This window comes from Hyla sarda, chromosome 6 (assembly GCF_029499605.1).
Source record: "Hyla sarda isolate aHylSar1 chromosome 6, aHylSar1.hap1, whole genome shotgun sequence".
Classification (NCBI taxonomy): domain Eukaryota; kingdom Metazoa; phylum Chordata; class Amphibia; order Anura; family Hylidae; genus Hyla; species Hyla sarda.
Window position 1 is genome coordinate 294,712,566 of NC_079194.1, and position 72,089 is coordinate 294,784,654.

The following is a 72,089-nucleotide window of genomic DNA, read 5'->3' on the forward strand; positions in this document are numbered from 1 at the left end:
GCAAAACGACAACTCCCAGCATGCCCGGACAGCCAACGGCTGTCTGGGCATGCTGGGAGTTGTCATTTTGCAACAGCTGGAGGTACACTGGTTGGGAAACACTGCTCTAGGACATGTCAAAAGTTTTTGGTTTTTAAAGGGACAGGTACACTTTAGAGGAGTAACTTCGTTACTGCCGATCTCTGTCTGTACCAAAACCACCTACCGCCATATCTGTGCCGTGCTTACGCTGCTCAATTCAATGAAACGGTTGTAGTCAGCTAGTGACTCCGATCAGGTCATTTTCCAACCATGTCCCCATTCTGGCCAGACTAAAAACTGAGGTCAGCTGCATTTTTTTTTTAGTCCGAGGCCAAAAGCTGGATACGGTCGGAAAATGACCTGACCGGGGGGGGTCACTTTCCGACTCCCTCTGGCCCGTTGAATTAAACGGGGTACGGCAAAGGGTCTGGCAGAGATACAGCAGCAGCCGGTCCGGAAATTCTCCCTGCTCCCAGAAGCCATAAGTCTTGTGAACTGGAAGGAATAGGATTGCAGGATCTGACTACAAAAGGGTTTGTTTGTAGTCTGTTACCATGGAGACACATAGATCAGCATAGAAGCTGTAAACAAGAATACTGGAAATATATATATATATATATATATATATATATATATATATATATTTTTTTATTTTTTTTTTTTAATCAAGATTACGAGTAAAATTGCATCATTTTCCACAGATCTAGTTTCGCAGTTAGATCGGTAATCTTTACGTTACAATTCGCGGATTCGGCCGGGCGCGCAGCCGCGCAAACCCACGCCATACAACCCTTCTGACGATCACGCAGAGACGGACAGGAGTCACACTGACAGAGTGGACCATAAATGACTAAAGGGCATCGTCACATAAGGGGTTTAGTACCCGGTACAGGCTGGGCCAGACTTACAGAGTTTGATAGGTGCGGGAGCGCACTCGGTGAACCGCCATTACATTGTGGGGGGGAATCCCCCAGCGATCAGTAGGATATTTTTAATTTTTATTTTTTTTTGTGGCCCAATAAATGTTTTGCTTCCAAAGGAAACAAGGTCTCAAATTTACCGGAATTTATTTTAATTTATTTTAAATTTTTGGGTGAATTTATTTTTATTTTTTTATATTCCTGATATTCCAGCCCAAAAAATAAAATTTGAAATCAAACCGGCTTTCCCCATCTTCTGAAGTTTCTGTAACTTTATGCGTTAAAAAAAAAAAAAATTGTCTGAATTGTGTCTGAAGATGATTTGTCCTGATTTTATTTTTACGAATATTTTTTTGTCATTTTCTGTTGTCTATTTGTCTATTAATGTTGCAGGATTGCTTCGGGCAGTATTATAGTTGTATTCTGTAATGTGTGGCTAATTTTGATAAAGTTTTTTTTTTTTTGACTAAAACAATTCCTTGCGTCTGATTGGTCCTTTGTCCGAGCGGCTCCTTGTCGCAAATAAATGTAATTTTTTTCTAAGGCTGGTGACAACATAGATGTTACAATCTGATTGGTGTCTGATCATGGGGGTCTCGCCGATGGAGATCTCCGGGCCGGCAGCGACACCATCCGGAACAGGGAAGCTTGGAGCTTCCATGTACGTGATGTCCCGCCATGCCCCCTTTTCATTCATGTCTATGGGAGAGGGCGTGGCAGCTACTACATAGCCGTCACACCCTCTCCCATAGACATGAATGGAGGGGGCGTGGCAGCTGTAGTCGCCAGTCATCTGACAGGGAGTGGAATTCGCTCCGTGCACCAGATGACTGGGGTGCCGCAGCGGAGATCGTGGGGGTTCCAGTGTTGAGATTATAAATCTTCTCTCCTATCCTTTGGATAGGGGATAAGATTTTTTTTTTCTGGCGGGGTACCCCTTTAATGTACTATTAAAGGGGCATTCCAGGAAAAAACTTTCTTTTTATATCAACTGGCTCCAGAAAGTTAAACAGATTTGTAAATTACTTCTATTAAAAAAATCTTAATCCTTTCAATAATTATCAGCTGCTGAAGTTGAGTTGTTCTTTTCTGTCTGGCAAACAGTGCTCTCTGCTGACATCTCTGCTTGTCTCAGGAACTGCACAGAGTAGGAGAGGTTTTCTATGGGGATTTGCTTTTACTCTGGACAGTTCCCGAGACACGTGTCATCAGAGAGCACTTAGACGGAAAAGAACAACTCAACTTCAGCAGCTCATAAGTACTGAAAGGATTAAGATTTTTTTAAATAGGATTAATTTACAAATCTGTAAATTCGGGTAGAAAAACAGACATGGTCGCACATCTACAATCTTGTATAATGATCTGATTGCTTCTCAGCATAATATCAAAAACTATCAGGTTGTTAGTATACATTTTTGATCAAAAAGTACAAGCCCACTCGCCACGTCAAGGCCACCTATTCAGAGTGGGTCCATAACGTCCCTAGCATAAAATGGCGCAGCACTGGGCGGCGACCACCACCGCCGCGACACCAATGCCCACGGGGGGGGGGGGGGGGGGGGGAACGACCCACTGGCAGAGCGGCCCCAATGCCACTCAAACCAGTCTATGGGCCGCACCCGCCCGCAGACACAGCGCCACGGCAGCAACGGACGCTGCCCAGCTACTACTACAAAGGACATTCTTTTCTTTTTGGAACACAGTGCTCTCTGCTGACATGTCTGTCCATTTTAGGAACTGTCCAGAGCAGCACATGTTTTCTATGGCGATTTTCTCCTACTCTGGACAGTTCTTAAAATGGACAGAGATTTCAGCAGAGAGCACTGTGCTCGTGATGTCAGCAGAGAGCTCTGTGTTCCAAAAAGAAAATAATTTCCTCTGTAGTATTCAGCAGCTAATAAGTATTGGAAGGATTAAGATTTTTTTTATAGAAGTAATTTACAAATCTGTTTAACTTTCTGGAGCCAGTTGATATATATATACACACATATATATATATATATATATATATATATATATATATATATATATATATATATAAATAAATAAATAAATAAAACAAAAAGTTTTCCCTAGATAACCCCTTTAAAAAAAAATAAAAAATCAAACAAAAAAACTAAACAAAGCAAACTGTTTTAGACAAAAGCTGTCTGTTTTTTTTCCATACCAACCAATCACAGCTCAGCTTTCATTTATTTTTTATTTTTTGTCCAAACTGCTTAGGTAAAAAGAAAGCTGAGCTGTGATTGGTTGCTATGGAAAAAAAATTGATAAATTTGCTGCTAAAGGTTAGGGGTCACATGTAGCGCATCCGCTGGATATTTCACTGATAACCGCCCCAAGAGTGAGCTCCCTGCTGCGCCCGTGTGTCCTGCGTGTCTGCCCGTAGCAACAATCCGCCGCTACGACCGGCCACACAGGGACCCGTGAGACTGTAGTAAACTATGTGCGCATGCGCAGTTTACGGTACTCTCAGACATCACTGCCACTCTCTGCCTAGCTCAGGGAGCGACTGCGATGTCTGAGAGTAAACTGCGCAATGGCGCGCAGTTCACTACAGCCTCGCAGATCCCCGTGTATTTATCTGCTCGTAGCGGCGGATTGCTGGACACACACAGGCACAGCGGGGAGCTGACTCTTGGAACGGTCATTGGCGCGGCCGCAGCGCGAAATACGATGCGGATGCGCTACGCGTGACCCTACCCAAAGTGTCAGCATTGCCGATACCACCTGTACGGATCAAAGCCGTTCTGGTAAAATAAAAGTTGAAATCTCTGGACAACACCGACTATAAAAAAGGTTCAGGGGTCCGTATGGGGGTCCTAAAGAAGGCACCATGGGGAGAGATTTATCAAAACCTGTGCAGAGGAAAAGATGGCCAGTTGCCCATAGCAACCAATCAGATTGCTACTTTCATTTTTCACAGGCCTTTTCAAAAGTGAAAGTAGCAATCTGATTGGTTGCTATGGGCAACTGGCCATCTTTTCCTCTGCACAGGTCTTGATAAATCTCCTCCCCTATATATAAATATACGCCAGACCGGTCTGTCCGACACAAAAACGGGAGCGATTTACCCATAGAAACCAATCACAGCACATGAAAGTCGAGCCGCCATTGGTTGCTATGGGGAAAATCAGACAGTTTTTTTTTTTGTCTCGGACAGATGGATAAATCAGGGGCCATTGTTGTCTTATTATGGGATATGTTCACACGTAGGATATATGCTGCGGTTTTTCATTAATGTTAAAATATGCAAATATATATTATATATATATATATATACACACACACACACACACACACATACATACATACACACATTGGGGGAGATTTATCAAAACCTGTGCAGAGGAAGAGTGGTGCAGTTGCCCATAGCAACCAATCAGATTGCATCTTTCATTTTCCACAGGCCTCTTTAGAGGCCTGTGGAAAATGAAAGAAGCAATCTGATTGGTTGCTATGGGCAACTGCACCACTCTTCCTCTGCACAGGTTTTGATAAATCTCCCCCATTATATATATATATATATATATATATATATATATTTACACACACACACACACACACAGACTATAAAAAGGTACAGGGGTCAGTATGGGGGTCCTAAAGAGGGCACTATGGGGGAGATTTATCAAAACCTTTCCAGAGAAAAAGTTGCTGAGTTGCCCATAGCAACCAATCAGATCGCTGCTTTCATTTTGCAGAGGCCTTGTTAAAAAAGAAAGAAGAGATCTGATTGGTTGCTATGGGCAACTGGGCAACTTTTCCTCTGCACAGGTTTTGATAAATCTCCCCCTACTACAGAATACGTGTGAACATACCCATAGAACAGTGTTTTCCAAACAGGGTGTCTCCAGCTGTTGCAAAGCTAGTATTGCCAGGATGTCTGGACAGCCAGAGCCTTCGTACAGGAGCCACATAGCTTCACCCCAGGACCTTATTGGGCTTAAGGCCAGGTCTAGGACTAAGTCATACTGTAGAATCTAAACCAGTGTGCCTCCAGCTGTTGCAAAACTACAACTCCCAGCATGCCCAGACAGCTAAAGGTTTTGTACAGGAGCCCCATAGCTTCACCCTAGGACTTTATTGGGCTTCCTAGGACTAAGTCAAACTTCAGATCCTAAAGAAGTGTGCCTCCAGCTGTTGAAAAACTACAACTCCCCGCATGCCTGGACAGCCGTTGGCTGTCCAGGCATGCTGGAAGTTGTAGTTTTGCAACAGCTGGAGTCCCCCTGGTCGGGAAAACACGGGAAACAGATTCAGGTAGCAGCATCCGTTTTTAGCATCCTTTGACATGTAAGTTTCCTTTTTTAAGGGTACGTTCAGATGAGCGGATCCACAGCATATTTTACGCTGCAGATCCGCCGCTAAAGGACCCCTACACGGTGTCTTTAGATGTGCCTGCTCGGAGCGGCAATACGCCGCTTCGAGCAGACACCCTGCTGCGATGTGCGAGTTGCCACGCATGCGCGGTGTACTCGCACACATCGCTGCCGCTCCCTGAACTATACTGTGCGTGCGCACGGCGACCCAGTGTGCCTGCTTGTAGGGGGCGGATCGCCGTTCCGGGCAGGCACCTGTAGAGGCACCATACAGCGGAACTTCAGCGGCGGATCCGCACCGTAATACGCGCTGGGGATCCGCTTGTGTGAACGTACCCCGAGTGTACAAAAACCACAGCGTGAACCCAGCCTTAAAAAGTTCAGAAAGTCCCATCTGCCCCAAAATTTGTGCCAAAAACTATAAATTGCTATGTGAAAAAAAACAAAATAAAAACGAGCCCTCACATGGTTCTATAGATAAAAAATAAAAATTAAGTTTTATGGGTCGGAATAAGGTGTTGCAAAGCTATTTTTGTTTTACATTTCACTAGACAAAAAAAATGTTTAATTTAGATTTCCCCCCCCCCCCCAAAAAAAATGGTAAAATATAAAGTGCTGGTGATTGTAAATGCCTGCTCTGAAGCAAGCTGCTGGTGAGCACATGCCTCTGTTCTGCTGCTCACTCATTCTAACATCCACTGCTCAGGAAGGGGCATGTCAGAGGCAAGCACTGAGCCCGCCCTCACTCACCGTGCATTCACTTCCTCCCCGAGTCTGCTGTGCTGTGTTTCTTCATCCAATCACTGCAGGCTGCTCTGTAACCCCCTCATCTCTGTTTTCATGCTGCAGTCTAATAGGACAGGAGCACAGAGGAGTTGCTAGTCCCGCCCTCACTTCCTGGACTTTGCTCTTGCCTATGTTTCAGCTGGGACAAAGGGGATGCTGCAGCCAGACGGTATTATTATCTGGATTGTATGGGGACCCCTAGTGGTCATTTTTATAAGTTGTCATTTCTATAAAAAGGAGGTAATTTTTTTTTTATGAAAGTATATTAGAAAGGTTACCGTATTCTTCGTCCTATAGGACGCACCGGCGTATAAGACGCACCCAATTTTTAGGGGCAAAATCTAAAAAAATTAAGATTTTAAACCCGTTGGCTGTCCGGGTATGCTGGGAGTTGTAGTTTTGCAACATCTGGAGGTCCGCAGATTGAAGACCACTGCATAGGAGGTAATACTCGCGTGCCCCTGCCGCTCCGGACCCGTCACCGCTGCCCTGGATGTCGCTCCATCGCTGTCGCCGAGTCCCCGTCGCTCTGGAACGTCTCTGCTACCGGCCGGGTATCCTCGCTCTCCGTCGCCGCCATCACATCGTTACACACGCCGACGCACGTACGCGACGACGTGATGACGTGGAAGGAGAGCGCCGGCCATACTGGGGATCCCTGAACGGAGAAGACACCGAGGAGGTAGGTAAGGTCCCTCCCGGTGTCCTGTAAGCACTAACCCGGCTATTCAGTCGGGCTGTTCGGGACCGCCGCGATGAGATCGCGGCGGTCCCGAACAGCCCGACTGAACAGCCAGGTTAGTGTCACTTTCCCTTCAGACGCGGCGGTCAGCTTTGATCGCCGCGTCTGAAGGGTTAATACAGGGCATCACCGCGATCGGTGATGTCCTGTATTAGCCGCGGGTCCCGGCCGTTGATGGCCGCAGGGACCGCTGCGATAGGGGGTGTATTCGCCGTATAAGACGCACCGACTTTTCCCCCCCAGTTTTGGGGAAGAAAAAGTGCGTCTTATACGGCGAAAAATACGGTAATTAATATACAACATAAAAAATGATACAAATACAAATCCTTTGATTCAAATATTTTAATAGAATTACTTTGAATTAAATAAAATTATTAACATATAATTATATAAATACCAAAGTCTCCCCCATGTACCAATAACACTGAACAATGTAAAAATTTAGCTTCCCGGCACAGCCACAATGAGAGGGAACGCCTTAAAAATTGCAGCCAATCCCCCATCATGCTTTGGGAGCAGCCTTGTTTAGGAATCATTGCTCCGACCATGAATTTCATACAAGCTCGTGACGCCGCCATGCCTCATGCCTCAGCGCTGCCACCAGCTGGTGAGTTGACTGACTACATGCCGGCCAATAATTCTGCTTTCAATGTGTTTTTGGGGAAGGGGGGAGGGGACACGGCACGAACTGTTTAATCAACTTTTCAGCAAATATTAAGAACAGCACTGCAAGTCACTATATATTAAATAACAGATCCTTCTGGGGGGTTAAGTGATTTATGTTAGAAAACGGGAAAAATCCTTGAACCAAATCTCAACCGGCTTTAAAAGAGCCGAACGTGGGAAAAACTCGACACTGCGCCAACTTCTTCTGGATCCACAAATGCAAATAGCAAAAGCCAGACAACAGTAGGTTTCCACATATGGTATCTGCGGCTGTCGCCTTCTGCAGCCTTCACGATTCTTAGCCGACTTGCCACTGGAAGAGAAGAAAAACACAAAAATATAAGAAAAGTCATAAAAATATTTTTTCTGGAAATTACTGCCGAAGAGGAGATTTCTGGTCTAGACCTATGAAAATCATCCGATTTTTTTTTGTTTGTTTGAGAAACAGCGCCCACTCTAGGATGTGTCAGATATTGCAACTCAGAATAATGATTAAAGGGTATTCTCTGGCCATATAGAGATAGCAGCAGCAGTATAAAGATAAGACTGGAGGAGAGGTGTGTAGCTATAATATATCCTGATCCCATAGAGATAACAGTAGCAGTATACAGATAGAGCTGGAGAGAAGGTGTATAATTACTATATATCCTGATCCCATAGAGATAGCAGCAGTATACAGATAGAGCTGCAGGGGAGGTGTATAACTACTATAAATATCCTGATCCTACAGAGATAGCAGCAGTATACAGATAGAGCTAGAAGGGAGGTGTATAATACTTATATAATGATCCCATAGAGATAGCAGCAGTATACAGATAGAGCTGGAGAGAAGGTGTATAATTACTATATATCCTGATCCCATAGAGATAGCAGCAGCAGTATACAGATAGAGCTGGAGGGGAGGTGTATAACTACTATAAATATCCTGATCCTATAGAGATAGCAGCAGTATACAGATAGAGCTAGAAGGGAGGTGTATAATACTATATATACTGATCCCAAACAGATAGCAGCAATATACAGATAGAGCTGTAAGGGAGGGGTTTAACTAATATATATCCTGATCCCATAGAAATGGCAGCAGTATACATATAGAGCTGGAGGGGAGGTGTATAACTACTAATATTGATTCTGATCCTATAGAGATAGCAGCAGCAGTATACAGATAGAGCTGGAGGGGAGGTGTATAACCACTATATATCCTGATCCAAAAGACATAGCAGCAGTATACAGATAGAGCTGTAGGGGAGATGTATAACTACTATATATCCTGATCTCATAGAGATAGCAGCAGTATACAGATAGAGCTGGATGGAGGAGTCCTGGAGCTAGCAGGAGGGATCTGATTAGTGATGGATGTCATCCTGTAGTTCACAGAAAGTCAGCTGACCCAGGACTGACCACTTTCACTGGTTCAGACTGGTGATCACATGACCCAGCTATCACCTATCAATATCTGCATCTAGTATACATGTGCACATTGATCCATTTGGTAATCTAGATCCACATAAGGCCTAGGTGTCCAACCTGCGGCCCTCCAGCTGTTGCAAAACTACAACTCCCAGCATGCCCGGACAGCCAACGGCTGTCCGGGCATGCTGGGAGTTGTAGTTTTGCAACAGCTGGAGGGACTATGTTTGGAGACCACTTTTCTATATCACATCACTGTGCAGAACACTACATCTCCCATGATGCAGTAAAGCAGCACTCTTTCTACCAGCAGGAGGCAGTAGTGAGATCCTCTTCAACTCGATAAATTGCGCAAATGTCTGAAATCCACCTTTAAATGCCCTTGCCGGATCCGTTCTCGTGTCTGATTGTATAATACTCCATGATGTAACGCTGTCTGTTATGTAACCACATGAGGACAGGACGGCATCAAGCCAATCAGAACTCTATGTATCTATTAAATAGCGCGGTATCGACTGCGTGGGCGACCGCTGCCGCATCCAGACAACCGCTACGCCCCAACCGTAAAATACATCTGCGGCAGATAGACGGCGCACAAAAGGTCATTCATCTCACCCAACGTGTCACAAGTTATGTCCTCGTGACTATCGGGATTTTTATTTATTCACGGCCACCGGTATACGCAGGTAAATCTCTGGCGCCATCTTGTGTCAGCTGCAAGACATGACGGTCAATGGAGAAAATAATATGGAATGAAAAAAAATCCACGGGCTGTAAATTGTTCTGTATTCACATCCTGAGGAAGATCAAAGGGGCAAACCTCTCTATAGGATCAGGATATATAGTAGTTATACATCTCCTCTCCATCTCTATCTGTATACTGCTGCTATCGCTATGGGATCAGGATATATAGTAGTTATACATCTCCTCTCCAGCTCTATCTGTATACTGCTGCTATCGCTATGGGATCAGGATATATAGTAGTTATACATCTCCTCTCCAGCTCTATCTGTATACTGCTGCTATCGCTATGGGATCAGGATATATAGTAGTTATACATCTCCTCTCCAGCTATATCTGTATACTGCTGCTATCTCTATGGGATCAGGATATATAGTAGTTATACATATCCCCTCCAGCTCTATCTGTATACTGCTGCTATCTCTAGGGGGATCAGGATTTATAGTAGTTATACACCTCCCCTCCAGCTCTATCTGTATACTGCCGCTATCGCTATCAGGATATATAGTAGTTATACACCTCCCCTCCAGCTCTATCTCTATGGGATCAGGATATTTATTAGTTATACATATCCTCTCCAGCTCTATCTGTATACTGCTGCTATCTCTATGGGATCAGGATATATAGTAGTTATACACCTCCCCTCCAGCTCTATCTGTATACTGCTGCTATCTCTATGGGATCAGGATATATAGTAGTTATACACCTCCCCTCCAGCTCTATCTGTATACTGCTGCTATCTCTATGGGATCAGGATATATTGTAGTTATACACCTCCCCTCCAGCTCTATCTGTATACTGCTGCTATCTCTATGGGATCAGGATTTATAGTAGTTATACACCTCCCTTCCAGATCTATCTGTATACTGCTGCTGCTGCTGCTATCTCTATGGGATCAGGATATATAGTAGTTATACACCTCTCCTCCAGCTCTATCTCTATGGGATCAGGATTTATAGTAGTTATACATATCCTCTCCAGCTCTATCTGTATACTGCTGCTATCTCTATGGGATCAGGATATATAACAGTTATACACCTCTCCTCCAGCTCTATCTGTATACTGCCGCTATCGCTATGGGATCAGGATATATAGTAGTTCTACACCTCTCCTCCAGCTCTATCTGTATACTGCTGCTATCTCTATGGGATCAGGATAAATAGTAGTTATACACCTCTCCTCCAGCTCTCTCTCTATGGGATCAGGATATATAGTAGTTATACACCTCCAGCTCTATCTGTATATTGCTGCTATCTCTATGGGATCAGGATTTATAGAAGTTATACACCTCCCCCCCAGCTCTATCTGTATACTGCTGCTATCTCTAGGGGATCAGGATATATAGTAGTTATACATATCCCCTCCAGCTCTATCTGTATACTGCTGCTATCTCTATGGGATCAGTATACATAGTAGTTATACACCTTCCCTCCAGCTCTATCTGTATACTGCTGCTATCTCTATGGGATCAGGATATATAGTAATTATACACCTCCCCCCCCAGCTCTATCTGTATACTGCTGCTGTTATCTCTATGGGATCAGGATATATAGTAGTTATACATCTCACCTCTAGCTCTATCTGTATAGGATCAGGATGTATAGTAGTTATACACCTCCCCTCCAGCTCTATCTGTATACTGCTGCTATCTCTATGAGATCAGGATATATAGCAGTTATACACCTCCCCTCCAGCACTGTCTGTATACTGCTGCTATCTCTATGAGATCAGGATATATAGTAGTTATACACCTCCCCTCCAGCTCTGTCTGTATACTGCTGCTGCTATCTCTATGAGATCAGGATATATAGTAGTTATACACCACCCCTCCAGCTCTGTCTGTATACTGCTGCTGCTATCTCTATGGGATATTTTTTTATTATTCTTTATTTATTCCACAGACACTGTTTTTTCCCTCTATAAATCCTAGAAAGTTTCAGAAACCATTTTTTTTTTTTACATGTAATTGTTGCCTGTAGTCACTAGGATGACACTAGAGAAGCTGAAGGAGCCAAGTGCTGCCTTTACTGCAGTGTTTCGCAACCAGGGTGCCTCCAGCTGTTGCAAAACTAAAACTCCCAGCATGCCTGGACAGCCGAAGGGAGTTGTAGTTTTGCAACAGCTGGAGGCTCCCTGGTTGGGAAATCCTTACCTGTGTGTACAATGGCCTCTCAACTCTCTGTTGATTCTGGATGTCAGAGGAGAGAAGGGTCGGGCAAGTGTCCTCCTGCAGAATACATGGTTGGGAAACACTGCTCTACAGACTCCTACGTGTCACTGATGTGGTCCGTGATTGGCTGCTGCAGTCACATGTGACTCACTTATGCACCGCAGCTGAGGCTCCTGTACAGTGATGTCAGTGGTGCAGATCACTTGTAGGGAGATGTACAGGAATCTGCTGCCACCTGCTGTATAACCTGGTACTACGCTCTCGGATTTATATACCCCCCTTCCATTCGGTAACGCTCAGCCTGTGACCTTCCATGACTACAAAAATACATAGGTCATTGTATTCCACCATTGCAGAACATTCCTTTCCTGAAATACTCTGTGCTGCTGGGGGCTCGGCTTCTACTGACCCTCAGCCTGTGACCCCCCACTTGTCTCCATTCCCTTTATATATCCTAACACTACACCTGTCACATGCCGCACTGTTTACTGCCTCTCACAAGATCGGCGCAGGCTTTTACCGAAATACTCTGTGCTGCTGTGTGGGTTCTGAATACTTAAAGGGGTTATCCAGGAAAAAACTTTTTTTTTTTTTTTATATATATCAACTGGCTCCAGAAAGTTAAACAGATTTGTAAATAACTTCTATAAAAAAAAATCTTAATCCTTTCAGTACTTATGAGCTGCTGAAGTTGAGTTGTTCTTTTCTGTCTAAGTCCTCTCTGATGACACGCGTCTCGGGAACCGCCCAGTTTAGAAGCAAATCCCCATAGCAAACCTCTTCTACTCTGTGCAGTTCCCGAGACAAGCAGAGATGTCAGCAGAGAGCACTGTTTGTAGACAGAAAAGAACAACTCAACTCCAGCAGCTGATAATTATTGAAAGGATTAAGATTTTTTAATCAAAGTAATTTACAAATCTGTTTAACTTTCTGGAGCCAGTTGATATATATAAAAAAAAATTAATTATTTTTTTTTTAAATAAAGTTTTTTCCTGGAATACCCCTTTAACCATGTGACCCCTATTTGTCTCTTTTCTCTTCCTACCATCTTGACAAAACCCCGTCCTCGCGAACATCAACTGGTGCCAGAACAATAAACAAGATTTGTAAATTACTTCTATTTAAAAATCTTAATCCTTACAGTACTTATCAGCTGCTGTATTCTCCACAGGAGTTCTTTTCAGTCTGAACACAGTGCTCTCTGCTGACACCTCTGTCCATGTCAGGAACTGTCCAGAGCAGGAGCAAATCCCCATAGCAAACCTATCCTGATACGGACAGAGGTGTCAGCAGAGAGCACTGTGGTCAGACTAGAAAGAAAGAAATTTAAAAAATAGAAGTTAAACAGATTTGTAAATTACTTCTATTAAAAAAATCTTAATCCTTCCAGTACTTATTAGCTGCTGAATACTACAGAGGAAATTATTTTCTTTTTGGAACACAGAGATCTCTGCTGACATCACGAGCACAGTGCTCTCTGCTATTTTAGGAACTGTCCAGAGCAGCATATGTTTTCTATGGCGATTTTCTCCAACTCTGGACACAGTTCTTAAAATGGACAGAGATGTCAGCAGAGAGCACTGTGCTCGTGATGTCAGCAGAGAGCTCTGTGTTCCAAAAAGAAAAGAATTTCCTCTGTAGTATTCAGCAGCTAATAAGTATTGGAAGAATTAAGATTTTTTAATAGAAGTAATTTACAAATCTGTTTAACTTTCTGATACCAGTTGATTTAAAAAAAAAAAAAAGTTTTAAGATCAGGATACTTTAGAGCAGTGTTTCTCCACCAGCGTGCCTCCAGCTGTTGCAAAACTACAACTTCCAGCATGCTGGGAGTTGTCGTTTTGCAACAGCGCGAGGCACCCTGGTGGAGAAAAATTGGTCTATGACCTTCCGTCATGACAATGCGCAGCCCTGTCCTCAACAACATTAACACATGAGGGAATATAGAAGAAAAAACAAGCGTCCTGCACTCACCGCATAAATTCTGGTCCAGAGGCGACTGTCGGTCGTTTCACGCATAGGTATACGCTTCTACCTATGCGTGAAACCGCCGGCAGTCGCCTCTGAGCGCCCCACGCTACCTTGTGAACCGTTTCGGAGGAGCAGCCTGAGATGGGAGCTGAATAACCAGAATTTATGCGGTGAGTGCCGGACGCTTGTTTTTTTCTTCTATATTCAAACTATTGACTGCTACATAGGTTGTGCTAGCACCGCCGCACCGGGACGAATCTGGTTACTTGCCGTGTAGTACACTATCCACCTCGAGGAGCTGCCTTTACAAGGTATCGATGCCTCTTTTTCTTAAAGGGGTACTCCACTGCCCCAGCGTCCGGAACGTTTAGTTCAGAATGCTAGGTGTGGGGGTCGTGACATCACGGCAACGCCCCTCGTGACGTCACACCCCCCTCAATGCAAGTCTATGGGAGGGGGCGTGACGTCCGTCACGCCCCCTCCCATAGACTTGCATTGAGGGGGCGTGGTGTGACCTCACGACCCCCGCAGCCCGTACCCAGCATTCGGAACTAAATGTTTCAGACTCCGTGTCAGTGGAGTACCCCTTTAACACATGAGTACCTAGATCCCATTTCTTATCAGCACACTCCTTTCCTGAAACACTCTGTGCTGCTGTGACCATTATATCAGGCGCCCCCCCCCCCCCCCCCCTCATGTTTATAAACCAGTAGGTAGAATTGTTCTAAAAACCTGTTCTACCTGCAAATGTCGCCTGTACATTATTTACACAGCAAACAGCGCAGGCGGAACAGGATAGAAATATTCAGGGCTGAAGTCATTGTGACCTCGGAGGACAGCGGAGCCACATATACTGTAAGACGCCGTTTCCCAACCAGTGTGCCTCCAGCTGTTGCTAACCTACAACTCCCAGCATGCCCGGACAGCCGAAGGCTTTGTATAGGAGCCCCATAGCTTCACTTTCGGACCTTATTGGGCTTCCGGCCAGGCCTAGGACAAAGTCAAATTGCAGAATCTAAAGCAGTGTTACCCAATCAGTGTGCCTCCAGCTGTTGCAAAACTACAACTCCCAGCATGCCTGGACAGCTAAAGGCTTAGTACAAGAGCCCCATAGCTTCACTTTCGGACCTTATTGGGCTTTCAGCCAGGCCTAGGACAAAGTCAAACTGCAGAATCTAAAGCAGTGTTTCCCAACCACGGTATCTCCAGCTGCTGCAAAACTACAACTCCCAGTATGCTATGAGCGACGAGAAAGGCTGATAAGAAACCTGTAAGAGTATTGCTTGTCTGATGGACTTCAGTGATACCAGGACACTCTTGAGCTGTAAACTACAACTCCCAGCATGCCCGGAAAGCCGTTGACCATCAGGGCATGCTGGGAGTTGTAGTTCTGCAACAGCTGGAGGCGCACTGGTTGGGAAATCCTTACCTGTGTGTACAATAGCCTCTCGACTCTCTGTTGACTCTGGATGTCAGAGGAGAGAATGGTCGGGCAAGTGTCCTCCTGCAGATCCCTATACAGTGACCCCCCGACATACGATCATTTCAACATACGATGGCCTCTCAGAGGCCATCGCATGTTGAAGGTAGCATCAGTATACGATGCTTTTGTATGTCGGGGTCATCGCATAAACGGCTATCCGGCAGCACAGACTGCTTCAGCCGCCACCGGATAGCCGTTTAAGGTGCCCAGTGTGGTCTGGTGAGGGTCACTCACCTGTCCCCCGGCATGCCGAACCATCCACTTCGGGATCCCCTGCATCGCCATCATTCTCCTTCGTCGTCATCAAGTCGTCGCGCATGCCGCCCCGTCATCCAAAAGGAGCGGCGTGCGTAGCGACGTGATGACGGCGATGAAAAGCGACGATTCCACGCAGCAGAGACGGTCCGGAGCGGCAGGGACAGGCGAGTATAACTTCCTATACTTTTCATTGCACGGATCCCTCAACATACGATGGTTTCAACTAACGATGATTCATTTGGAACGATTTACCATCGTATGTTGAGGGACCGATGTATATATAATTTTTCGTTACATATATACGTGTGTGTGTGTGTGTAAAGATGAGCAGTACCTCTGGCGCCACCTATCCTCATGAACAAGAAAAAAAATCCAACCTGACTTTCTTCCCCCAACCCTCCGCCATACCTGCGTACAGGACTGTTCTACCTACCCGCAGCCCTCCACCGCCTCCACCTCCAGAATGGCCCGCCATATTGTCGACTTCTTGACTCTTCTTCTTCTTTTGTTCCACAGACATCGGGTTCTTGATTCCTCGAGACGCGGCCTTCAAAGAAGACAAAAGGGTTAAACTTCTAAGCAAATGTGAAAAACCTTTGTAATGTGATGAATGACACGAGGGGATGGTCTGTTGGGGTCTCCCCCCCCCCCACCACCACCACCACAATAACGATACAGATTGATGAGAAAAAATGTTGACACGACTCTGCAGCGCCCCCTATGACTGCCTGAAGACAAATGTTGGCCCTGGGTCAATGCTACGTCTACAAGATCCTCACTGACTGCAATATAATATATGACAGCAGGGGGCGTGATACCCCTCAGAGCTGCCCCATAATTACATAGGAGGGGAAGATCAGCAACGACTGCAGGGGAAGACACATCTATACATCCCAACTCTTGTTGAGTGTTCAAATTTTATGTTAAGCCACACCCATAACCACACCCAAGTACTGCCCCTAACCACGCCCAATCCTAACCAATTATACCGGATCCCCGCTAGGAACCACGTCCAATCACACCCGGCCTCCTTCTTCAAAACGGTAAAAATAATAATAATTTGAAGACTGTATCTGGGGTCCACCAACGGGGGCAGCTATCTATGGTGGCACACCTACAGGGGGCAGCTATCTAGGGGTGGGTCTACCTGCATGGGGCAACTATCTAGGGGGATCTATCTAGCGGGCGCAACTATCTCTAATGGGGGACCTACCAACTCAGGACTTGTCTACCTACTAGAGCGACCTACCTACCCAATGGGGGGAACCAACCTAATCTTTTCCAACTTACTTATCTACCCTATGTACTGTGGGGGACACCAAGGGGGGGATTATAACAGTTTGGAGCCCTAGGTCCTGGAAAACAGCGTAACCTAAAATGTTTGTCCGGCAGGTTTTGCAGAGACGAGTCGTGGCTGGAAGAAATCGTCATGACGGTCTGGGCTGGATGGAGAAGAAAAAGGAAAGTGAACGACTCCAATTACAGAAGACGTCACGAGCGAGTCACTGGATGTAACTGCACTGTAATCACTTATATGGTCTGTGGTGGTAATGATAGTGGTTATGATGCTGTGGTATTATTTAGGCATTATGTAAAGACACCACTGGATAGAAATGCACTGTAATCACATATGCTCTGTCGTGGTAATGATAGCGCTTATGATGTGGTATTATTTATGCATTATAAAGGCCTCACTTAATTTAACTGCACTGTAATCACTTACATGGTCTGTAGTGGTAATCATAGCAGTCTAGGTGTGGCGGTATTACTTAGGGAATATGTAGGGGCCTCACTGAATATAATTGCACTATAATCCCTTAAATGGTCTGTAGTGGTAATCATAGCAGTCATGATGTGGTAGTATTATTGAGGCATGATGCAGAGGCATCACTGAATATAACTGCACTGTAATCCCTTACATGGTCTGCACTGGTAATTATAGCTTTCATAATGTGGTGGTATTATTTAGGCATTATGCAGGGGCATCACTGAATATAACTGCACTGTAATCCCTTACATGGTCTGCACTGGTAATTACAGCTTTCATAATGTGGTGGTATTATTTAGGCATTATGCAGGGGCATCACTGAATATAACTGCACTGTAATCACTTACATGGTCTGCAGTTGTAATCATAGCTTAGTGTGGTGTGTTATGTACAGCAGTGGAAGAATATTGGAGAAGGAAGCTGGGTGTGCTGGGCTGTAGCTGGGGGGGTGGTTAGGAGCGTGGTTGGGGGCCGTGGCACCCCCTAAAGCGTGTACACATGGACAAAATCTGTGCAGATATCTGCATCAAAAACCTCTTCAATGGGAGACAGAGAACCACGCGACTGACGCTCCACCTGAAGTCAATGAGAGCTTAAAGGGGTACTCCGCCCAGAGACATCTTATTGTCAGACATCTTATTTAGTATGCCGGGTTTCTGCGGCCGGAGACGTTACGTCACAACACACCCCCTCCATTCATGTCTATGGGAGGGGGGTGTGACGGACATCACGCCCCCTCCCAAACACATGAATGGAGGGGGCGTGGTGTGACATCACGAGGGGGCGTGGTGTAATGTCTCCGGCTGCGGAAACCCAGCTTTTAAACCAACTGTTTAGAATGCTGGGTACGGCACGAGATTGCGGGGGGTCCCTATCATTTGGATAGGGAATAAGATGTCTTTGGGTAGAGTAGCCCTTTAAGGGCCAGTACACACTGTCTGCAGAGAGTTGCGGTGTAAATGCACACCTATACATACAAAAAGACCCCTATCAGACAGCAAGTGTGCTCCCCCTTCCCAGAGGCGTAACTAGAGTCCTGTGGGCCCCCAGGGCCCTCCTATGACAGCACTAATGGGGTATATAACGTTAACACACACAGGACAATCTTCTACGCATGATCGTACTATATAACTAAATATAATAGTGCTACAGTTACCAAATACCAACAGTATACAAGGAGCAAATGTCACCATACATATTAACGCTATACTGTAACTGACTAAATCCTGTATACTGAGACTATAAATAACCCTATACAAGGGACACATAATACTGCAACATCATGACCACTACCATTATATAGTGACATAGTGATTGGATAATACCGCTACACTGTTACTGAATAAAGTCCACTATGTACAGACCAATATTCCCCCATACACTGACCATATAGAGGTACGCAGGCTCTGCAGACCATATAGGTGATTACAGATACATGTAGTAACTCACAGGTGCCGTCTTCTCTGATCGCATTCGTTCACTTTTCCGTGTCTTCTCCACCAGGCCCAAGGCATCATTGAGACTTTTCCCGGCTACGTCTCGTCTCCGCAGTTTCTGCCAGACAAACATTTTAGGCTCCTTGCTCCAGCACCCGCTCACCTCTATACAAACTTTCCATGTGTATTACACTTTCCCTATATAGTAGTTAGAGCCCTAAAACTGCCCTCATATAGTAAGGCCCCCTCTGTGTCCCCATATGGTAGTTAGAGCTCTAAAACTTCCCCATATAGTAGTTAGTCTCCCTATGTGCCCCCACATTTTAGTTAGGGCCCTCACACTGGCCCATATAGTAAGGCCCCCTCTGTGTCCCTATATAGTAGTTAGGCCCCTCACACTGTCCCATATATGGCAATACTCACCTGTCACACCACTCCTCCGCAGCTACTCTGTGCCCTCCTACAGTCTGGTCCCCTTCTCTGACTTTCTGGTGCAAGCAGTATGGGATAATGGCGCTGCCTGCACCAGAAGATGCACACAGTTAAAAGTTTGCTTATTTGAGGATTAGGGATCTGTGTTTCAGTCCCCCGTGCAGCCCGACTTTCCTTACGGACTCGGTATGGTTACGTCATTTTTCCTTCCACAGCGCAGCCCTTGGACCAAAGAAACGTGTCCAAGGACCCCATTACATACACCCCAATATGGACCTTCCCCCCCGCCCCCAATGCAGACTCCTCACGATCCACCTCACAACAGGCCCCCACCACAATTCAGGCCCCCCATCAATACAGACTCCCCACCACCAACCCACGCCCAATACAGACGACCCTCTCACCACTACCTCAAAGATCAACCCAATGCCTGAATAGAGACCCCCCCCCCCCCCCCAAAATAAAGAACTCCTTAACCACCCTTACTACAGACCTCTACCTCAAAACAGTCCCCCACCACAATTCAGGTCCCCCACCACCACCCTACGCCGAATACAGACGACCCTCTCACCACTACCTCAAAGATCAACTCACCATCTGAATAGACATCACTCTCCCTAAGAACCCCCTAACCACCATTACTACAAATATCTTATCTACCTCAAAACAGTCCCCCACCAAAATGCAAACCCGTAATCAATGCAGACTCCCCACCAACCTCCCTACAACAGACCCCTACCTCAAAGATGAACCCACCACCTAAATACAGACCTCATCACCAATACAGAAGCCCCTAACCACCCTTACCAATGACACCCCCCTCTACCCTCTACACAATCCCCCACCACAATGCAAACCCCATCAATAAAGACTCATCACCCTCCCTACAATGCAGACCACCCCCTTACACACCACCTCAATAAAGACCTCACCTTCAATAAAGGACAACTATACCACTCTTATTATAGACACCCCCTCCACCTCAATATGGTCCCTTACCACAATGCAGACCCCTCATCAATACAGACATTCCCCCTCACCCCAAAAGACCCCAGACCTACTTCCTAGTTGGTACAGGCAGCAGTCACTGTAGCCAGATTGGAAGAGGCGTCACCATAAAGATCACATGACCGTCCGCTTCTTCAGGTTGACACAGCGACCACTCATTATCTGAAGAGGGTCATGTGACTGCAGCAGCGCTGTTTGGGTGTCGCCTGCGAGTCCCATATGAGCAATAAATATCCGGGAACAGCCCTGAGGAAAACTACACAGAACCAAGATGGGATGTTTCACCAACCAGCGGGATATATGGGAATGGTCCAGGGACAGAACCAAAAAATTGGGATCGTCCCACCAGATATGGGACAGTTGAGCTATAAGCTCATCTACAAGAGTGACCCCCAAAAACTGAGCTTGAGGGGTGGTCACTGATATTGTTAAAGGAGGGAAGTGAAGTGACCACTGTTATGGAGGTACTACGGTGATCCCTGTTATGGAGGTCCTATGGTGATCCCTGTTATGGAGGTCCTATGGTGATCCCTGTTATGGAGGTACTATGGTGATCCCTGTTATGGAGGTCCTATGGTGATCCCTGTTATGGAGGTCCTATGGTGATCCCTGTTATGGAGGTACTATGGTGATCCCTGTTATGGAGGTCCTATGGTGATCCCTGTTATGGAGGTACTATGGTGATCCCTGTTATGGAGGTCCTATGGTGATCCCTGTTATGGAGGTCCTATGGTGATCCCTGTTATGGAGGTCCTATGGTGATCCCTGTTATGGAGGTCCTATGGTGATCCCTGTTATGGAGGTCCTATGGTGATCCCAGTTATGGAGGTACTATGGTGATCCCAGTTATGGAGGTACTATGGTGATCCCAGTTATGGAGGTACTATGGTGATCCCAGTTATGGAGGTACTATGGTGATCCCAGTTATGGAGGTACTATGGTGATCCCAGTTATGGAGGTACTATGGTGATCCCTGTTATAGAGGTCCTATGGTGATCCCTGTTATGGAGGTCCTATGGTGATCCCTGTTATGGAGGTCCTATGGTGATCCCTGTTATGGAGGTCCTATGGTGATCCCTGTTATGGAGGTCCTATGGTGATCCCTGTTATGGAGGTCCTATGGTGATCCCTGTTATGGAGGTCCTATGGTGATCCCTGTTATGGAGGTCCTATGGTGATCCCAGTTATGGAGGTCCTATGGTGATCCCAGTTATGGAGGTACTATGGTGATCCCAGTTATGGAGGTACTATGGTGATCCCAGTTATGGAGGTACTATGGTGATCCCAGTTATGGAGGTACTATGGTGATCCCAGTTATGGAGGTACTATGGTGATCCCTGTTATGGAGGTACTATGGTGATCCCTGTTATAGAGGTCCTATGGTGATCCCTGTTATGGAGGTCCTATGGTGATCCCTGTTATGGAGGTACTATGGTGATCCCTGTTATGGAGGTACTATGGTGATCCCTGTTATGGAGGTCCTATGGTGATCCCTGTTATGGAGGTCCTATGGTGATCCCTGTTATGGAGGTACTATGGTGATCCCTGTTATGAAGGTCCTATGGTGATCCCTGTTATGGAGGTACTATGGTGATCCCTGTTATGGAGGTCCTATGGTGATCCCTGTTATGGAGGTCCTATGGTGATCCCTGTTATGGAGGTACTACTGTGATCCCTGTTATGGAGGTACTACGGTGATCCCTGTTATGGAGGTCCTACGGTGATCCCTGTTATGGAGGTCCTACGGTGATCCCTGTTATGGAGGTCCTACGGTGATCCCTGTTATGGAGGTCCTACGGTGATCCCTGTTATGGAGGTCCTACGGTGATCCCTGTTATGGAGGTCCTACGGTGATCCCTGTTATGGAGGTCCTATGGTGATCCCTGTTATGGAGGTCCTATGGTGATCCCTGTTATGGAGGTCCTATGGTGATCCCTGTTATGGAGGTCCTATGGTGATCCCTGTTATGGAGGTCCTATGGTGATCCCTGTTATGGAGGTCCTATGGTGATCCCTGTTATGGAGGTCCTATGGTGATCCCTGTTATGGAGGTCCTATGGTGATCCCTGTTATGGAGGTCCTATGGTGATCCCTGTTATGGAGGTCCTATGGTGATCCCTGTTATGGAGGTCCTATGGTGATCCCTGTTATGGAGGTCCTATGGTGATCCCTGTTATGGAGGTCCTATGGTGATCCCTGTTATGGAGGCCCTATGGTGATCCCTGTTATGGAGGCCCTATGGTGATCCCTGTTATGGAGGTCCTATGGTGATCCCTGTTATGGAGGTCCTATGGTGATCCCTGTTATGGAGGCACTATGGTGATCCCTGTTATGGAGGCACTATGGTGATCCCTGTTATGGAGGCACTATGGTGATCACTGTTATGGAGGCACTATGGTGATCACTGTTATGGAGGTCCTATGGTGATCCCTGTTATGGAGGTACTATGGTGATCCCTGTTATGGAGGCACTATGGTGATCCCTGTTATGGAGGCACTATGGTGATCCCTGTTATGGAGGCACTATGGTGATCCCTGTTATGGAGGCACTATGGTGATCCCTGTTATGGAGGCACTATGGTGATCCCTGTTATGGAGGCACTATGGTGATCCCTGTTATGGAGGCACTATGGTGATCCCTGTTATGGAGGCACTATGGTGATCACTGTTATGGAGGCACTATGGTGATCACTGTTATGGAGGCACTATGGTGATCACTGTTATGGAGGTCCTATGGTGATCCCTGTTATGGAGGCACTATGGTGATCCCTGTTATGGAGGCACTATGGTGATCCCTGTTATGGAGGTCCTATGGTGATCCCTGTTATAGAGGTCCTATGGTGATCCCCGTTATGGAGGTCCTATGGTGATCCCCGTTATGGAGGTCCTATGGTGATCCCCGTTATGGAGGTCCTATGGTGATCCCTGTTATGGAGGCACTATGGTGATCCCTGTTATGGAGGCACTATGGTGATCCCTGTTATGGAGGCACTATGGTGATCCCTGTGATGGAGGTACTATGGTGATCCCTGTTATGGAGGCACTATGGTGATCCCTGTTATGGAGGCACTATGGTGATCCCTGTTATGGAGGTCCTATGGTGATCACTGTTATGGAGGCACTATGGTGATCACTGTTATGGAGGCCCTATGGTGATCCCTGTTATGGAGGCACTATGGTGATCCCTGTTATGGAGGCCCTATGGTGATCCCTGTTATGGAGGTCCTATGGTGATCCCTGTTATGGAGGTCCTATGGTGATCCCTGTTATGGAGGTCCTATGGTGATCCCTGTTATGGAGGTCCTATGGTGATCCCCGTTATGGAGGTCCTATGGTGATCCCTGTTATGGAGGTCCTATGGTGATCCCTGTTATGGAGGTCCTATGGTGATCCCTGTTATGGAGGTCCTATGGTGATCCCCGTTATGGAGGTCCTATGGTGATCCCTGTTATGGAGGTCCTATGGTGATCCCTGTTATGGAGGCACTATGGTGATCCCTGTTATGGATGCACTATGGTGATCCCTGTTATGGAGGCCCTATGGTGATCCCTGTTATGGAGGCACTATGGTGATCCCTGTTATGGAGGCACTATGGTGATCCCCGTTATGGAGGTCCTATGGTGATCCCTGTTATGGAGGTCCTATGGTGATCCCTGTTATGGAGGCACTATGGTGATCCCTGTTATGGAGGCACTATGGTGATCCCTGTTATGGAGGCACTATGGTGATCCCTGTTATGGAGGCACTATGGTGATCCCTGTTATGGAGGCACTATGGTGATCCCTGTTATGGAGGCACTATGGTGATCCCTGTTATGGAGGCACTATGGTGATCCCTGTTATGGAGGCACTATGGTGATCCCTGTTATGGAGGCACTATGGTGATCACTGTTATGGAGGCACTATGGTGATCACTGTTATGGAGGCACTATGGTGATCACTGTTATGGAGGTCCTATGGTGATCCCTGTTATGGAGGCACTATGGTGATCCCTGTTATGGAGGCACTATGGTGATCCCTGTTATGGAGGTCCTATGGTGATCCCTGTTATAGAGGTCCTATGGTGATCCCCGTTATGGAGGTCCTATGGTGATCCCCGTTATGGAGGTCCTATGGTGATCCCCGTTATGGAGGTCCTATGGTGATCCCTGTTATGGAGGCACTATGGTGATCCCTGTTATGGAGGCACTATGGTGATCCCTGTTATGGAGGCACTATGGTGATCCCTGTGATGGAGGTACTATGGTGATCCCTGTTATGGAGGCACTATGGTGATCCCTGTTATGGAGGCACTATGGTGATCCCTGTTATGGAGGTCCTATGGTGATCACTGTTATGGAGGCACTATGGTGATCACTGTTATGGAGGCCCTATGGTGATCCCTGTTATGGAGGCACTATGGTGATCCCTGTTATGGAGGCCCTATGGTGATCCCTGTTATGGAGGTCCTATGGTGATCCCTGTTATGGAGGTCCTATGGTGATCCCTGTTATGGAGGTCCTATGGTGATCCCTGTTATGGAGGTCCTATGGTGATCCCTGTTATGGAGGTCCTATGGTGATCCCTGTTATGGAGGTCCTATGGTGATCCCTGTTATGGAGGTCCTATGGTGATCCCTGTTATGGAGGTCCTATGGTGATCCCCGTTATGGAGGTCCTATGGTGATCCCTGTTATGGAGGTCCTATGGTGATCCCTGTTATGGAGGCACTATGGTGATCCCTGTTATGGATGCACTATGGTGATCCCTGTTATGGAGGTCCTATGGTGATCCCTGTTATGGAGGCACTATGGTGATCCCTGTTATGGAGGCACTATGGTGATCCCCGTTATGGAGGTCCTATGGTGATCCCTGTTATGGAGGTCCTATGGTGATCCCTGTTATGGAGGCACTATGGTGATCCCTGTTATGGATGCACTATGGTGATCCCTGTTATGGAGGTCCTATGGTGATAGACAAAATCCACGGCACACAAAGACAAAATCCCCAAGAGAAATCCGCAGGTAACAAATCTTTCTTCAAATGTCTGCACAGCCTAAGGGCTCATTCACACTACGGAAAATCAAGGCGGAATCCGCAACTTAAGTCTGCCTGAAATACTGATTCCGAAATTCTGCCGTGTGAATAGACCATAAGGGTCCGTTCCCACGGGTGGGATTACCTGCGGAATTTCCGCTGAAAATCTGCGGCGATTTTGCTACCGTTGACTTCAATAGGCCTGAAGGAAAATCTGCAAATCTGCCTCTATTCTGGATTTTCGGCCGACCCATTAAAGTCAATGGTAGCAAAATCCACTGCGCCGCAGGTAATCCCCCCGTGTGAACGTACCTTAAAGGGGTATTCCTAGCAAAAACATTTTTTTATATATATCAACTGGCTCTGGAAAGTTAAACAGATTTGTAAATTACTTCTATTAAAAAATCTTAATCCTTCCAATAGTTATTAGCTTCTGAAGTTGAGTTGCTGTTTTCTGTCTAACTGTTCTCTGATGACTCACGTCCCGGGAGCTGTGCAGTTCCTATGGGGATAATCTCCCATCATGCACAGCTCCCGGGACGTGACATCATCAATGAGCAGTTAGACAGAAAACTTCAGAAGCTAATAACTATTGGAAGGATTAAGATTTTTTAATAGAAGTATTTTACAAATCTGTTTAACTTTCCGGAGCCAGTTGATATATATAAAAAAACGTTTTCGCCATAAAATCCCATAAATCAATGGGACTCTCAATTAAAAGAATTATTCCCAAAACAATTTGGTGATTCAGCATAATTTCTTCTCCAATTACCAAATTTTCTTGCTTAATTCCATAGTCTGAACAAACCCTTACAGCCGGGTCATCTGAATTCTGGAAATTCTGCGCAGATTCTGTTTGCAGCAGACTCCCCTTGATCTCAATGGGACTCTGCTGCTCAGTTCACACTATAGAAGTTCTGTAGCGGAAATATAATCCTTGTGAGATTTCCTATTGAAATCAATGGCGCTCGGATTCCAGGCACGGAAATCTGTGTGGAATTTGGCCCCAAATTACAAATTGTGAACATTTCGGTGACTCCATGTGGGAGGAAATGGCAGAAGTTTTTCGGATCCGTTTCTCTCTAATACTTTTTGGCACCTTGTGATCTTTCCTTCCTATAGGTCAGACCGGCCCAACTTGTCAGTAGGTGGGGGGGGGGGGGGGGTCAAAATTAAAATAAGCTGCACTTCACAGGGCACTTACCGACCGCACTGCTATATGGCTGCACTCACTGACCGCACTGCTGTATGGCCGCACTCACTGACCGCACTGCTGTATGGCTGCACTCACTGACCGCACTGCTGTATGGAGACACTCACTGACCGCACTGCTGTATGGAGACACTCACTGACCGCACTGCTGTATGGCTGCACTCACTGACCGCACTGCTATATGGCTGCACTCACTGACCGCACTGCTGTATGGCTGCACTCACCGACCGCACTGCTGTATGGAGACACTCACTGACCGCACTGCTGTATGGAGACACTCACTGACCGCACTGCTGTATGGAGACACTCACTGACCGCACTGCTCTATGGAGACACTCACTGACCGCACTGCTGTATGGAGACACTCACTGACCGCACTGCTCTATGGAGACACTCACTGACCGCACTGCTGTATGGAGACACTCACTGACCGCACTGCTGTATGGCCGCACTCACTGACCGCACTACTGTATGGCCGCACTCACTGACCGCACTGCTGTATGGCTGCACTTACCGACCGCACTGCTGTATGGCGGCACTCACTGATCGCACTGCTGTATGGAGACACTCACTGACCGCACTGCTGTATGGAGACACTCACTGACCGCACTGCTGTATGGCCGCACTCACTGACCGCACTACTGTATGGCCGCACTCACTGACCGCACTGCTGTATGGCTGCACTTACCGACCGCACTGCTGTATGGCGGCACTCACTGATCGCACTGCTGTATGGAGACACTCACTGACCGCACTGCTGTATGGAGACACTCACTGACCGCACTGCTGTATGGCCGCACTCACTGACCGCACTGCTGTATGGAGACACTCACTGACCACACTGCTGTATGGAGACACTCACTGACCACACTGCTGTATGGCCGCACTCACTGACCGCACTGCTGTATGGCCGCACTCACTGACCGCACTGCTGTATGGAGACACTCACTGACCGCACTGCTGCATGGCTACACTCACTGACCGCACTGCTGTATGGAGACACTCACTGACCGCACTGCTGTATGGAGACACTCACTGACCGCACTGCTGTATGGCTGCACTCACTGACCGCACTGCTGTATGGAGACACTCACTGACCGCACTGCTGTATGGAGACACTCACTGACCGCACTGCTGTATGGAGACACTCACTGACCGCACTGCTGTATGGAGACACTCACTGACCGCACTGCTGTATGGCTGCACTCACTGACCGCACTGCTGTATGGCTGCACTCACTGACCGCACTGCTGTATGGAGACACTCACTGACCGCACTGCTGTATGGAGACACTCACTGACCGCACTGCTGTATGGCCGCACTCACTGACCGCACTGCTGTATGGCTGCACTCACTGACCGCACTGCTATATGGAGACACTCACTGACCGCACTGCTGTATGGAGACACTCACTGACCGCACTGCTGTATGGAGACACTCACTGACCGCACTGCTGTATGGCTGCACTCACTGACCGCACTGCTGTATGGCTGCACTCACTGACCGCACTGCTGTATGGCGACACTCACTGATCGCACTGCTGTATGGCGACACTCACTGACCGCACTGCTGTATGGCGACACTCACTGACCGCACTGCTGTATGGCGACACTCACTGACCGCACTGCTGTATGGCGACACTCACTGACCGCACTGCTGTATGGCCGCACTCACTGACCGCACTGCTGTATGGAGACACTCACTGACCGCACTGCTGTATGGAGACACTCACTGACCGCACTGCTGTATGGCCGCACTCACTGACCGCACTGCTGTATGGAGACACTCACTGACCGCACTGCTGTATGGCCGCACTCACTGACCGCACTGCTGTATGGCCGCACTCACTGACCGTTTTTCGACAGAGTACCCCTTCTAAAAATTCTAGAATTCCTCTTCTCACAAATCCAACCTTGAAAGAAGAATTGTATTCCCCTGATGATATAGCCAATGGCATTAAAACATTTTACTCACAGCTATATAAAAAAATACACTATCCATACAACCCTCGAACCATCCAATCTCCAACCAATCTCCAACCAATCTCATCTAGACAATTTACGATTACCCAAATTGACTGATTCACAATTAACAGACCTTAAAAGAGGTACTCTGCCCCTAAACATCTAATCCCCTATCCAAAGCATAGTGGATAAGATGTCTGATCGCTGGGGTCCCGCCGCTGTCCCTGCTGCACACGGTGTTAGTCTAGAGCAGTGGTCTCCAACCTGCGGACCTCCAGATGTTGCAAAACTACCACTCCCAGCATGCCCGGACAGCCAACGGCTGGAGGTCTGCAGGTTGGAGACCACTGGTCTAGAGTGTCGAGTGCGGCGTTGGAGGCTCGTGACATCACGGCCACGCCCCCTTAATGCAAGTCTATGGGAGGGGGCATGGCGGCCGTCACGCCCCCTCCCATAAACTTGCATTGAAGGGGCGTGGCTGTGACGTCATGAGCCTCTGCCCAGCATCGCCAGTAATCAGGCACGGAGCAAAGGATAACTAGGTTGCTGCAGCCTATCGGCGGGACCCCCGCAATCAGATATCTAATCCCATATCCTTTGGGGCGGAGTACCCTTTTAATTGAGAAATTCAAAAAGTGATACGTTCCCTCCCGTCCCAGTAAAGCCCCCGGACCCAATGGCTTTGCATGTCTATACTATAAAACGTATCCGGACCACCAAACACCCCTTGTCCGTAATTTGTCAGACAGCCATGAACTCAGGCTCCCTCCCTAAAGAAAACTTACAGGCCTCAATCCCCTCCACCCCCAAACCTGGTAAATCAACAGATATTCTGGAAAATGATAGAACAATATTCCTCCTAAATCAGGATATTAAAATTTATGACAAACTATTATCCTCCAGACTCGCTGTTATACTTCCGGGTTTGATCAATCAGGTTTCGGATCGGATGACGTCGGACAACACTACAGGAATACTTAAAGGGGTATTCCAGGGGGGAAAAAAAATTCTTATATCAACTGGCTCCAGAAAGTTAAACAGATTTGTAAATTACTTCTATTAAAAAATCTTAATCCTTCCAATAATTATCAGCTGCTGAAGTTGAGTTGTTGTTTTCTGTCTGGAAACAGTGCTCTCTGCTGACATCTCTGCTTGTCTCGGGAACTGCACAGAGTAGAAGAGGTTTGCTATGGGGATTTGCTTCTAAACTGGGCGGTTCCCGAGACACGTGTCAGCAGAGAGCACTTAGATGGAAAAGAACAGCTCAACTTCAGCAGCTCATAAGTACTGAAAGGATTAAGATTTTTTTAATAGAAGTAATTTACATATCTGTTTAACTTTCTGGAGCCAGTTGATATATAAAAAAAAGTTTTTTCCTGGATAACCCCTTTAAAGGGGTACTCCGGTGAAAACCTTTTTTCTTTTAAATCAACTGGCTCCGGAAAGTTAAACAGATTTTTACATTACTTCTATTAAAAAATCTTAATCCTTCCTGTAATTATTAGCTGCTGAATACTACAGAGGAAATTATTTTCTTTTTGGAATGCTCTCTGATGACATCACGAGCACAGTGCTCTCTGCTGACGTTATTATAATAACAATAATAAGTCTTTATTTTATTTATTGTTGTCCTTAGTGGGATTTGAACCCAAGGCCCCAGCACTGCAAGGCAGCAGTGCTAACCACTAAGCCAAAGTGCTGCCCTTAGCATACATCTGCTATGCACGGTTGCTAAAATGGACAGAGATGTCAGCAGAGAGCACTGTGCTCGTGATGTCATCAGTGTTCCAAAAAGAAAGGAATTTCCACTGTAGCATTCAGCAGCTAATAAGTACTGGAAGGATTAAGATTTTTTTTAATAGAAGTAATTTACAAATATGTTTAACTTTCTGCCACCAGTTGATTTAAAAGAAAAAAGGTTTTCACCGGAGTACCCCTTTAACATTTTCCATCATATAGGACACACATCTATCCATCCTCCATCCTGGCTTTAGATGCTGAGAAGGTCTTTGATCGGCTTAGCTGGGATTAAGCCTTTTCTACATTAAGTACTATGGGCTTCTCAGGTGCAATTATCTCTGCACTATATCGCGGCACTGTACGCCAACCAGTCGGCCACGGTATTAGCAAATGGAACACTATGTGAAGAACTCCAAACGGATCAAGGCAGGGGGGGCCCCCATAATATCAGGAATGTGGAAATCCTATCGCCCAACGCCAGAGACATGCAGGGCCGGACCTGAAAGCCCCCGACAAGTATGGCGGCACTCAGGGTGTATGGAGCGGGCTCCGGACTCCATACCTATATGCAGAGGGAGAAAAAAACGGGGAGACAGAGGACAGCGCCTCGAGTATTACCCTTAGACCAAAAAGTCCAAGGCAGGACAATAATGACAGACTCTATAGGGTGGTCGCTCACCAGAAAGTGAAGAAAACAGGCATATTAAAAGGGGTTATCCAGGAAAAAACTTTTCTATATACGGTATATCAACTGGCTCCAGAAAGTTAATCAGATTTTTAAATTACTTCTATTAAAAAATCTTAATCCTTTCAGTACTTATGAGCTTCTGAAGTTAAGGTTGTTCTTTTCTGTCTAAGTGCTCTCTGATGACACGTGTCTCGGGAACCGCCCAGTTTAGAAGCAAATTCCCATAGCAAACCTCTTCTAAACTGGGCGTTTCCCGAGACACGTGTCATCAGAGAGCACTTAGACAGAAAAGAACAACCTTAACTTGAGAAGCTGATAAGTACTGAAAGGATTAAGATTTTTTAATAGAAGTAATTTACAAATCTGTTTAACTTTCTGGAGCCAGTTGATATATAAAAAAAAAAAAAAAGTTTTTTCCTGGAATACCCCTTTAACCCCTTAGGGATACTTAGGCGAAGGTGGTGGGTGGTAGCAAGCTGCAAGCTAAAGGTGTAAAATAAAAAATGCCAAGAGGCACTGTATTTATTTGCTTCCAATAACGCGTTTTGGAGGGCATGATGAGGAGACACCCTCTGAAACGCGTTATTGGAAGCAAATAAATACAGCGCCTCTTGGCATTTTTTATTTTACACCTTTGTGCTGTATACTTTGGTCGTCAGCAGCGCCTCCATAGGGTCCATCTTTTTTCTATTTTCTTGACTCCATACCTGACAGCGGAGTACCCCTTTAACTCCCACCCATTTCAGGTTAGACAACTACACTATAAAATACTTCTCATCCTCAATAAAAGGAATTTACCCTCTTTATATTTCTTATACTAGGTCAGACGGATCCAACAAGAGTTCCCTATTCCGCCTCTGGAGAGAGATTTAGGATTAGACTAAATGGCAACAAGCGTTCAAATATTTCCATAAGCCTTTTCAATGCACTTCCCTTACTGAATCAGCTTCTCAAACTCTGCGCAGATGGTACTTTACCCCTGATAAAGTTGCCAAAGCCCCTCTTTTTCACTTCAGCCCCTGCCCCCAAAATGTCTGTGCACGACCCTGTGGCACTCACTGACCGCACTGCTGTATGGAGACACTCACTGACCGCACTGCTGTATGGAGACACTCACTGACCGCACTGCTGTATGGCCGCACTCACTGACCGCACTCCTGTATGGCCGCACTCACTGACCGCACTGCTGTATGGAGACACTCACTGACCGCACTGCTGTATGGCTGCACTCACTGACTGCACTGCTGTATGGAGACACTCACTGACCGCACTGCTGTATGGAGACACTCACTGACCGCACTGCTGTATGGAGACACTCACTGACCGCACTGCTGTATGGCTGCACTCACTGACTGCACTGCTGTATGGAGACACTCACTGACCGCACTGCTGTATGGAGGCACTCACTGACCGCACTGCTGTATGGAGACACTCACTGACCGCACTGCTGTATGGAGACACTCACTGACCGCACTGCTGTATGGAGACACTCACTGACCGCACTGCTGTATGGAGACACTCACTGACCGCACTGCTGTATGGAGGCACTCACTGACCGCACTGCTGTATGGCTGCACTCACTGACCGCACTGCTGTATGGCCGCACTCACTGACCACACTGCTGTATGGAGACACTCACTGACCGCACTGCTGTATGGAGACACTCACTGACCGCACTGCTGTATGGCTGCACTCACTGACCGCACTGCTGTATGGCTGCACTCACTGACCGCACTGCTGTATGGCTGCACTCACTGACCGCACTGCTGTATGGAGGCACTCACTGACCGCACTGCTGTATGGAGGCACTCACTGACCGCACTGCTGTATGGAGACACTCACTGACCGCACTGCTGTATGGAGGCACTCACTGACCGCACTGCTGTATGGCCGCACTCACTGACCGCACTGCTGTATGGAGACACTCACTGACCGTACTGCTGTATGGAGGCACTCACTGACCGTACTGCTGTATGGAGGCACTCACTGACCGCACTGCTGTATGGAGACACTCACTGACCGCACTGCTGTATGGAGGCACTCACTGACCGCACTGCTGTATGGAGGCACTCACTGACCGCACTGCTGTATGGCCGCACTCACTGACCGCACTGCTGTATGGCCGCACTCACTGACCGCACTGCTGTATGGAGGCACTCACTGACCGCACTGCTGTATGGAGGCACTCACTGACCGCACTGCTGTATGGAGACACTCACTGACCGCACTGCTGTATGGAGGCACTCACTGACCGCACTGCTGTATGGCTGCACTCACTGACCGCACTGCTGTATGGCTGCACTCACTGACCGCACTGCTGTATGGAGACACTCACTGACCGCACTGCTGTATGGAGACACTCACTGACCGCACTGCTGTATGGAGACACTCACTGACCGCACTGCTGTATGGAGACACTCACTGACCGCACTGCTGTATGGAGACACTCACTGACCGCACTGCTGTATGGCCGCACTCATTGACCGCACTACTGTATGGCTGCACTCACTGACCGCACTGCTGTATGGAGACACTCACTGACCGCACTGCTGTATGGCCGCACTCACTGACCGCACTGCTGTATGGAGACACTCACTGACCGCACTGCTGTATGGCCGCACTCATTGACCGCACTACTGTATGGCTGCACTCACTGACCGCACTGCTGTATGGAGACACTCACTGACCGCACTGCTGTATGGCCGCACTCACTGACCGCACTGCTGTATGGCCGCACTCACTGACCGCACTGCTGTATGGAGACACTCACTGACCGCACTGCTGTATGGCCGCACTCACTGACCGCACTGCTGTATGGAGACACTCACTGACCGCACTGCTGTATGGAGGCACTCACTGACCGCACTGCTGTATGGCTGCACTCACTGACCGCACTGCTGTATGGAGACACTCACTGACCGCACTGCTGTATGGCTGCACTCACTGACCGCACTGCTGTATGGCTGCACTCACTGACCGCACTGCTGTATGGAGACACTCACTGACCGCACTGCTGTATGGAGACACTCACTGACCGCACTGCTGTATGGAGACACTCACTGACCGCACTGCAGTATGGCCGCACTCACTGACCGCACTGCTGTATGGAGACACTCACTGATCGCACTGCTGTATGGAGACACTCACTGATCGCACTGCTGTATGGCCGCACTCACTGACCGCACTGCTGTATGGCCGCACTCACTGACCGCACTGCTGTATGGCTGCACTCACTGACCGCACTGCTGTATGGCGGCACTCACTGACCGCACTGCTGTATGGAGACACTCACTGACCGCACTGCTGTATGGAGACACTCACTGACCGCACTGCTGTATGGAGGCACTCACTGACCGCACTGCTGTATGGAGGCACTCACTGACCGCACTGCTGTATGGAGGCACTCACTGACCGCACTGCTGTATGGCCGCACTCACTGACCGCACTGCTGTATGGCCGCACTCACTGACCGCACTCCTGTATGGCCGCACTCACTGACCGCACTGCTGTATGGAGACACTCACTGACCGCACTCCTGTATGGAGACACTCACTGACCGCACTGCTGTATGGAGACACTCACTGACCGCACTGCTGTATGGAGACACTCACTGACCGCACTGCTGTATGGAGACACTCACTGACCGCACTGCTGTATGGAGACACTCACTGACCGCACTGCTGTATGGAGACACTCACTGACCGCACTGCTGTATGGAGACACTCACTGACCGCACTGCTGTATGGCGGCACTCACTGACCGCACTGCTGTATGGAGACACTCACTGACCGCACTGCTGTATGGAGGCACTCACTGACCGCACTGCTGTATGGCGGCACTCACTGACCGCACTGCTGTATGGAGACACTCACTGACCGCACTGCTGTATGGAGACACTCACTGACCGCACTGCTGTATGGAGACACTCACTGACCGCACTGCTGTATGGCCGCACTCATTGACCGCACTGCTGTATGGCGGCACTCACTGACCGCACTGCTGTATGGAGACACTCACTGACCGCACTGCTGTATGGAGACACTCACTGACCGCACTGCTGTATGGCGGCACTCACTGACCGCACTGCTGTATGGAGACACTCACTGACCGCACTGCTGTATGGCTGCACTCACTGACCGCACTGCTGTATGGAGGCACTCACTGACCGCACTGCTGTATGGAGGCACTCACTGACCGCACTGCTGTATGGCGGCACTCACTGACCGCACTGCTGTATGGAGACACTCACTGACCGCACTGCTGTATGGAGACACTCACTGACCGCACTGCTGTATGGAGACACTCACTGACCGCACTGCTGTATGGAGACACTCACTGACCGCACTGCTGTATGGCCGCACTCATTGACCGCACTGCTGTATGGCGGCACTCACTGACCGCACTGCTGTATGGCCGCACTCACTGACCGCACTGCTGTATGGCCGCACTCATTGACCGCACTACTGTATGGAGGCACTCATTGACCGCACTGCTGTATGGAGACACTCACTGACCGCACTGCTGTATGGAGACACTCACTGACCGCACTGCTGTATGGAGACACTCACTGACCGCACTGCTGTATGGAGACACTCACTGACCGCACTGCTGTATGGAGACACTCACTGACCACACTGCTGTATGGAGACACTCACTGACCGCACTGCTGTATGGCCGCACTCATTGACCGCACTGCTGTATGGCGGCACTCACTGACCGCACTGCTGTATGGCCGCACTCACTGACCGCACTGCTGTATGGCCGCACTCACTGACCGCACTGCTGTATGGAGGCACTCATTGACCGCACTGCTGTATGGAGGCACTCATTGACCGCACTGCTGTATGGAGACACTCACTGACCGCACTGCTGTATGGAGACACTCACTGACCGCACTGCTGTATGGAGACACTCACTGACCGCACTGCTGTATGGAGGCACTCACTGACCGCACTGCTGTATGGCCGCACTCATTGACCGCACTGCTGTATGGCGGCACTCACTGACCGCACTGCTGTATGGCCGCACTCATTGACCGCACTGCTGTATGGCGGCACTCACTGACCGCACTGCTGTATGGCCGCACTCATTGACCGCACTACTGTATGGAGGCACTCATTGACCGCACTGCTGTATGGAGACACTCACTGACCGCACTGCTGTATGGAGACACTCACTGACCGCACTGCTGTATGGAGACACTCACTGACCGCACTGCTGTATGGAGGCACTCACTGACCGCACTGCTGTACGGCTGCACTCACTGACCGCACTGCTGTACGGCTGCACTCACTGACCGCACTGCTGTATGGCTGCACTCACTGACCGCACTGCTGTATGGCTGCACTCACTGACCGCACTGCTGTATGGAGACACTCACTGACCGCACTGCTGTATGGAGACACTCACTGACCGCACTGCTCTATGGAGACACTCACTGACCGCACTGCTCTATGGAGACACTCACTGACCGCACTGCTGTATGGCGGCACTCACTGACCGCACTGCTGTATGGCGGCACTCACTGACCGCACTGCTGTATGGAGGCACTCACTGACCGCACTGCTGTATGGCCGCACTCACTGACCGCACTGCTGTATGGCGGCACTCACTGACCGCACTGCTGTACGGCTGCACTCACTGACCGCACTGCTGTACGGCTGCACTCACTGACCGCACTGCTGTATGGCCGCACTCACTGACCGCACTGCTGTATGGCTGCACTCACTGACCGCACTGCTGTATGGAGACACTCACTGACCGCACTGCTGTATGGAGACACTCACTGACCGCACTGCTGTATGGCGGCACTCACTGACCGCACTGCTGTACGGCTGCACTCACTGACCGCACTGCTGTACGGCTGCACTCACTGACCGCACTGCTGTATGGAGACACTCACTGACCGCACTGCTGTATGGAGACACTCACTGACCGCACTGCTGTATGGAGACACTCACTGACCGCACTGCTGTATGGAGACACTCACTGACCGCACTGCTGTATGGCGGCACTCACTGACCGCACTGCTGTATGGCGGCACTCACTGACGGCACTGCTGTATGGAGACACTCACTGACCGCACTGCTGTATGTAGACACTCACTGACCGCACTGCTGTATGGCGGCACTCACTGACCGCACTGCTGTATGGAGACACTCACTGACCGCACTGATGTATGGCAGCACTCACTGACCGCACTGCTGTATGGAGGCACTCACTGACCGCACTGCTGTATGGCCGCACTCACTGACCGCACTGCTGTATGGCGGCACTCACTGACCGCACTGCTGTATGGAGGCACTCACTGACCGCACTGCTGTATGGCCGCACTCACTGACCGCACTGCTGTATGGCGGCACTCACTGACCGCACTGCTGCACTCACTGACCGTACTGCTGTACGGCTGCACTCACTGACCGCACTGCTGTATGGCCGCACTCACTGACCGCACTGCTGTATGGCTGCACTCACTGACCGCACTGCTGTATGGAGGCACTCACTGACCGCACTGCTGTATGGAGACACTCACTGACCGTACTGCTGTATGGAGGCACTCACTGACCGCACTGCTGTATGGAGACACTCACTGACCACACTGCTGTATGGAGACACTCACTGACCGCACTGCTGTATGGAGACACTCACTGACCGCACTGCTCTATGGAGACACTCACTGACCGCACTGCTGTATGGCCGCACTCACTAACCGCACTGCTGTATGGCCGCACTCACTGACCGCACTGCTGTATGGCGGCACTCACTGACCGCACTGCTGTACGGCGGCACTCACTGACCGCACTGCTGTACGGCTGCACTCACTGACCGCACTGCTGTACGGCTGCACTCACTGACCGCACTGCTGTATGGCCGCACTCACTGACCGCACTGCTGTATGGCTGCACTCACTGACCGCACTGCTGTATGGAGGCACTCACTGACCGCACTGCTGTATGGCTGCACTCACTGACCGCACTGCTGTATGGAGACACTCACTGACAACACTGCTGTATGGAGACACTCACTGACCGCACTGCTGTATGGAGACACTCACTGACCGCACTGCTCTATGGAGACACTCACTGACCGCACTGCTGTATGGCTGCACTCACTGACCGCACTGCTGTATGGCTGCACTCACTGACCGCACTGCTGTATGGAGACACTCACTGACCGCACTGCTGTATGGAGACACTCACTGACCGCACTGCTGTATGGCTGCACTCACTGACCGCACTGCTGTATGGAGGCACTCACTGACCGCACTGCTGTATGGCCGCACTCACTGACCGCACTGCTGTATGGAGACACTCACTGACCGCACTGCTGTATGGAGACACTCACTGACCGCACTGCTGTATGGAGACACTCACTGACCGCACTGCTGTATGGAGACACTCACTGACCGCACTGCTGTATGGCGGCACTCACTGACCGCACTGATGTATGGCGGCACTCACTGACCGCACTGCTGTATGGCGGCACTCACTGACCGCACTGCTGTATGGAGACACTCACTGACCGCACTGCTGTATGGAGACACTCACTGACCGCACTGCTGTATGGAGACACTCACTGACCGCACTGCTGTATGGCGGCACTCACTGACCGCACTGCTGTATGGCGGCACTCACTGACCGCACTGCTGTATGGCGGCACTCACTGACGGCACTGCTGTATGGAGACACTCACTGACCGCACTGCTGTATGGAGACACTCACTGACCGCACTGCTGTATGGAGACACTCACTGACCGCACTGCTCTATGGAGACACTCACTGACCGCACTGCTGTATGGCCGCACTCACTAACCGCACTGCTGTATGGCCGCACTCACTGACCGCACTGCTGTATGGCGGCACTCACTGACCGCACTGCTGTACGGCGGCACTCACTGACCGCACTGCTGTACGGCTGCACTCACTGACCGCACTGCTGTATGGCTGCACTCACTGACCGCACTGCTGTATGGCTGCACTCACTGACCGCACTGCTGTATGGCTGCACTCACTGACCGCACTGCTGTATGGAGGCACTCACTGACCGCACTGCTGTATGTAGACACTCACTGACCGCACTGCTGTATGTAGACACTCACTGACCGCACTGCTGTATGGCCGCACTCACTGACCGCACTGCTGTATGGAGACACTCACTGACCGCACTGCTGTATGGAGACACTCACTGACAGCACTGCTGTATGGAGACACTCACTGACCGCACTGCTGTATGGAGACACTCACTGACCGCACTGCTGTATGGCGGCACTCACTGACCGCACTGCTGTATGGCGGCGCTCACTGACCGCACTGCTGTATGGCGGCACTCACTGACGGCACTGCTGTATGGCGGCACTCACTGACCGCACTGCTGTATGGAGACACTCACTGACCGCACTGCTGTATGGAGACACTCACTGACCGCACTGCTGTATGGAGACACTCACTGACCGCACTGCTGTATGGAGACACTCACTGACCGCACTGCTGTATGGCCGCACTCACTGACCGCACTGCTGTATGGCTGCACTCACTGACCGCACTGCTGTATGGAGACACTCACTGACCGTACTGCTGTATGGCGGCAGTCTCTGACCGCACTGCGGTATGGCTGCACTCACTGACCGCACTGCTGTATGGAGACACTCACTGACCGTACTGCTGTATGGCGGCAGTCTCTGACCGCACTGCGGTATGGCCGCACTCACTGACCGCACTGCAGCGAGAGAGAGAATAGCGGACGTCAGCTTCATGTACATCCGCTATCCCGCAGCAACATAATCCCGTGCACTATGGAAGACTAGACAAGAACCTACCTTGACATTACAGCACAATATTGCGGGATGCATTAAATCCTTTGGCCCATATGTTGTGCAGGCCTGCTATAGGGAACACTATCATTTTCGGGTTGTTTTATAATAAAAGGTGCATTCAGAGAAATAGGACAGTCACAGAAATTGCTTTCTTAAAGGGGGCATTACATAAAAATATCATCATAAGATATAGAACTTACTAATATAGTGTTATCACAAATCGTACTGAATTCAGCATGTATTCATTTGAAATACCCTGGCAGGAAGTTGTGTAGTCCTCTCAATGTCAGTGTGGTGTTGTCTCAGCAGCTCCCGGGACTCCTCCCTCTCTCCTGACAGGAAGTTGTATAGACCTCTCATTGTCCGTGTGGTGTTGTCTCAGCAGCTCCCGGCTCCTCCTTGGTTGGATCTTGTCTCTGAGCTCTAGCCCCGCCCCCTAAGTGATGTCATCGCCTCTGACCAGCCCCTAAAGCTACATCCCCACCTCCCTGTCATACACATATATATCTTTATCGGGACATTAAGGGGTGAGAAAGTGGTCTGACTGCTGGAGCTCTATTTATCATCTATGGGAGCTGCCAGACATAGCCAAGTACAGAGCTCAGCTTCCATAGACAATCAATCAAGCGGTCACTAAGGCAAGACCACCGCTCCATTCCGACCAAAGAATCAAAATTGCGGGGTCTGCCAACAGTCGGACCCCCACCCCTCACATTCCAAAAAGAAACATCCCTAAAACCCTGAGTTACTGAGTGTTGGAACGTCTCCTCGCTCCTCCTCCCATCCCTATGCCTTGAAGCCGAGCCCTGTTTCCAAGTCTTCTTCCTGCGCTGTGCATACAAACCGCACGCAGGTGTAAAATTTGGAAACAGGGCTCGGCTTACAGCTGACTGTCAAACAAGCGAGCGGGGACTGGAATGGGAGGGGGAGCGATGACAGTGAGTGTGTGCGGCGTGTGTGCCCATAGATAACTGCACCGTATGTAAAGTAGGCACGGATCATACTTCCATCTGTCTTTTCTCCGCGGCTTCTGCCAATTGTCGTCTCTTCAGATCCTGAAAGGAGAGAAAATAAAAATTACCGTCATTCATCCCCCGGACTATTATACCGACAGAGAACATCTGCACCAGGACGGCTCCAAACCCGGCATGAAGGAGGGGGGGGAAGGGGGGGTGGTATTCTGGATTACGGCCATTATACTGATAGATCGTAATCACATGAGATTAACGGAAACTGAAACGTGACGCCATACGCCTGTCTCCTATTCATTTCTATGGACAGGACAGGCTCCTCTTAATGATCAGCGCCCGCCAACCGTTGCTAAACTACAACTCCCAGCATGCCCGGACAGCCGTTGGCTGTCCGGGCATGCTGGGAGTTGTAGTTTTGCAACATCTGGAGGCCCACAGTCCTCGTCACCCAGCGTACGGCCATGCGGAGCCACACCCGTCTAGATGTTGTACAGAGACGCTAGGATAGAACTGAGCGGCCCCCCGTGTAACAACTACAACCCTCATCAATTATAGATCAGCTAATACAAACACAGGACAGGGCTCTGACAGACATACTGCGCCCGTAACTAAGCAACAAGCAGCCCGAAAAGTGAATACTGCCCATAGACTTCAATGGAGAGGTCAGGTCTCGCGTATATGACTAAACGTACGAGTCGGTATGACGGAGCCTATATACCTGTGGGGGAGGGGCCCCTACGGTATACGGGGGGTGTCTAGTTGGAGTACGGCGAGGGACCCCGCCCGTCATGAGATCCGATTAAAGTGTAACTCCAGCCTGTTTTGTGAGGAGAAAAAGTTGCCCAGTTGCCCATGGCAACCAATCAGATCGCTTCCTTCATTTTCCAGAGGCCTTGTTAACAATGAAAGAAGCGATCTGATTGGTTGCTATGGGCAACTGGGCAACTTTTCCTCTGGACAGGATTTAATCAATCTCCCCCCATTGGGCAGTATAGTTGTCAAGGCAACCGTACAACACACGCCCCTTTCTGATGAATGCCACTTGGAACCCGGGTGCGGTCATTTGGTTGCTTTGGCAACTATACTGCCCAGTGCGAGGTTAGTCTCTTTTTTTGTGCCGTATATATGCTATATATTGGGGGCACTGTGTGGCAATGTTATATATTGGGGGCACTGTGTGGCAATGTTATATATTGGGGGCACTGTGTGGCAATGCTATATATTGGGGGCACTGTGTGGCAATGCTATATATTGGGGGCACTGTGTGGCAATGCTATATATTGGGGGCACTGTGTGGCAATGCTATATATTGGGGGCACTGTGTGGCAATGCTATATATTGGGGGCACTGTGTGGCAATGTTATATATTGGGGGCACTGTGTGGCAATGTTATATATTGGGGGCACTGTAGGCATGCTATATATTGGGGGCACTGTGTGGCAATGCTATATATTGGGGGCACTGTAGGGATGCTATATATATATATATATATATATATATATATATATATATATATATATATATATATATATAGATATATAGAAGTGCCACACAGTGCTTCAATATATAACAGTGGCACACAGATCCCCCAATATATGTCAGTGCCACACGGTACCCCAATATATAGAAGGGTCACACAGTGCCCCTAACATATAGCATTGCCACCCAGTTCCCCCAATATATAGCATGCCTACAGTGCCCCCAATATATAGAAGTGCCACCCATTTCCCCTAATCTATAGCATTGCCACCCAGTTCCCCTAATCTATAGCATTGCCACCCAGTGCCGCTAATATATAGCATTGCCACACAGTGCCCCCAATATATAGCATTGCCACACAGTGCCCCCAATATATAGCATTGCCACACAGTGCCCCCAATATATAGCATTGCCACACAGTGCCCCCAATATATAGCATTGCCACACAGTGCCCCCAATATATAGCATTGCCACACAGTGCCCCCAATATATAGCATTGCCACACAGTGCCCCCAATATATAACATTGCCACACAGTGCCCCCAATATATAGCATTGCCACCCAGTTCCCCTAATCTATAGCATTGCCACCCAGTTCCCCCAATATATAGCATTGCTACCCAGTGCCCCCAATATATAGCATTGCCACCCAGTGCCCCCAATATATAGCATTGCCACCCAGTGCCCCCAATGTAAAGCATTGCCATCCAGTTTCCCCAATATATAGCATTGCCATCCAGTTTCCCCAATATATAGCATTGCCACCCAGTTCCCCCAATATATAGCAGTGTCAACCAGTTCCCCCAATATATAGCAGTGCCAACCAGTTCCCCCAATATATAGCAGTGTCAACCAGTTCCCCCAATATATAGCATTGCCACCCAGTTCCCCCAATATATAGCAATGTCAACCAGTTCCCCCAATATATAGCAGTGCCAACCAGTTCCCCCAATATATAGCAGTGCCAACCAGTTCCCCCAATATATAGCAGTGCCACCCAGTTCCCCCAATATATAGCATTGCCACCCAGTTCCCCCAATATATAGCATTGCCACCCAGTTCCCCCAATATATAGCATTGCCACCCAGTTCCCCCAATATATAGCATTGCCACCCAGTTCCCCCAATATATAGCATTGCCACCCAGTTCCCCCAATATATAGCATTGCCACCCAGTTCCCCCAATATATAGCATTGCCACCCAGTTCCCCCAATATATAGCATTGCCACCCAGTTCCCCCAATATATAGCATTGCCATCCAGCGCCCCCAATATAAAGCATTGCCACCCAGCGCCCCCAACATATAGTAGTGTCACAGTGCCCCACTAATATAAAATTTTGCCACACAGTACCCCCTTAAATAGCCTCACCACACCTCCCCCCCCCCCAATATATAGCATTGCTACACAGATTTAATTGCGCTGAATAATTTTAAGATGTCCAAATCAAGTTGGGCAAGAAAAAAAAATGTTGTTGCGCAACTATGTACCGCCATATTGTGATCTTCAGGTCACGTGACCAAAGCCGACCACCCTAATAATTCTATATACATTGGCGTCGCCCAATCTGTGGCTCCCCAGCTGTTGCAAAACTACAACACCCAGCATGCTGGGAGTTGTAGTTTTGCAACAGGTTGGGTCCATAAATAAAATTATGCAAATAAATTATGATAATAATTATGCAAATATTTATGCTAAATTAGGCTGTCAGCGATCATGTGTGCTGCAGGGAGATGTGTGCAGTCAGTGATCTGTCAGACCCCCCACAGCAGGGATCCATCTTACTCACAGGATCTGAGGACCCCCTACTCACAGGATCAGGGGTCTCCACCACATCGTCAGCAGCTCCCCCCAGACATGGCAGGCACAGTCCCATCCCTGGCAGCGTTCAGCCCTCGGCTCTCCAGCAGGGACAAGGGGTGGAGAACTGGGAGAAACCACAATAACAACAAGAGGCTGCGGCTGCGTGTGTGTGAATAGAGGGCAAAGAGTGCGCCCCGCAGCGTCCTCACAGTGTCCGCGGAGCAGCAGCGGCGGCCGCCATCTTCCCGGAGCCCTTCCGGGATGATTGTATGGGATCGGCTGAGCTCACGCAGTATGGCCGCCACCAGAGCAGAGATTTCTAGAACTCTGTCCAAAGCTGAAGGAAAGCTCGTATAGACAACGATTATGGTCATGCTGGGAGTTGTAGTTTCCTTTGCACAGTGTCTCCTGGGTTGCATGAAGCTGATATAGTAGAAAAGGCTACATCCTGCTGGGACTTGTAGTTATTTTAGAGATAGGCATATAGAAAATTGTGGTCATTACAGAGTGCCCCCATAACCAGTGTCAGAGTGTTCACATAAACTGCACCAGAGTTCCCCCATAACCTGTGCTTGGATGTGCTCATTAACTGCACCAGAGTGCCCCCATAACCAGTGTCAGGGTGCACACATAAACTGCACTAGAGTGCCCCCATAACCAGTGTAAGGGTGCACACATAAACCTCACCAGAGTGCCCCCATAACCAGTGTCAGGGTGCACACATAAACTGCACCAGAGTGCCCCCATAACCTGTGCCAAGATGTTCTCATAAATTACACCAGAGTGCCCTAATAACCAGTGCTTGGATGTGCTCATAAACTGCACCAGAGTGCCCCCATAACCAGTGTCAGGGTGCACACATAAACCTCACTAGAGTGCCCCCATAACCAGTGTCAAGGTGCACACATAAACTGCACCAGAGTGCCCCCATAACCAGTGTAAGGGTGCACACATAAACTGCACCAGAGTGCCCCCATAACCAGTGTAAGGGTGCACACATAATCTGCACCAGAGTGCCCCCATAACCAGTGTAAGGGTGCACACATAAACTGCACCAGAGTGCCCCCATAACCAGTGTCAGGGTGCACACATAATCTGCACCAGAGTGCCCCCATAAACAGTTTCAGGGTTCACACATAAACTGCACCAGAGTGCCCCCATAACCAGTGTAAGGGTGCACACATAATCTGCACCAGAGTGCCCCCATAACCAGTGTAAGGGTGCACACATAAACTGCACCAGAGTGCCCCCATAACCAGTGTCAGGGTGCACACATAATCTGCACCAGAGTGCCCCCATAAACAGTTTCAGGGTGCACACATAAACTGCACCAGAGTGCCCCCATAACCAGTGTCAGGGTGCACACATTTTTTTTATTTGCTTTTTTTGATTTGCATTTTTCACATCTCAAGTCTTATGATTATTTGATCATGTGATTTAAAGGGGTTATCCAGGAAAAAAACTTTTTTTTATATATCAACTGGCTCCAGAAAGTTAAACAGATTTGTAAATGAAGTATACAAATTTAACCCCACCTCAAGAATATCACCCTACTGGGTACACAATGAATAAAAAATGAGACAGATGGTTTTGAAAAAAATGCAAATATTTAATAAAAGGCAGAAATAACAATAAAGAATATTTTAAACGATCAGAGCATTAATAGTTGTATACTGTCATTGGGCCCTAATGACAGATTAGTATTAAAGCAACTACCTAATAAATTCTAGGATGGTCCATAAATGTTGGTCCGATGTGGACCGTTAGTCCGGCTAAAAAATAGCACAGTAGGTGTTTCAATGATGACACAATTTTTAAGGTGGCATTGAATGGATTCGCTCACAGTTTGTATAGAATGAATGGAACAGTCTCACCCTGGCTGCTGGTTCCGCACTGCGGCGATGAAGACAAGTGCTGTAATCTCTGCGGTGTTCTCGGCGTAAATGCCTTGGCAGGTGGAAGGTTCCGGCAAGGAGCTCCCTCGTAAGCGGTCCGTGGTGTCAACAAACACCGATGTCGGTAACGGACTCACGCTGGAAGCAGCAGACTTGTGGTAGGCTCGATGTACAAGATCAGTGTTTCCCCGAAAATAAGCCCTAGCTGTATTATCAGGGTGGGCTGCAATATAAGCCCTACCCCAAAAATAAGACCTAGGTCAGTGGTCTTCAACCTTCGGACCTCCAGTTGTTGCAAAACTACAACTCCCAGCATGCCCGGACAGCTGTCCGGGCATGCTGGAAGTTGTAGTTTTGTAACAGCTGGAGGTCCGCAGGTTGAAGAACACTGACCTAGGCAATGCCCCGGGCTGCAAATATTAAAAAACAAACTTTAACTTACCTTCGTCCTCCGTTCCCCCGTTGCTAAGGAACCGGCCTCACTGTTCTCCGATGCTTTTGCTGCTTCCTGGTGTTGTGACGTCTCAGAGCCTTCAGCCTATCACCAGCCGCAGCGATGTCCCGCCTCTGCCGATGATAGGCTGAGCGCATTGTCATGTAAGGAGCCGGCCGTAAAAAATATGCCCTACCCTGAAAATAAGCCCTAGTGTGTTTTTGGTGACTAAAATTAATATAAGACCCGGTCTTATTTTCGGAGAAACACGGTAGTTAGTGCAGTAGGTGGTTTGGGTTGCGAACTTTCATGCCGGCTAGAATTCAGGTGATGTTGGTAATTAAGGTAGTGCTGGTATAGCGCTCTGTTCAGATGAAACTGCCTAGACGCGTTTCAGGTGCTAAAATTTACCCCTTCTTCAGTAGGAAAGTATAGGGAATAGTGCCTGTGCATCCTTTATATACTAGATACACATGTCCTTCATTAGTGGGGCAGAGAAAAACTATGGGATAGACTTGGAAATAAAACCTGGTTAGTGGATTTTCAATCACTACCTTTATATAAATGTAAGACTTTACTCGATCTCTCTATATAGCTAAATATTAGATATAACCACATAATAGATATCACAATATCTATCTTAAAGGAGTAGTCCAGTGGTGACCCAGTGGTGAACAACTTATCCCCTATCCTAAGGATAGGGGATAAGTTTGAGATCGCGGGGGGTCCGACCGCTGGGGCCCCCTGCGATCTCCTGTACAGAGCCCCGACAGCCCGCGGGAAGGGGGCGTGTCGACCTCCGCACGAAGCGGCGGCCGACACGCCCCCTCAATACAACTCTATGGCAGAGCCGAAGCGCTGCCTTCAGCAATCTCCGGCTCTGCCATAGAGATGTATTGAGGGGGCGTGTCAGCCGTCGCTTCGTGCAGGGGTCGACACCCGCTATCTGGCTGGAGAGCCAGGGCCCCCGTACAGAGAGATCGCAGGGGGCCCCAGCGGTCGGACCCCCCGCAATCTCAAACTTATCCCCTATCCTTAGGATAGGGGATAAGTTTTTCACCACTGGACTACCCCTTTAATAGTTGGTCCTTACTAAATAAATTTTTATATAGATACAAGCACAAGGAGATATACACATTACGACTGACTCAAGCATCAACAGATAAAACGCATAATGAAATCCAAGGTGTGAATAAGGGCCAAAAAATTGTATTGAAAAGTTGCAAAAATGATATAAAAATAATATAAAAATAGGAGGAGAATAATTGTAGTTGTGATTAATTTGTGTTGTAGGATGATACTAATAGCGGAATCTGATATAATACTGACTAGGATTATGGGAATATGTACCGTATTTTTCGCCCTATAGGACGCACCGGCGTATAAGACGCACCCTATTTTTAGGTGCAAAATCTAAAAAATTAAAGATTTTGAACCCAATAGTGGTCTTCAAACTGCGGACCTCCAGATGTTGCAAAACTACAACTCCCAGCATGCCCGGACAGCTGTTGGCTGTCCGGGCATGCTGGGAGTTGTAGTTTTGCAACATCTGGAGGTCCGCAGATTGAAGACCACTGCATAGGAGGTAATACTCACGTGTCCCCGCCGCTCCGGACCCGTCACCGCTGCCCTGGATGTCGCTCCATCGCTGTCGCCGTGTCCCCGTCACTCTGCTGCCGACCTGCTGCTGAACGTCTCTGCTGCCGGACGGGTATCCTCGCTCTCCGTCATCACATAGTTACGCACGCCGACGCACGTACGTGACGACGTGATGACGAGGAAGGAGAGCGCCGGCCATACAGGGGATCCCTTAACGGAGAAGACACCGAGGAGGCAGGTAAAGTCCCTCCCGGTGTCCTGTAAGCACTAACCCGGCTATTCAGTCGGGCTGTTCGGGACCCCCACGGCGGTCCCGAACAGCCCGACTGAACAGTCGGGTTAGTGTCACTTTCCCTTCAGACCACGATCGGTGATGTCCTGTATTAGCCGCGGGTCCCGGCCGTTGATGGCCGCAGGGACCGCCGCGATAGGGGTGTATTCGCCGTATAAGACACACCGACTTTTTCCCCCCAGTTTTGGGGAAGAAAAAGTGCGTCTTATACGGCGAAAAATACGGTAATAATTAGAGATGAGCGAACTTACAGTAAATTTGATTCGTCACGAACTTCTCGGCTCGGCAGTTGATGACTTTTCCTGCATAAATTAGTTCAGCTTTCAGGTGCTCCGGTGGGCTGGAAAAGGTGGATACAGTCCTAGGAGACTCTTTCCTAGGACTGTATCCACCTTTTCCAGCCCACCGGAGCATCTGAAGGCTGAACTAATTTACGCAGGCTAAGGAATCAACTGCCGAGCCGAGAAGTTCGTGACGAATCGAATTTACTGTAAGTTCGCTCATCTCTAGTAATAACATTGCATATAATCGGAGAAGAAAAAAGAAAAGTATGATAACTACATCTAACACAATACTGACTATAAATCGATATTAAAAAATAAATAAAAAATGAATAAATAAAAAATAGTGATATAAGACAGAATATGAACTGGTGTTAAATCATGTTAAAAATGAATGGAAGTATATGAATATACGAATAATGGATTCAACTGGATTTCAACAGATTCAAAACACAAAAATTAAAAATTAAAAAAATGATTTATAGTAAAAAATTAGAGAAATATATGGAAAATATATGACATAAAAATTCTAGTTTCTTCATGTTTTTTCAAAACATCTATGAGAGACCCCCATAGGCATCGGCAACCACCGCAAAATTAAAAAACGGCGGGTGTCGGTGCCCGAGCGGGTCTCTCAAAGAAAAGCAAACAATTCAACGCTAGAATTCAGCCCTTTGGTGTCAAATTCAAAGATTTTTTTTACTCTCCGCTTTTGACATTTTCAACATAAAGCTCCCTCCCCGCCGATCTTTTTTTGATAATTTGGAAGCCTGTAAATTTTAAACTAGATGGATCTTTGTGGTGTACTTTGGTGAAGTGAGCAGATAAGGGGTGCTTTTGTTCTCCCTTCTTTATTTTGTTAATATGTTCTGCTATTCTAGCTTTTAGTTGTCGCTTAGTCCTTCCCACATATTGTTTACGGCAACTGCATTCCAAAATATATAAAAACCCCTTTTGAATTACATGGAATGCATTCATCTATTTTCCACGTGAATTCGTTTACTGTGGAGTATAAAATAGTTGTCTTTCTTGTATCCCTGGATGTGGTACACCCAGTGCAAGTACCGCAACGAAAAAAACCTTTCATATCCATCCAGGTTTGGTGGATTTGGTTGGGGGTTTGATGGACGGGGTTATTGTAATACCTAAATTAGGAGCTCGTGTATATGATTGACGGATGTTGAGGCAGTGTTTCACCTATTATTTTATCCTGTTTTAGAATTTTCCAATGTTTTCTTATAATTTTTTCTACTTTTGTATGGGTGGTATTGAAAGGTAAAACTAATCTAAATTCTGGGATTGATGATTTTGTAGCTGACTCTCTGGGAATGAAAAAATCTTTCCTATCCAAACTTTTGATTTTGTCTAATGATTTCTGTAAGACAGCCTGTGGATACCCCTTCTCCCGAAACTGGCCAGTTAATTCCTCAGCTTCTTCCAAGAATTTGTTGTTATCAGTGCAATTTCTTTTCAGTCGACGGAACTGTCCCCCAGGGACATTAAGTAGCCACCTGGGTAGATGGCAACTCTCAAAATAAATATAGCTGTTCTTAGCTGTAGGTTTTCTAAAGGTATTGCACTTAAGGCCACCTGTGGTGGCCCTAATTTCTAAGTCCAAGAATTCTATTTGAGAATTACTGATTGTAGAAGTGAAAACTAAATTATGTGAATTAGTGTTTAAATCCAAAATAAAGTGATTTAAATTTTCTAAAGACCCCTGCCAAATAAAAAAAATGTCATCAATGTACTGCTGCCAGAGCACCAGGCTCGCGCCAAGTTTGGGACTGATGGTGGTGTCCTCCCAAGCCGCCATGAATAGGTTGGCGTAACTTGGCGCGAAGCTGGTGCCCATGGCGGTACCAGTTTGCTGTAAATAATAATCACCTTCGAAATAAAAATTATTGTGAGTGAGAATAAAATCGATTGCCCGTGTTATAAACTCCACTTGTTCTAACTTAATGTTTCCTCCCAGTAAAACATTTTTGACCGCTTCTATACCTTGATTATGTTGTATTATGGTATAGAGGGAAGATACATCAAGTGCCGGACTAACGGTCCACATCGGAACAACATTTATGGACCATTATAGAATTTATTAGGTAGTTGCTTTAATACTAATCCGTCATTAGGGCCCAATGACAGTATACATCTATTAATGCTCTGATCGTTTTAAATATTTTTTATTGTTATTTCTGCCTTTTATTAAATATTTGCATTTTTTCAAAACCATCTGTCTCATTTTTTATTCATTGTGTACCCAGTAGGGTGATATTCTTGAGGTGTGGTTAAATTTGTATACTTGATTTTTCATTATTTGATCGGTGGGGACCGATTTTTATCCACATTAACCTCGAATATCCCAGGTTGTGAGCTGCACATGCAGTCTTTTTTAGATTTGTAAATTACTTCTATTAAAAAATCTTAATCCTTTCAGTACTTATGAGCGGCTGAAGTTGAGTTGTTCTTTTCTGTCTAAGTGCTCTCTGATGACACGTGTCTCAGGAAACGCCCAGTTTTGAAGCAAACCCCCATAGCAAACCTCTTCTAAACTGGGCGTTTCCCGAGACACGTGTCATCAGAGAGCACTGAGACACTTTATGTGTTATGTATGTTTTTTTTTTAAGTGGTGCATATTTCCCTCAGCGCTGCACTATTCCCATCATAGAACAGACTCTGGTCCATGTTGGTAGTAGTAGTAGTACAGGGGCTGAGGAACCAATAGCACTGGGTCTCACCCCTGAGACCTGCTGCCATCCTAACTTAGAAGCCAGGGAAGCGGGCAGCATGCTGCATGGTCACTGGCGTTTAGCAATCACAAAGTCCCATCAAAACAAAATTGGTACCAATAAATACTACAGATCACAGAGCAAAAAAAAAAGACCCTCATACATCCCCGTATACGGAAAATTAAAAAAAAAAGTTATGGGGGTCAGAAGGACAATTTTAAACATATTAATTTTCGAACAAAAAGTTGTAATAATTTTAGAAAAGTAGTAAAATAAAACAAAAACCTATATAAGTTGGTTTTAATCGTATGGACCTACAGAATAAAGATAAAGTGTGATTTTTACTAAAAAGTGCCCTATGTAGAAACAGAAGCCCTCAAAAGTTACAAAATGGTGTGCGTTTTTTTCAGTTTCGCCCCACAAATAAAATCCCTGTGTCCTTAAGGGCTTAAACAAAAATAGAGTAAAATCCATCCCATAATGTCCAGATGTATAATCTAAGCCCAGAGCAGATACAGGTTACTGATGATCTCCTTATCGGTGTGTGGCTTGGCCACTGCTGGTGATGTCACACATGTGATCTCATAGAACCTGTTGGGGCCTATAGAAAGGGCTGCGGCCCTGCACACAGTGTCAGTCTTTGCTGGCTTGGGCTTTGGGAGTGTTCATCACTATGGTTCTGCCAATTGGGAAAAAGAGAAAGTATGGTCATGTGACTCCGAGCATCCCGAATATGGGAGGGAGAATGGCGCCGGCTTTACCATCACAGCCGGCACCAGTGGCTTCAACATCTCAGCCAGCCCCGGTGGCTTCAACATCTCAGCCGGCCCCGGTGGCTTCAACATCTCAGCCGGCTATTCCATCAATGCCGGCTGCGGCTCCTACATCTTACCCGGCTATACCATCTGCACCGGAGGACATGGAGACTGATGGAAGACAATACCCAGATGACGTCGACATGTATGATGTGGAGCCGAAGAGGAGGCGGTTCTCCTACGACCCGGACGGGTCGTGCATCATGGAGGACGTCAGCTGCCCCAACTGGTTATGGAAGTGGAGGAGATAGGAAGCGAGATCCATAACCAACATCAATAACATCTACTACAACATCAATAACATCAACACCATCTATTGGGGACTCACTAGAGGTAAGAACTTTACAGCAATCATCTCCTCTTCTCTTCTCCAATTGCTCAAAGACTAAATATTTATTTATTCATTTCTTTGGTTTCTCTGCAGTTCCCCAATAACATCTATAACATCTGAGACTCCTAAAGACTCATCCGATGAGGAGACCTCGGTGTAGAAGATACCACATCTGATACAGCCCCTTCAAGCCTCCCCGCAGAGAAGACATCGCCATGCTCTGACCTCACAACATTTAATATGTTGGGATATTTATAATAAAACATATATATGTTTTTACCTTATGTTAATGTTTCATCTCATTAATACTCAGGGGACCATAGAATGGTATAGAAAAGTCACATATATTTGCCCAAGGTTTGTCTTAAGTGAAAATTTGCATCCTTACCAAGCTTGGTGTACATCTGAGGTGACAGTTTGAAAAGTGGGAGGGTCTTAGGGAAAGGGGGAGGGGTTTTCCAAGGCTTATATGGGCCATAGCAACCAATCAGATCGCTTCTTTCAGTTTTCAGAGGCCTTTTCAAAAATGAAAGCAGTAATCTGATTGGTTGCTATGGGCAACACAGCAATTTCCAAAGTGCAACTGTCACCAACTTTGTACCCCCGGACTACCATCACAAAGGCAATGCAACCAACCAATCTTTTGGCTGCACTTTTCCAGCCCCCATAAATCGCCAGCAATAGTCAGATAGGCGTGGCTGGGGTTTTGCAATGTCCCGCTATCGCCGCCACACTTATCTGCTCTCTGTCAGCACTGGGACCGCTGTGTGATGGACGCACAGGTCCTCATTGCACGCGCCCCTGACCTACTGGCATGAATTTACAGCAGTGTTTCCCAACCAGGGTGCCTCCAGCTGTTGCAAAACTACAACTCCCAGCATGCCCGGACATGCTGGGAGTTGTAGTTTTGCAACAGCTGGAGGCACCCTGGTTGGGAAACACTGATTGACAGAGTGAGCGCTCCTGTGCAGTGATAGAGGCAGAGAGCGGGGGCCACACAGGGATTGGCCGCATTGCATTAGTGATGGACGGTAATATCATGGAAGTAGTCCGGGGGGGGGGGGGGGGGGGGGGGAAAGATGGCGAGAGTTGCACTTTAAAGGAGTAGTCCAGTGGTAAACCCAGTGGTGAACAACTTATCCCCTATCCTAAGGATAGGGGATAAGTTTGAGATCGCGGGGGGTCCGACCGCTGGGGCCCCCTGCGATCTCCTGTACGGGGCCCTGACAGCCCGCGGGAAGGGGGCGTGTCGACCTCCGCACGAAGCGGCGGCCGACACGCCCCCTTAATACAACTCTATGGCAGAGCCGAAGCGCTGCCTTCGGCAATCTCCGGCTCTGCCATAGAGATGTACTGAGGGGGCGTGTCGGCCGCTGCTTCGTGCGGAGGTCGACACCCGCTATCTGGCCGGAGAGCCTGGCCCCCGTACAGAGAGATCGCAGGGGGCCCCAGCAGTCGGACCCCCCGCGATCTCAAACTTATCCCCGATCCTTAGGATAGGGGATAAGTTTTTCACCACTGGACAACCCCTTTAAAAATGTATTACCGTAATTATAATTCACACCAGACAATCTTAGCTGGTGTAGATTGCGACACATGGACATTAACCCCTTAAGGACCAAGCCCATTTTCCCTTGAAGGACCAGGCCAATTTTATTTTAGCATTTTCGTTTTTTTTTCCTCCTCGTCTTCTAAAAATCATAACTCTTTTATATTTCCATCCACAGACTAGTATGAGGGCTTGTTTTTTTGTGCAACCAGTCGTCCTGCGTAAAGACATCACTCATTTTACCATAAAATGTATGGCGCAACCAAAAAAAAAAAAAATACTAGTTGTGTAGGGAAATTAAAAAGAAAACCACAATTTTGCTAATTTTGGAGGGTTTTGTTTTCACGCCGTACAATTTACGGAAAATATTAAGTGTTCTTTATTCTGTGGGTCAATACGATTAAAATGACACCCATGATTATATACTTTTCTATTATTGTTGCACTTAAAAATAAAAAATCGCAAACTTTTTAACCAAATTAGTACATCTAATATTCCTTCTATTTTGACGACCTATAACTCTTTCATTTTTGCGTATAAGCGCCAGTATAAGGGCTCAATTTTTTGCACCATGATCTGTACTTTTTATTGATACCACGTTTGTGTATATAAATCTTTTATATACCGGTATTTTTTTTTTTTTATAAAATGTGACAAAAAGCAGCAATTTTGAGTTTTTTTCTTCCTTAAGTTCACGCCGTTCAGCGTACGGGATCAATAACATTTTGTTTTACACTTTATGGGGGTAAAATGGGATTTTTTTTTCTACTTTCATTTTTACACTTTAATAAACCCCACAGCAATCCTTTGATTGCTAATACTGTTCAGTGCTATCTATAGGGCATAGCACTGATTAGTGTTATCGGTCATCTTCTACTTTGGTCTGCTCGATGATCGGATCGCCGCGGCAGCGCTGCAGGCGATCCGATCATCCATACATCTGACCGCACTGCCGCGATCTGTATTGATCATGGCATCTGAGGGGTTAATGGCAGACATCCGCATGATCGCGGATGTTGGCCATTATCGGCGGGTCCCTGGCAGCGATCAGCAGCCGGCATGATCCGGGCATCGTTCCGATGCTCGCGGTCACGTAAATATATGTCATGGTGCGCTAAGTACCGCAGTACACAGGACGTAAATTTACGTCCTTTGTCGTAAAGGGGTTAAAGGATGCGACAAAATTAGTAAAATATAGTGGTCACCACTACATGGGCACTGTCTGGGGTGGGATCTTCGTCTGTGTGTAGTCAGGGTTACCATTACATGGGGCAGTGTTTCCCAAACAGTGTTCCTCCAGCTGTTGCAAAACTACAACTCCTAGTATAGGCATGCTGGGATTTGTAGTTTTGAAACAGCTGGAGGCGCCCTGGTTGGGAAACAACGACATGGGGGAATATTGGTGTAGAGCTGGGGGTCACCATTTTATGGGGTGGTGGGGGGATATTGTTTTGTGTATAGTCGGGGTCACCATTTTATTGGGGGGGGGTATTGGTCTGTGTATAGACGAGGGTCACCATTACATGGGGGGATATTGGTCTGTGTAGATCTGGGGTCACCACTATATGGTCACTATATGAGGGGATATTAGTCTGTGTACAGTGGTTTTTATTCAGTATCAGTATGGCGGTATTATACCCTCACTGTACAGTGTAATGTTAGTGATCATGACATGGCGGAATTATCTGTCTCTTGTATAGTGGTTTTTATTCGGTATCAGTATGGTGATATAATCTAGTCGCTATGTGATGGTAATGTTTGTGGTCCCCTGAGGAAGTCATTGGAAAGGTTTGCTATGGGGATTTGCTCCTGCTCTGGACAGTTCCTGACATGGACAGAGGTGGCAGCAGAGAGCACTGTAGTCAGACTGGAAAGAACTACACAACTTCCCATGGAGCATACAGCAGCTGATACATACTGGAAGAATTAAAGGGGTATTCCAGGAAAAAACTATTTTATATATATCAACTGGCTCCAGAAAGTTAAACAGATTTGTAAATTACTTCTATTAAAGGAGTTCTCTAAGCTAAAAATGTTAACCCCCGCTGTGCCTGGGCTGTAAAACTATACATAATAAACTTTCACTCACCTGCCTATGATCCCCCGTTGTTGCGATATCACCGTCCTGTTCTCCGGTCCCGGTCTCTTCCACTTCCTGCGGGTCAGTGACTTCACTCTGCGCTCAGCCTATCAGCGGCCGCAGCAATGTCCCGTCGCGGCCGCTGATAGGCTGAGCGCAGAGTGAAGTCTCCGACCCGCAGGAAGTGGAAGAGACCGAGACGGCGATATCGGAACAACGGGGGATCGTAGGCAGGTAAGTGAAAGTTTATGTATAGTTTTACAGCCTGGGCACAGCGGGAGAAAAAACATTTCAGTTGGAGAACTCCTTTAAAAAATATTAATCCTTTCACTACTTATGAGCTTCTGAAGTTAAGGTTGTTCTTTTCTGTCTAAATCCTCTCTGATGACACCTGTCTCGTGAAACACCCAGTTTAGAAGAGGTTTGCTATGGGGATTTGCTTCTAAATTGGGCGGTTCCCGAGACAGGTGTCATCAGAGAGGATTTAGACAGAAAAGAACAACCTTAACTTCAGAAGCTCATAAGTACTGAAAGGATTAAGATTTTTTAATAGAAGTCATTTACAAATCTGTTTAACTTTCTGGAGCCAGTTGATTATATATATATATATATATATATATATATATATAAAGTTTTTTCCTGGAGAACCCCTTTGAGTAATTTACAAATCTGTATAAATTTCTGCCACCCGTTGATTTGAAATGTTTTTTTCCCTCCCACTTTAAGAACATTTAGCTCTATTTTTATTGCACGAATAGCTTGTTTTTACCTTAGCAAAATTAAGGAAAAAAAAAAATTTCCCGTCTCCGATTGAGTATCACGGGCCCTGACTGCGGCGCGATGTCTGTCCGGCGCACACACACAGAGCAGCTACACCACATACTCCATAGGATTCACATTTAATGCAGGATGAACGCATCATCTCACCGACAGACATCTTTATTTTAAAGAATTTACAATAACAGGTAAAGGACGTCATGCCGCCTCCACCTCCAGCCTGCGCTTCGCTCTTTCTGCCAGACGACGTTCTCGCTCGTATTGCTTCATTCGTTGCACGTAACTGGAGATAGAGGGGAAAAAAACAGAGCAAAAGTGTTTACAGTAAATTCCATTTATCTGACACAAAAACGTGATAAAAAAATTAATACAGGATCAATGGTTGAGACTAGAGATGAGCGAACTTACAGTAAATTTGATTCGTCACGAACTTCTCGGCTCGGCAGTTGATGACTTTTCCTGCATAAATTAGTTCAGCTTTCCGGTGCTCCAGTGGGCTGGAAAAGCTGGATACAGTCCTAGGAGACTCTTTCCCAGGAATGTATCCACCTTTTCCAGCCCACCGGAGCACCTGAAAGCTGAACTAATTTACGCAGGATGAGTCATCAACTGCCGAGCCGAGAAGTTCGTGACGAATCGAATTTACTGTAAGTTCGCTCATCTCTAGTTGAGACATACAGAAAAAACAACTGTAAAATAAAGACATTTCAGGCAGAAGTAATTGTATAAAGGCAGCATTTTCCAACCAGGGTGCCTCCAGTTGTTGCAAAACTACAACTCCCAGCATGCCCGGACAGCCGTCGGCTGTCCGGGCATGCTGGGAGTTGTAGTTTTGCTACAGCTGGAGGCACCCTGTCTGGGAAACACTGCCCTACCTGATGTGAAAAGGATCACGCCTGTAGAGGCCGATAGCTTCCGGAGATTATTAAGAAGGTTTCCATTCACTTTCTGCAAGAAGAGTTAGTGAACATGGTAAGAAATAGAAAAAACAAAAAAGTAGCAGAACTTTTTATTCTACATTAATACAAGCAGTGTTATCCAAACAGTGTGCCTCCAGCTATTGCAGAACTACAACTCCCAAAATGCCCGGATAGCCCTAGGCTGTCCGGGCATGCTGGGAGTTGTAGTTTTGCAACAGCTGGAGGCACACTGTTTGGAAAACATTGAATAAAAAGGGTTTTCTCTACAAATAGTATATACCACCTGTTAACAAAATAGCCGTTCTATGTCCGACTGCTGCCCCCCCAATAATTGCCACAACGGCAGTGTGGAGGGGCTTCGAATGGAGGGGTTGTCATACACGAACAATGCTGCTGAATGGTAAGGGTCCAGCATGGTGCTTACCTGTTATCCCCATAAACATTAAAAGGGGTATTCCAGGAAAATTATATATAATATATGTAAGTAATCATGAGCACAGTGCTCTCTGCTGACATCTCTGTCCATTTTAGGAACTGTCCAGAGTAGGAGAAAATTCCCATAGCAAACATATGCTGCTCTGGACAGTTCCTAAAATGGACAGAGGTGTCAGCAGAGAGCACTGTGCTCGTGATGTCAGCAGAGAGCTCTGTGTTCCAAAAAGAAAAGTATTTCCTTTGTAGTATTCAGCAGCTAATAAGTACTGGAAGGATTAAGATTTTTTTAATAATTTACAAATCTGTTTAACTTTCTGGCACCAGTTGATTTAAAAAAAAAGGAAAAAAAGTTTTCCACCGGAGTACCCCTTTAAGTATTGATTTAAAACAGGAATAAGACGCTCCCCTATACCCATAAACCCAATGCAGTCAGGTGGGCCGTACTCACTCTTCATGCTGGCAGTATTCCCAGTCATGGCGCTCGTGGCTACAGCCGAATAGGTTTGGCCACATGTCCCTCTTACACTTCATGTATTTGATGAGATGATGGGCGCAGTAGTCCCTCTGCTTCAGGGGCACCTGTGCAAGGTTCATCTGTTCCTGAGTGGCCACCATCACTAAACGTGAACAGAGAAAAAAAAATAAAAAGAAGGGGTGAGATCCCCAAAAGACACAGAAACCCCATTACAGCACAGGAGGCGGCACATACATCAATATACATTATCACTTATGTGACGTCTGCCGGACAGCAGCAATGAGACTCTGCTGCACCATTCACACTACGGAATTTCTGCGGCGGAACGTCCAGACCCCATAACGGAACATGTTCATTCTTTCGGCAGAATACGCTTGGAAGTGCTTTACTGTCTCCATAGAAACCGCCCATTTCCAAATGGTCCTAGGGCCGGTTTGTTCTGCCGTCATCCACTACGGATGGACTCTCCCTATGGAATATCTCTTTATTGTTTGAATGAACCCTAAATGTACTAAGAATTGCGCAAAAAGTAATTTCCTAACATAACATTGTGCAAATGCTGTAGGTTCCCTCTTTATGACTAAGGCCGGGGTCCCTTAAAATCGGATCCCCCATAAAAGTTCAGCATTGCGCCCTATTTCCGCCTATGGAGCAACAGACAGGACACCTGGTGCAATGGATCCCATACTGCAGTGGTGTCCAAACTGCCCCCCTCCTGATGTTGCAAAACTACAACTCCCAGCATGCCCCACTGTACGCCCCCCCCCCCCCCATCCTCTGCCTACATACCACTGCCCCCATCATCCTCTGCCCACATACCGCCGCTGCCCCATCGCCTCCCCCCATCCCCGGTGTTATAATTACCTGTTCCCGGGGGTCCAAGATCCTTCTGGCTCCGTCGGCGTCCTGCGCTGTCACCGTGCCTACTGACGGTGACGTCTCGTTGGAGAAGTCATTCGTCATCGCACAGCAACAGCGCAGGAGCCAGAAGGATCGCGGACCCCGGGAACAGGTAATTATAACATCGGAGATGGGGGGAGGCGATGGGGCGGCGGTATGTGGGCAGAGGATGGTGGGGGCGGTGGTATGTGGGCAGAGGATGGGGGAGCGGCGGCGGTATGTGGGCAGAGGATGAGGGGGCGGTGGTATGTGGGCAGAGGATGGGGGAGGCAATGGGGCAGCGGCGGCGATGGTCGTCTCTGGCCGGGGGGCGGGGCATTATCGGAAAGGTAATTGCTGATACAGATAATGTCTAAAACCGCGATTATCGTCCGATATCGGCCAAACCGATAATCGGTCGATCCCTACTCCAGATGTTGCAAAACTACAACTCCCAGCATGCCCGGACAGCCAACGGCTGTCCGGGCATGCTGGGAGTTGTAGTTTTGCAACATCTGGAGGTCCGCAGGTTGGAGACCACTGCCTTAGAAGGTGGGGGCCGGGGAGCTCAGAGATATAAGGGTAAGAGACAGGTCCCTCTCTGGAGATTGTGGGGGCGCCACAGGTTGGACCACCCCACAATAAGATGTCGCTTATGTCTAATGCGAGTTCCCTATGTAAAACAAAAGACTTTTTTTTTTTTTTTGCGCGTTGCGGCTGTTTCTTCCTCCGTTAACCACTGTAGGGGGGAAAAAATAAAGCAAAATAATTTTCTTTTTTTTTTTTAAAGTAATTTACGGTTGAACATGGCCCTACGCATTCATGTGAACCTGGGCCTAAACGTTCTTTCCCGTTTCACAACAGTGATGGTTTTTTTCCCGCGGTTTCGCTACGTTTGTGGATTCATAGGGCATTAAGGGAGATTTTGTCGCTCATAAGGTCATCGGTTTTGTCGCGGTGATAATGGATAGACGCCATTCAGCTGCGGCCATATTGAGCCCCTCACAGATCTTACAGTAATAAAAATTATTCCAAGGTGCGACCGTGGAATCATGTGACCCAAACCGCAAAACTATCGCAGCACTGACTTACGGTAAACTTTTATGTTGCCCATAGCAACCAATCAGAACCAAGTTTGTAGTTCAAGAAATGAAAGCTGAGCTGTCATTGGTTGCTATGGGCAACAAGGGGAGCTTTGATAAACCAGGCCTCAGACGTGAACACATTGCTCCGCACAGAGCTGTGTACATTGAGGTCACTGACAGCTATATCCCGGCTTCACCATGACAACCAACATACCCCTCTCCTCGAAATGCTCCCCCAGAGGGCTGGCTGGCATAGTCCTGGGGTTCGGATCCCCCCAGTAGCTCCTGGTCAGATTTCCTCCCATCTTTGCAGCCACCCGAGGGTCACCTCCGCAGCTGCCCGATAACACATAGACGTCAGGAATTTTTTTTTTTTAACGTCCTTCAGTAAAATCCTACCTTGGACTCCAGTTCAAGAAGCCATTTTGTTGAAGGCTATTCCATAGGGACTAATGTTATTTTGTCTTCGAAAATATGTCCGCCGCTGTACAAATCTATGCAGTATACTGCAGACACATTTGTTATACTGTACGTCATGACGTCATTCTAGTACCAGGAGTCTACGGTAGCGCTCTCAATCAAGCATAGAGCGGTAGTGTATTGACGCCACTCTGCAGCGACACCCCCTGGTGGGCGGTTGTAAGTGAATGGCAGCAGTGGTTGTGACTTGTGAAGAGACGCAGTTTTCCCGCGCAAAATTCACCTCATCACCTCAGGACGGGGGAGCCGCCATTTACATTGGCTCACAGGAAATTTACAAGGTTTTATTATATTTATTTAGCCTATTTTTTAGAAAATAAACTACGTGTTAAAATGTGGTAATATTTTTCTGTGTCTTAGTGCTTCTTTGTTCTTTTATCCCTGTTAGGCTGTGTTCACACAGGTAACCCTATTATTTTTTTTACACAAATATAGCTGTAAAATTGAGGTAGTTTTTGAAAAATGTGTTCTTTGAAACTCTATAGAAAAGCGACCGTCTGTGCGCACATAATAATAATAATAATAATAAAAGAAAAAAAAAGGCGTTATTTCTGTCTGACGTTCATAAATTTGCGTCTTATTTACTTGTGTCAGTAATAATACCTGGAATAACAGAATCTGACTGTAAAAGAACAAAATAAAATAAAATTGCAATAACATATGGTGTTTTCAAAACAGTGTGCCTCCAGCTGTTGCAAAACTACAACCCCCAGCATGCCCGGACAGCCGAAGTCTTTGCACAGGAGCCCCATAACTTCACCCTAGGACCTTATTAGGCTTCAGGTCAGGCCTAGGACAAAGTCAAACTGCTGATTCCAACAGTGTTTCCCAACAAGTGTGCCTCCAGCTGTTGCAAAACTACAACTCCCAGTATGCTAGGAGTTGTAGTTTTGCAACAGCTGGAGGCGCTCTGTTTAGAAAGCACTGCCACGTTACTTTTGTTTGGCACTCTTTTGACTCGAAAGAACATCGCAAAAATAGTTCCCCCCCCCCCCCCCCCCAAAATAGTCTTAGTCTTGATTTTTTTTATTTTTTTTTATTCAAGTCATGTGACTTTATACTGAAGAATTGGGGGGGGATGTCAATCTGAGATCCGCAATCTAAAAATGCTGTAGTCCCAGCATGCTGCTATTTTTGAAGACTAGCCCTGAGCCTAAAAACGCTACTAAGGCTTCCTTCGTAAATTTGCGTACATTGAGGGACATTTATCAATCTTTGCTTATGTATTCTTTTTTTTTTTTAGTAATTTTTTCCTTACTTTTTTGTTTTGCTTATGTGCGACTTATTTATCATCTGCTTTCAGCCTGTTGATGATTTTCTTTCACGTCAGCAATTTTTCCTTTTTTACTTTGGTAGTAGCTTTTTCTGCTCCATGTTTGAGCTGGAGTAAATTTAACCTTGTTGCAACTTTTTTTTTGCGCAGTTGCGACTGTCACAGTTGATAAATTTTGAAAAATTTACTACGTAAGCAAGTTTGAATTTTCTTGCTCTTCTTGTTCTTCATGCAAATTGTCGCACGAAAACACACGTAGTCGCAGTTGCAACAATTTTGCGACAATTATAGTAAAGAAAACCTGACTAAACCCGTTGATAAATGTCCATCATTGTCGTTAAAGGGGTACTCCACTGGAAAGGTTTTGTTATGGGAATTTGCTCCTACTCTGGACAGTTCCTGACACGGGCAGAGGTGGCAGCAGAGAGCACTGTGGTCAGACAGAAAGGAAATTCAAAAAGAAAAGAACTTTCTGTGGAGCATACAGCAGCTAATAAGTACTGGAAGGATTAAGACTTTTAAATAGAAGTAATTTACAAATCTGTTTAAAGGGGTGCTCTGGTGCTTAGACATCTTATCCCCTATCCAAAGATAGGGGATAAGATGCCTGATCGTGGGAGTCCCGCCACTGGGGACCCCCGTCGTCTTGCATACGGCATCCCGTTTATAATCAGTCCCCGGAGCGTGTTCACTCCAGGTCTGATTACCAGCGACCACAGGGCCGACGGCGTGTGACGTTACGCCTCCGTCCCCGTGTGACGTCACGCTCCGCCCCTCAATGCAAGCCTATGGGAGGGGGCATGACGGCTATCACACCCCCTCCCATAGGCTTGCATAGGGGATAAGATGTCTTAGCACCGGAGTACCCCTTTAACTTTCTGGCACCAGTTGATTTAAAAAAAAAAAAGGAAAAAATGTGAAAAATCCCCTCCCCCAATAAAAACGTAAATCTGTTTTCCCATTTTACTTATTTGGTATCGACGCATGCGTAAAAGTCTGAACTATCAAAATCTATTGTTAATTATCCCCTATGGTGAACGGCGTAAACGTAAAAAAATACCAAAATTGCTGCATTTTTGTCACATTTTATTAAAAAAAAAATTATAAAAAATTATTAAAAAGTAAAACGTAAGCAAAAGTGGTACCGATAAAAACTATAGATCACGGGGCAAAAAACAGCCCTCATACCACCCCATATACGGAAAAATGACAAAGTTATAGGTGGTCAAAATAGGGCAATTTCAAACATACTAATTTTGTTAAAATAGTTTGAGATTTTTTTTAAGCGGTACAATTATAGAAAAGCACATAACATGGGGATCATTTTAATCGTATTGACCCACAGAAAACAAAATATGTCACTTTTACCATAAAGTGTACACCGTGAAAACAAAACCTTCCAAAATTTGCTAAATTGAAGTTTTCTTTTAAATTTTCCCACATAAATAATAATTTTTGGGTTGCTCTGTACATTTTATGCTAAAATAAGTAATGTCATTACAAAGTAAAATTTGTGATGCAAAAAACAAGCCCTCATATGGGTCTGCTGTGGATGGAAATATAAAAGTTATGATTTTTAGAAGGCGAGGAGGATAAGACAAAAATGCTAAATTAAAATTGGGCTGGTTCTTAACCCCTTGGGGACGGAGCCCATTATGACCCTAAGGACGGGAGCATTTTTTGCACATCTGACCACTGTCACTTTAAGCATTAATAACTCTGGAATGCTTTTACTTATAAATTTGATTCCGAGATTGTTTTTTCGTGACATATTCTACTTTATGTTAGTGGTAAATTTTCGTCGATACTTGCATCCTTTCTTGGTGAAAAATTCAAAAATTTCATGAAAAATTAGAAAATTTTGCATTTTTCTAACTTTGAAGCTCTCTGCTTATAGGGAATATGGATATTCCAAATAAATTATATATTGATTTATGTTTGCATCATAAAATTGATGAGTTTTTACTTTTGGAAGACACCAGAGGGCTTCAAAGTTCAGCAGCAATTTTCCAATTTTTCTCAAAATTTTCCAAATCGGAATTTTTCAGGGACCAGTTCAGGTTTGAAGTGGATTTGAAGGGTTAGAAATACCCCATAAATGACCCAATTATAAAAACTGCACCCCTCAAAGTATTCAAAAGGACATTCAGTAAGTGTGTTAACCCTTTAGGTGTTTCACAGGAATAGCAGCAAAGTGAAGGAGAAAATTCAAAATCTTAATTTTTTTTACACTCGCATGTTCTTGTAGACCCAGTTTTTGAATTTTTACAAGGGGTAAAAGGAAAAAAAAAATCCTCTCAAAATTTGTAACCCAATTTCTCTCGAGTAAGAAAATACCTCATGTGTATGTCAAGTGTTCGGCGGGCGCAGTAGAGGGGTCAGAAGAGAAGGAGCGACAATGGGATTTAGGAGAGTGAGTTTTTCTGAAATGGTTTTTGGGGGGCATGTCCTATTTAGGAAGCCCATATGGTGCCAGGACAGCAAATCCCCCCCCCCCCACATCGCACACTGTTATGGAAACGACACCCCTCAAGGAACGTAACAAGGGGTACGGTGAGCCTTAACACCCCACAGGTGTTTGACAACTTTTTGTTAAAGTCGGATGTGTAAATGAAAAAAAAAATTTCCACTAAGATGCTGGTTTTTCCCCAAATTTTACTTTTTTACAAAGGGTAATAGGAGAAAATGCCCCCCCAAAATTTGTAACCCCATTTCTTCTGAGTATGGAAATACCCCATGTTTGGACGTCAAGTGCACTGCGAGCGAACTACAATGCTCAGAAGAGAAGGAGCGCCATTGAGCTTTTAGAGAGATCATTTGTTTGGAATGGAAGTCGGGGGCCATGTGCATTTACAAAGCCCCCCGTGGTGCCAGAATAGTGGACTCCCCCACATGTGACCCCATTTTGGAAACTACACCCCTCACGGAATGTAATAAGGGGTACAGTGAGCATTTACACCCTACTGGCGTTTGACAGATCTTTGGAACAGTGGGCTGTGCAAACAAAAAAATTACATTTTTCATTTTCACGGATCACTGTTCACTGATCACTGTGGGGCGTAAATGCTCACTGTACCCCTTATTACATTACATGAGGGGTGTAGTTTCCAAAATCGGATCACATGTGGGTATTAATTTTTTTGGGTTTATGTCAGAACCGCTGTAAAATCAGCCACCCCTGTGCAAATCACCAATTTCGGCCTCAAATTTACATAGTGCGCTCTCACTCCTGAGCCTTATTATGCGCCCGCAGAGCATTTTACGCCCACATATGGGGTATTTCCGTACTCAGGAGAAATTGCGTTACAAATTTTGGGGGTCTTTTTTTTCCTTTTTACCTCTTGTGAAAATAAAAAGTAAAGGGCAACACCAGCATGTTAGTGTAAAAATTTTATTTTTTACACTAACATGCTGGTGTAGACCCCAACTTTTCCTTTTCATAAGGGGTAAAAGGAGAAAAAGCCCCCAAAATTAGTAGTGCAATTTCTCCCGAGTACGGAGATACCCCATATGTGGCACTAAACTGTTTCCTTGAAATAGAACAGGGCTCCGAAGTGAGAGAGCGCCATGCGCATTTGAGGTCTAAATTAGCGATTGCATAGGGGTGGACATAGGGGTATTCTATGCCAGTGATTCCCAAACAGGGTGCCTCCAGCTGTTGCTAAACTCCCAGCATGCCTGGACAGTCAGTGGCTGTCCGGAAATGCTGGGAGTTGTTGTTTTGCAACAGCTGGAGGCTCCGTTTTGGAAACACTGCCGTACAATACGTTTTTCATTTTTATTGGGGGGGGGGGGGGGCAGTGTAAGGGGGTGTATATGTAGTGTTTTACGAAAAGATTTGCCGCAGCTCATACTTGAAGCAGGAAACTTGCTGTAAACCCGCCTGTGTGAATGTACCCTGTACGTTCACATGGGGGGGCAAAACCTCCAGCTGTTTCAAAACTACAACTCCCAGCATGTACTGACAGACCGTGCATGCTGGGAGTCGCAGTTTTGCAACAGCTGGAGGCACACTGGTTGGAAAACCTTCAGTTAGGTTCTGTTACCTAACTCAGTATTTTCCAACCAGTGTGCCTCCAGCTTTTGCAAAACTACAATTCCCAGCATGTACTGATCACAGAAGGGCATGCTGGGAGATGTAGTTATGCAACAGCTGGAGGTACGCAACTACAACTCCCAGCATGCCGAGACAGCTGTTTTCTGTGTGAGCATGCTGGAATTAGTAGTTTTGCAACATCTGGAGTGCTACAATTTAGAGACCACTGAACAGTGATCTCCAAAACTGTGGACCTCCAGATGTTGCAAAACTACAACTCCCAGCATGCCAGACAGCAAACAGCTGTGTGGGCATGCTAGGAGTTGTAGTTTTGCAAGATCTAGAGGGCAGTTTAGAGATCACTGTGCAGTGGTCTCTAAACTGTAGACCTCCAGCTGTTGCAAAACTACAAATTCCAGCATGCCCACACAGCAAACAGCTGTCTGGGCATGCTGGGAGTTGTAGTTTTGCAACATCTGGAGGCCTACAGTCTAGAGACCACTATAGTGGTCTCAGACTGTAGCCCTCTAGATGTTGCTAGGCAACTACTCACCGGCTTCCGTCGCATCCAGGGAGCCGTCCTCTATTGCCGCACGCTGCCACAGATCTCCGCCGCCGCCCGCAGCCTCCGGAGGGGTAAGTGGACTCCAGCGCCGCTCCTCTTCGTTTTCCCCGTTCTGCCCCGCCTATTGTGGGAGGGCAGGACGGGGAAAACGAAAGTAAACCCCTCCGCCCCCGATCTGCTATTGGTGGTCGCGTCTAGACCACCAATAGCAGGGATAGGAGGGGTGGCACCCATGCCCCCTCACTCCTATCGCTTTAGGGGGATCGTGGGTGTCTTAGACACCTGCGATCCCCCTTCTATTCCGGGTCACCATAGACCCGTAATGACCTGGAATCGGCGCAAATCGCAACTGTGAAGTCACTTGCGATTTGCGCCGATCGCCGACATGGGGGGGGGGGGTCTAATGATCCCCTGGGCATTTGCACGGGGTGCCTGCTGATAGATATCAGCAGTCACCCCGGCCCGGTCCCCGCCCGGCACGCGGCGGGGACCGAAATTCCCACGGGCATATTGATACGCCCTTCGTCCTTAAGCACCAGGACGCAAAGGCGTATGCATACGCCCTTTGTCCCCAACAGGTTAAAGGGTACCTCTCATCAAAAAAACTTTTGATATATTATAGATTCATGTATGCAGAATAACTTTACAATTGCATGTTATTAAAAAAATCTGCTTCTTTCTATTTAATTTCCCACTTTGAAGAAATGACCACTAGGGGTCTCCCTACCAGTCCTGGCAGCAAGCATTTCAGACTCATGCTGGAGTCCTAAACACTACGAGCTGCCAGTCTGCTTTGTTCACAAAGGAGAACACTCAGAGCTGCCAACCTGCTTTGTTCACAGCCTGTTTGGCTGTGAACAAAGCAGGCTGGCAGCTCTGAGTGTTTAGGACTCCAGCATGAGTCAGAAATGCTGCTGACAGGACTGATCGGGAAAAATACAATAGAAAGAAGCATATTTTTCATTAAGATGCTATTGGAAAGTTATTCAACCTTCATTAATCTAAAATATATCAAAGGTTTATTTGATGAGAGGTCCCCTTTAAACACCATCCAGACCCAGATGGCACCTTGATTACACCCCTCTCTCTTTGTTACACACCCCTGTATCTTCATTACACACGCCTCTCTTTATTACACTCCCCTGCCTCTTCATTACACACCCTTTTCTTCATTACACCCCCCTGTCACCTTATCAAACACCCCTGTCTCTTCAATAAACTCCTCTGTCTCTTCATTATACCCCTCTGCTTCTTCATTACACTATGCTGTCTCTTTATGGCACACCCCTTTCTTCATTACACACATCTGTCTCTTCATTTCACCCTTCCTGTTACTTCATTACACTTCCCCTTTCTCTTTGTTGCACACTCCTGTCTCTTTGTTGCACACTCCTGTCTCTTTGTTGCACACCCCTGTCTCTTTGTTGCACACTCCTGTCTCTTTGTTGCACACTCCTGTCTCTTTGTTGCACACCCCTGTCTCTTTGCTGCACACCCCTGTCTCTTTGTTGCACACCCCTGTCTCTTTGTTGCACACCCCTGTCTCTTTGCTGCACACCCCTGTCTCTTTGTTGCACACCCCTGTCTCTTTGTTGCACACCCCTGTCTCTTTGTTGCACACCCCTGTCTCTTTGTTGCACACCCCTGTCTCTTTGTTGCACACCCCTGTCTCTTTGTTGCACACCCCTGTCTCTTTGTTGCACACCCCTGTCTCTTTGTTGCACACCCCTGTCTCTTTGTTGCACACCCCTGTCTCTTTGTTGCACACCCCTGTCTCTTTGTTGCACACCCCTGTCTCTTTGTTGCACACCCCTGTCTCTTTGTTGCACACCCCTGTCTCTTTGTTGCACACCCCTGTCTCTTTGTTGCACACCCCTGTCTCTTTGTTGCACACTCCTGTCTCTTTGTTGCACACCCCTGTCTCTTTGTTGCACACCCCTGTCTCTTTGTTGCACACTCCTGTCTCTTTGTTGCACACTCCTGTCTCTTTGTTGCACACTCCTGTCTTTGTTGCACACTCCTGTCTCTTTGTTGCACACCCCTGTCTCTTTGTTGCACACCCCTGTCTCTTTGTTGCACACTCCTGTCTCTTTGTTGCACACTCCTGTCTATGCATCACCAGACCATACATGATACACCTGTAGTAGGACACTGCAGCGTATATACTCTTCATGCTGGATCCACTCCTGGCTTTGGACCAAAAACTGCATAAAAAAGTGCTGTGTGTGACACCGTCCTGAAGTCACTGTATGTGTTTGTGTGTGGTTTAGTTCCTGTGCTGACAGCATATCTTTATTTCTTAGGTGATTAAAGTAAATTGATAGAAGGAATCAGTTCTTACCAAGGAGATCTACAGGAACACTTCCTACCCCGATATAAAATACACCACGAAAACAGCCATAGATTTAACATCACTTATTGCTAATCTGAATGCTACTAGATATCTAAAGCCCTGTTCACACATCGCAGTATTATTGGCTGCTGGGATATTTCACTACAGAAGACGCATCCAATATTATGTGCACGACTGCAAACTGATGTTAAAGTGTACCTCAATGTTCATTGAACTTTTTCTCAAAATGCTCCTTAAGCAATGTTATTGATCTCTCTGCTGTTATAGATACAACTGGCCTCTATCTCTTCTGTTATAGATACAACTGGCCTCTATCTCTGCTGTTATAGATACAACTGGCCTCTATCTCTACTGATATAGATACAACTGGCCTCTATCTCTACTGATATAGATACAACTGGCCTCTATCTCTACTGTTATAGATACAACTGGCCTCTATCTCTGCTGTTATAGATACAACTGGCCTCTATCTCTGCTGTTATAGATACAACTGGCCTCTATCTCTACTGATATAGATACAACTGGCCTCTATCTCTACTGATATAGATACAACTGGCCTCTATCTCTACTGTTATAGATACAACTGGCCTCTATCTCTACTGTTATAGATACAACTGGCCTCTATCTCTGCTGTTATAGATACAACTGGCCTCTATCTCTACTGTTATAGATACAACTGGCCTCTATCTCTGCTGATATAGATACAACTGGCCTCTATCTCTGCTGTTATAGATACAACTGGCCTCTATCTCTACTGATATAGATACAACTGGCCTCTATCTCTGCTGTTATAGATACAACTGGCCTCTATCTCTACTGATATAGATACAACTGGCCTCTATCTCTGCTGTTATAGATACAACTGGCCTCTATCTCTGCTGTTATAGATACAACTGGCCTCTATCTCTACTGATATAGATACAACTGGCCTCTATCTCTGCTGTTATAGATACAACTGGCCTCTATCTCTGCTGATATAGATACAACTGGCCTTTATCTCTGCTGATATAGATACAACTGGCCTCTCTCTACTGATATAGATACAACTGGCCTCTATCTTTGCTGTTATAGATACAACTGGCCTCTATCTCTACTGATATAGATACAACTGGCCTCTATCTCTACTGATATAGATACAACTGGCCTCTATCTCTGCTGTTATAGATACAACTGGCCTCTATCTCTGCTGTTATAGATACAACTGGCCTCTATCTCTGCTGTTATAGATACAACTGGCCTCTATCTCTACTGATATAGATACAACTGGCCTCTATCTCTACTGATATAGATACAACTGGCCTCTATCTCTACTGATATAGATACAACTGGCCTCTATCTCTACTGATATAGATACAACTGGCCTCTATCTTTGCTGTTATAGATACAACTGGCCTCTATCTCTACTGAAATAGATACAACTGGCCTCTATCTCTACTGATATAGATACAACTGGCCTCTATCTTTGCTGTTATAGATACAACTGGCCTCTATCTCTACTGAAATAGATACAACTGGCCTCTATCTCTACTGATATAGATACAACTGGCCTCTATCTCTACTGATATAGATACAACTGGCCTCTATCTCTGCTGTTATAGATACAACTGGCCTCTATCTCTGCTGTTATAGATACAACTGGCCTCTATCTCTGCTGATATAGATACAACTGGCCTCTATCTCTGCTGATATAGATACAACTGGCCTCTATCTCTGCTGATATAGATACAACTGGCCTCTATCTCTGCTGATATAGATACAACTGGCCTCTATCTCTGCTGATATAGATACAACTGGCCTCTATCTCTGCTGATATAGATACAACTGGCCTCTATCTCTGCTGATATAGATACAACTGGCCTCTATCTCTGCTGATATAGATACAACTGGCCTCTATCTCTGCTGATATAGATACAACTGGCCTCTATCTCTGCTGATATAGATACAACTGGCCTCTATCTCTGCTGATATAGATACAACTGGCCTCTATCTCTGCTGATATAGATACAACTGGCCTCTATCTCTGCTGATATAGATACAACTGGCCTCTATCTCTGCTGTTATAGATACAACTGGCCTCTATCTCTGCTGTTATAGATATGTGGTAGCGGGTGCAAAGCAGGGTAGATGCTATAACCCTAGGGGCAGATGTTTTTAATCCCTTGTATTTGTGACGCCAGGGCGTGGTTTATCCTATAACCACCCGAAGGTATACCGCTTGTCCTAGGCTAGGCACGGGGGCAATGAAGAAACTGACATCAAGATACGGACAATGGTGGCTTTACTGAGGGTATGGGCTAGCGCTAGTGTATGGGCTGCTTTCCCACGCTTAATATGATGCCAGTACCACACTGTTTCAAAACGAATGCACTAGTGTTAGACTCCCCGCAGTAGACTGGAACACGGTAGGTAATAGATCCGCTGGATCTATGTGGCAGATGATGCAGGCCGTGCCAGAGAGCGGAGTCTAAGGTTCCGCTGGTTTTCACCAGAGCCCGCCGTAAAGCGGGATGGTCTTTCTGCGGCGGCAGGTGGCACCTAGGTCGCTGGATCCACTTATGGGAGATACTGTATATATGTGTGTGTGTGTGTGGGTAAGAATTGTAAGGTAGTTTTTGTTTTTTTGGTCCACAATACCCTAAAACAGGATTGGTGTAATAGGCAGGTTCGTGAATTTAAGTAGCGATAAAGTTTGGTGCAGTAGAGGACAATTTTAATGCTCACGAAAGGGCAAATGACTTGCACCCACCAGACAAAATTTACCAGAATGGTTGCATCACTTTTTTTTGTTTTTGTTTTAACATAACAGAAACAGTGTGTAAAGGAAGCTTCCCCTACAGGATTTTACAGTCACGTGTAACTATTCTGTTATTTTTAGATTGTTCTTTTACTTTCGGAGAAGTTCCCCTAACAGACTTGGGCGTGTCCTGGAGCCATGATATGAACGGAGCTGGAGACATTCTGGGGGTGAGCTCTGACAAGATGATATAAATACTGATT

The 72,089-nt window shown here is 46.9% G+C and overlaps 2 protein-coding genes, 1 long non-coding RNA gene and 1 gene segment (V, D, J or C); 2 read left to right on the plus strand and 2 right to left on the minus strand.

Moving 5' to 3' along the window:
- Positions 1-7,118: 7,118 nt before the first annotated feature.
- Positions 7,119-43,976, minus strand: SVIP (small VCP interacting protein). Of its 6 annotated transcripts, none has more exons than XM_056527811.1 (5): positions 43,800-43,976; positions 40,567-40,617; positions 18,708-18,812; positions 15,924-16,037; positions 7,119-7,770 (listed from the first exon to the last, which is right to left on the minus strand). In XM_056527811.1, the coding sequence occupies exons 1-5, from the start codon at positions 43,884-43,886 to the stop codon at positions 7,756-7,758; spliced, it is 372 nt and encodes a 123-aa protein (XP_056383786.1). In that variant the 5' UTR covers positions 43,887-43,976; the 3' UTR covers positions 7,119-7,755. The 6 variants fall into 6 exon arrangements, with proteins under 6 accessions (XP_056383786.1, XP_056383788.1, XP_056383787.1 ...); XM_056527813.1 differs by having other exon boundaries at positions 43,824-43,973; XM_056527812.1 differs by lacking the exon at positions 43,800-43,976 and adding an exon at positions 41,252-41,438.
- A 6,908-nt stretch (positions 43,977-50,884) lies between these two features.
- On the plus strand, positions 50,885-52,469 carry LOC130277802 (uncharacterized). Its single transcript, XR_008845572.1, has 2 exons — positions 50,885-52,187; positions 52,279-52,469. It is a non-coding gene; the product is annotated as an uncharacterized LOC130277802 (long non-coding RNA).
- Positions 52,470-56,697: 4,228 nt separating this feature from the next.
- On the minus strand, positions 56,698-60,758 carry NDUFB7 (NADH:ubiquinone oxidoreductase subunit B7). The gene is made up of 3 exons (XM_056527817.1): positions 60,600-60,758; positions 58,395-58,563; positions 56,698-56,874 (listed from the first exon to the last, which is right to left on the minus strand). The coding sequence occupies exons 1-3, from the start codon at positions 60,688-60,690 to the stop codon at positions 56,790-56,792; spliced, it is 345 nt and encodes a 114-aa protein (XP_056383792.1). The 5' UTR covers positions 60,691-60,758; the 3' UTR covers positions 56,698-56,789.
- Positions 60,759-72,004: 11,246 nt separating this feature from the next.
- Positions 72,005-72,089, plus strand: part of LOC130277282 (tapasin-related protein-like) — a 20,196-nt gene continuing 20,111 nt past the window's right edge. Inside the window, exon 1 of the C gene segment in view lies at positions 72,005-72,089. This exon is cut by the window's right edge and continues 70 nt beyond it.

Excerpts from the sequence above, each read along its gene's own strand:
- SVIP (XM_056527811.1), bottom strand. The coding sequence starts at position 43,886 with ATGGGACTGTGCCTGCCATGTCTGGGGGGAGCTGCTGACGATGTGGTG. Across the intron at positions 40,618-43,799 it reads GTAGGGGGTCCTCAGATCCT|GATCTGAAGAGACGACAATT; the intron begins GTGAGTAAGATG and ends CTCTCCTTTCAG. Across the intron at positions 18,813-40,566 it reads CGGAGAAAAGACAGATGGAA|AAACTGCGGAGACGAGACGT; the intron begins GTATGATCCGTG and ends TTTGTCTGGCAG.
- NDUFB7 (XM_056527817.1), bottom strand. The coding sequence starts at position 60,690 with ATGGGAGGAAATCTGACCAGGAGCTACTGGGGGGATCCGAACCCCAGG. Across the intron at positions 58,564-60,599 it reads GGAGCATTTCGAGGAGAGGG|TGATGGTGGCCACTCAGGAA; the intron begins GTATGTTGGTTG and ends GTTCACGTTTAG. Across the intron at positions 56,875-58,394 it reads GAATACTGCCAGCATGAAGA|TTACGTGCAACGAATGAAGC; the intron begins GTGAGTACGGCC and ends CTCTATCTCCAG.